We start from the raw sequence: 72,089 nt of genomic DNA on the forward strand, positions 1-72,089 counted from the left end.
ATATATGGTAACGTATAAAGCATGTAAGGCGTTTTTAAAAAGTGTGTCTCACGCCTGAGCCGCTGGGCGCTGGTTCTAGCGCTTCACCATGGCTGAAGCGGCATGATTACAAGAGGGTGGTGGTTAGGCGGCGCTATGCCAGAGGTTTCAAGAGGTTGCCTTCTTCTTCCGATTGGTTTTCACTTCTGGTGAGGTTGTTTTCACGCGAGGCGCTTATGGGATAGAGAGAGTGGGTGTGAGGTTTCATTGTGTTTTGATTTTCTTTAAAGAAAAGGCTTTGAGATTATAACAGTGTTCGGTAGATGTGCATGTGCTGAAAAAATAAAAATTGTTAATCATATTTTAACTATAATATTTCTTTGGTTGTACATACAACTTTAGTTTATAATTAATATATAAGTATTTAGGCTGTACATATAGCTTGTTAGGTTGTAAAATGTAGTAAATATTATCTAGAGTTGGTGCCTCACACACGTGAAGCTCTCCCCTCGCGCCTCGGCTTTCAGGACCTAAGTTCCTCGGAGCATCTTGCGCTTCGTAAAACCAAGATGTAAGGATTGATGTTTAGAAAATAATGACCCCTCATAGCGATGCTGATAGTGCGTAATCAGAAAAAATAACATATGTCTGGTCTTTATATAGCATGATATATACATATATGTATGTATGTATGTGCGTGGAATCAAGAGTACAACTTATTTTCATCATTAAAGTGTTGTTGTATTAGGTATTTAGTTTTTTGGTCTTGTTACAATTTGATAGGATATGTTTCCCAAAACTAGTTATAAGATACTAATATGACATGTACCTTGAGCCTTTATGTTGTTTGCTTTAATAATATCTTGATTTACCCTTCCACTAAGTTGTATGTTTTAATAAGCAAAACCTCCTTGTTCCTAATGATGCATTGCTTGACTTATTTTTTGTTTAAAAGAAGTCTTTACCTTATTTTTTGTTGGAACCAATTTAAATTATCAATCTTTGTAGTTATGGCATCAAGTAATAAGACTCGCAGTCATGACTACATTTCTCCTCTATCCATATAAGCCTAGCTGTACGTGACATCATGACCTAATGCAACCTGAGGCGCAGGATGTAACATAAAGCGCAGCTGAGGCGCACTTTTCTTGGTGAAAAATCCATCCTGAGGCGCGCGCCTCATTTATAAGCCCTATTTTTGTGCAGCAGATTGTGGTACATTATGCTTTTCAGGTTGTACATGTATGTAAATTCAATATTAAAACACATATAAAGCTTATTTGTGTCCAAATATTGGGTGAATGACCCTAGAAACCTATAGAATATATAAAAAAAGTTATATAATCGTCTTGCGCCTCGCGTACGAAAAGCCCGCATCTTTTGCGCTTCAATTTTAGACATCCTCGCTTTTGTGCGCCTTGTGCTTTTCAAAACCAAGGTTGAGGTCCATTCCCATTCGTTGACCAGGATCATATCGATCAATCAATGTGGTTCGGATAGAACAGATATGGGTTCTGCACTTGATTACGCAGACCCATGAAGAACATGGTGAATAGGGGTGTAAACGAGTCGAGCCGAGCCCGAGCCCGACTAGGCTCGAGCTCGGCTCGTTATGTTTTTATGAAGCTCGAGCTCGAGTTCGGCTCGGTTCGAGCCTACTTCTCTGAGCTCGAGCTCGGCTCGCGAGTAAAACCCAAAGCTCGAGCTCGGCTCGAGCTATTTCGAGAACAACCTCAAATGAGCTAAAAGCTCGGCTCGAGCTCGTTTCAACAGCGATTAAGCGAGCCAAAGCTCGACTCGAGCTCGGCTCACCAATGTTGTCATCATAATTATTATATTATATATATAAAAAACTAAAATTTTGTTTAGGCTCGTTTGGGCTCGCGAACCTAAACGAGCTTTGTATTTCAGGCTCGAGCTCGGGCTCGATAACTAAACGAGCTCTATTTCAGGCTCGAGCTCGGGCTCGGGCTCGTTAAGGCTCGAGCTCGGGCTCGGGCTCGTTAAGGCTCGACTCGTTCGAGCTTTTAACCGAGTCGATCACGAGTAGCTCTTGAGTCTCTGGGCTTGTTTACACCCCTAATGGTGAATACAGAAATACACAATAACACACTATATATTCACGCACATAATTTGGTACATATGAGGGTATTTATACCCAAGTTTTTGACGGTTAAATAACTAACTGACATGACTTTTCTTAACCGACACAAACATACCGGTTGACTTTTACGACTTTGACTTTCCTAAATTACATAATAATAATACTAAATAAACCATGTGATATCTTGATTAATAAACTTTCCAAGACCATTCTTTTCATTTCCAATCTAAAAATTGATTCCATCCCAATGATGGTACCGTGCCAAACATGCCTCAAGAGTCGATTACTGGAGACAGGTGGTTTAAGTAGTTGACTTGAGTCGGTTAGCACAATGGCCCTGGTGTCAAACTTCTGACATCGTCATGGTCCTCATTCATCTTCTTCATCAAACTTGTGTCTAGGGGTTTGGAAAGAGTCGTAGTAGACAACGAATGGCGCTTACTATTTCACATATCGGTTGATTGTGATGTTTTCTTATAGCGCTTTTACACTTAAATAGTTAAATGCATACAATAGTTCATAAAGAATAATGAAAACCTTGTAAGGTATTATTATGTGTTTGAAGGATTAGTAAATTGTAAACTCAAAAACCAATAACCCAAATTATGGCCACACCCTTATTTAAAGCTTATTACCATAAAGTATTAACATATAATGTGATCTACTAACTAAAATAAATGTGTGATCAATATTTAATTTACTAGCTTTATATCGTGAGTAGTTTGCAACGTATCAATCCCTTATGTGTTATTGATCGACCATGTACATGAATACATTAAGAGTAATTAGAAAAGCAAACCTACTCAAATCATGTCTCGTAGTTATGTAAAAAAAAAAAAAAATAATAAATAACTACGATAAACTTGAAATAATACATTCTATTTAAAACTCTCATGCAGTTGGAGCGAGAGGAAATCAGACGACCAGCCTGATGCGAAAAACAACGAACATGTCGGTATAAGAAGATCATCAAATCTGGAAAAATAATACAAAAAACCCATAAAATCTTAAACAATAAGAAAACTACCTGCAAATGGCGGCAACGACATATCTGAGACCATAGCGACAACGACAAGAAGCATGATGGCTGAGTTATGGATACAAGAGCCTACAATTATGGTGAATACAAGAGAAAATTAAATAGAACCCGGTATACACACACGCACACACACACAAACGTCCCAAGGGTATAAATTACCTATGGTGTCAACAAGGTTTTCTGGGTTTCTTCATCATTGATTGGCTATGGTTGACAGTTAAATACGTCCTTAAGTATATTAAGGGTATTGATATTCGTGTATTGATCATATCATGCTCATGTTCTACTGCACTTCATGGATATGGATATGGTGATGTTGATTTGTTAGGTTGCATCAATGATCGTCGATTACACCTCAAGATTGATTTACACTTTATTAAAGACATGGTATTAACATATATCCTTAAGGTCAGTTATGTTCGCCACTAATAAAGTTGTGGATACTCTCACAGATGGGGATGTCTTCTACTAAGTATGTATGCCTTCAGTTCAAGACGTACATCGATCTCATCATTCAACTTGCAGTGGACGTTAAAATAGTATAATTTCTTTTGCTTTTAAAAGTAACTAGTTTGTTACTAGTGGTAGTTAGCCTAAATAATAGGACATTTCATATTTTGAAGAAAGTTTATGGTAATCTATTTTTTCCTTTCGAGCCATTGGGTACTCCATTTTGGCTTCGGGACAAGCATCTAGGATGGAGCGTTTTGGGTGCTCCCAATTGGGGAACGGTGTTCCTGCAATTCTGACCCCACCAATCCCGATCTTTTCTCTTGCCCTAAAGGGCCAATCTTATTCTGGTCAACATAAATTTCCCGTCCATCCTAATCTCCAGTCTGACACTCACCTCCGTAGATATCCATCCTAATCTCCCCTCCCTCCATATGACCTCTTAACCTTAGAAATTTTTTTAAATTAACCAACTTTAGCTTTAAACAATCATCTAACAATCCACACAACTTAACCTATTCGTCAATAAATTGTTTGAAGTAACTAATTTCAAACAATCATCTAACAATCCACACCACTTAATTCATTTAAACTTCTTCCCATTTGCTCAATTGCAAAAGAAAGCAGGCCATAACTACCCTATGTTTCTTTGAAGATGGGAGAATTAGAATGTCAAAGGAGACCTTGTTCCTCATGTTTATGGCTCAGTTCCTCTTGTTGGTTCTTGGGATACTTCAAAAGCTTTAAGTTTAATCTATTATTTTTCTCAACAAGGTTTTGTTTGATGAATGTCTAGTTGTTTTTGCTTATCTTTCTTGATTGTATTTAGCTTCAATGGTGTTTATGTTCCAATGAAACCCTATTGTATAATCTGTTTTAATACACAAGGCCGGCCCTGAGAATTCGTGTACCCTGTTCGAGCTCGAAAAAATATGCCCTTAGGCCTTAACGAAATTGGGTATTTGGCTCACTAAAGATCAAACCTAATGCCAAATGGGTTAATAACTAATCTAAACCATAAGAATAGTTTTGTAAGGAGGCCTATGTTGGTGTTTGTATGGATGTACCCGATTAAAAAAATATTTTAGATATACATATCGGGTTTTTTTCATAAAAAATATGCCTCTCAAAATACCGGGCTCTGGCCGGTGGTCCTCCCCGCCCACCCCCAGGGCCGGCCATGTTAATACATATGCTTATAGTTTTGATGATTTTCATTGAAACTTATCTGTAATCTTTTTTAATACCCATTGGTTAATTATGTCAGTTTTCTTGCATATAATCTTTATTGTAACTGATTTTTGATAAGTTTCTTGTATCTAGTTTCTTGGTAACCTATTTACAATTATATTACTAATTTTTATAATTTTCTTGTTTCTAGTTTCCATTGAAACCTATCTATCTATAATCTTTTTTAATACCCATGTTCCTAATTATGATAATTTTATAGCATTTAGCATCCATTGTAACCAATTTATAGTTTTTTTTTTCTCAATATTCATGTTTCTAATTTTGATAAGTTTCCTGTATCTAGTTTCTTGGTAACCTATTTACAGTCCTCAATGTACACTTTTATTATTTTTATAATCTTGTTGTTCTAGCTTTCATTCAAACCTATTTGTAATCTTTTTCAATACCCATGTTAATCCTGATTATGTTAACTTTCTTGTATTTAGCCTCTGGTGTAACCAATTTAGTCTTTGTCGATGTTCACGTTTAAAATTTCGAACCATGAAACCTATTTAGAGTCCTCAATTTTCATGTTTCTAGTTTTTATTATCTTTTGTTTCTAGCTTCTAATAAAACCTAGAGTAAATTACGTTTTTGGCCCCTGTGGTAATGTCAGTTTTACTATATTAGCCCAAAATAAGAATTTTTAACGTATCTGCCCCCATGGTCCCTATATCTAACCATTTTGGCCCCTAATTCTAACCAAACCCCAACTCTGGTTAGCTTCTTGGTCACATGGGTTGCACATGATGGGTAAAATTGTAATTCCCCTCCCCTTTTATGATTTTATAAATAAAACCCAAATGTAACCCAGATCTTCATCATTATCTTCAACCATCATCATCCCAAGATCTTCATCTTCAATTAAATCTAACCCATCTTCAACCATCATCATCCCTAAAACTTCATCTTCAATTAAATCTAACCCAGATCTTCATCATCTTCAACCATCATCATCATCCCCACATAATGGGCTGCCCCACCAAGATTTGGCTCCACAAATCAACAAATATCACAAAAATGAGCCATAAATCTATAAAGAAACATCAAGTTTACAACTTTATTAAAATCAAAAGTGGGTTAATCATGATTAACTATATATCACTATCCAAAACAGTAACTAAATTGGTAAAATTAACAGTGTCGGCTGGGATGCAATTAGAAGTTTAGAACCCACATTTTTTCAAACAATTCACCTAATAAAAATTTAAAAGCACAAAGAAAATCACAAATATTTAAAAATTTCACAATAATTAACACAAATACCTGGTTAAACTTAAAGTCTTAAATCCCACAAAATTGTTATAAAAAAGATGAAATCTTGACAATTTTGGTCACCATAAATCTGGGCAGACAGATCACGGTATAAATCGCAACATCTACTCCCCCATCACTGCTACACCGACAACCATCCTCCACCTTCGATTTCACCTACCACCGTCGCACAACATCATCATCAACCACCACTATTCATCACCTCCCTCCGATTCACCACCACCGTTCACCTGAAACCCCCATCAACAACATCTACTACTGGTTTCTCCTCCAGTTGCGGATTCGATGTTTCGGATCTCGGAGATAGGTTTTGTACGGAAGATTGATTCGGCATCTTTTGCCGGTAATGTGGACAGAGATGACGGTTGTGGTGGCACTCTCATGGTGGTGGTTGCCGGTGGTAGATCTTGAAAGAGATGCAGATGATGATGATTTGTTGGCAATCAAACATCATAACTGAATTTTCTTATGGATTTTGTTTGTCCGTGATGGTTGGGTCAAAGATTGGTTCAAGAAAGAGATGCAGATGATGATGATCTGTTCAAGATTTGGGTTTTATTTATAAAATCATAAAAGGGGAGGGGAAATTACAATTTTACCCATCATGTGCAACCCATGTGACCAAGAAGTTAACCAGAGTTGGGGTTTGGTTAGAATTAGGGGCCAAAATGGTTAGATATAGGGACCATGGGGGCAGATACGTTAAAAATTCTTATTTTGGGCTAATATAGTAAAATTGACATTACCACAGGGGCCAAAAACGTAATTTACTCTAAAACCTATATACAATTCTTTTCCCATGTTCATATTTTTAACGTCGATAGTTTTCTTGAATTAGCTTCCAATGGAATGCGAGTCAATCTCAATGTGGGAATTAAGTTTTGTTGTCCCTCCTAATCATGGTACTTTTTTGTTTCTTTTAAGCTGAAAAATAAGAGGTTTGACTTTAAAAGTCTAAGCAGATGACTTATAGCAGCTACACCATTAACCGTTTGTCTGTTTTTTTTATTGAAGCCGAAATACAACAATGTGCCGTGCATAGAGGAGGAAGGCCCGAACCGGCAGTTCATGGGTGGTACCTTGCAAGGCGTTGCGCGATTGGCGGTTTTCACGTTTAATACAGATGAGATTCTTGAATATCAAGTGTTCATTAAGGCCAATAGGCTTTCACCGTTTGATCTTGCCGCTAGTTGGAGAGCTTATCTTGCCTTTGTACTTCTCCCAGTTTCTTGCTGGCTCTATATCTATATATAGATGGTTTGCCATTCAAAAAAAGTTGGAGAGCTTATCAAGAAAATCTTGAACCCTCCACCGTTCGTGGGATTCCTGAATTCAGCATAAATTCATTGCCTGAGGGTGCCGAGGTGGTTATTTTGACCCGTTTACTCGTAAATGTGTTGTTTTTTGGTTGAAACAAGGTCAAATAATTATATTGCTTTTGTAACCATGACTAACAAATTATTATTTTTTTATTATATATAAAGGGACAAAAAACTGTTTTCTGGTCAACCCAAACCCAACTGACCCGTTTCAAGTTTTGACCCATGTCAACAACCATAACCTGTTTTACCTATTACCCAACTCTCACTCATAGGGCTGTAAACGAACCGAACGTTCAGTGAACAGTTCGTGAATCGTTCGGCGGGAAGTTCGTTTATATTTGTTCGTTTAGTTAATTTTGTTCGATTGATTAAATGAACTAACACGAACAAAGATCTCGTTCGTTCAAATGCGTTCATGAGCGTTCGACAATATGTTCGTTTACGTTCGTTCGTGTTCATTTGTTTATGTTTATTTTTTTAAAAGTTTTAATGTTTTCTAACTTTTTACTTTTGTTGTGTCCAATGTTTGAGGTTAAGTGTGCTTTTTTTATTTTCAAATTTATTGTTCGTCTGTGTTTGTTTACACTCATTTGTGTTCACTGTTCGTGAACTGAAATTCCTTAACAAACGAACACGAACATAAACTTTTGTTCGTCATGTGTTTGCGAACTGTTCTCAAACATCTGCATTTCCTTAACGAACACGAACATAGCCCCCATCTTACCATGAAAGTGTAAGTTTAATAAGTTCTCTTTCTCATTTCTTGAAATTTATACTCAGAATGGCTCTTCAACCAGTTTGGACCTTGATCTTGAACAATATTTAGTTCCGGCCCCTGCAACTTCTGTCGTTTACGCTGCTAATTTGACCGAGACTCCACGATCTCTTAAAAAAGGTGGAGCGTTTTCCAGTGCTGACGTGTCAAACAAAGACAAGTGTTTCTAACGATCGTCCCGCAACCATAAAGGTAATTAATCACTTTGTGTTATATAATCATATCCTAAAAATGTTGACTAAACGTTATTATTGTGAATAGGGAATGGAAGTTGTTATCCCGGACCCACCTAAGCTGTTTCATCCACCTGACATGGTTGAATCCAAATCTGTGGGTACAATCTCACCAATACAAAAACAAGATAGTTATAAAGCGGTTTACGTGGATAGAGGCGTGGGGTCACCTCGGTTGGTCAAATCAGCGAGCGTACATACTTTGTTTTTGATCAATTCGGGTTTCGGTTAAATAGTTTTCAACTAACTCAATTTTTGGTTGATTTCGGTTAACGATTCAGTTATTACTCAAACTGTTAATCACGTAATATATAAGTTTTTTTAATTAAAAAAACTATAGCAATACAATACTCAAATTAAAGAGGATAAAATACTCGTTTATATGGTGTATTAAAAAAAGTATTAACGTACTAAAAAGTTATGACCGTTTAAAAAACGTGGGGGGGGGGAGTTAGTTTTTTATAAGGGGATAAAGTGTAATTATTAACTAATTATCTAAAATTTTGTTAAAGATAGGGTTTAATCAATTGACATTCTTTATCTATTAAACATTCTGGGATAATAACCAAGTACGTTGGGCTTTAATCACTTGTACACTAAGGTATCATCTACTTGTACGTTTTAATCCACATGTCAATATTGACCAAGACAACTATCGAAACTTTAACAAAAATGAGTTGGTCGTCACGGTACTTTTGGATTTTTTTTTTGAACATTTTAGTTTATAAGATATGGTAAGAATACGTAAAAGAATTATAAGTTTGTTGTGGATGGAAAAAAGTGTAACTAATTACTCATAATTATGTTAAAACTTAGGGATTTAAGTGTAATAAGATAGGGAACTAAAATATAATTATTGTTTAAAAGACCAATTCACCCTCATTTGAAGGATGTATTTATAAATTAAGAAGGAAAAAGTTCTATTTTTGGGTATCTTAAAATACTTAAAATACGATACCTAATTACTAAAGTCCAAAACTTTGTAGAAAAGCGAGCAACGTTATCCACGGGCTGAATTTGGATGGAAGGTGGGTGTCGAAACCATCTTTGGTTAAAAAGGGGATATTTAATTTTTTCAGAAATAAATTCGTTGAACCTTTTAAGGATCGCCCTCGTTTGATTTGTCACGACATTAACCGTATTTCGGAAACTGAGGCGTCGGATTTGGAGGCGAATTTTTCTAGACAAGAATTAAAAGATGCGGTCTTTGAGTGTGGGGATGACCGGGCCCCGGGCCCTGACGGTTTTAATTTCCGCTTCGTTAAGCGCTATTGGAATTTATTAGAGGAGGATTTTTTTAAAATCTTGTCTACCTTTTTCGAATCTGGTGAGATAAGTATGGGGTGTGGTTCCTCGTTTATTGCCCTCATCCCGAAGGTTAAGGACCCGCTCTCTTTAAAAGACTATCGGCCTATCAGTTTGGTGGGCATTGTTAACAAAGTCATCTCGAAAGTTTTGGCCAATAGACTCAAAAAGGTGTTAAATTCTGTCATCTCGTCCTCTCAGTCTGCATTTCTCGGCGGTAGATATATCTTGGATGGTCCTCTTGTTGTTAATGAGATCCATAACTGGATTGAGAAGAATAAGAAAAAGGCATTTTTTCTTAAGATCGACTTCGATAAAGCTTATGATAATGTTAACTGGAACTTCATCATTGATATTCTTGCTCAAATGGGTTTTCCTAGTAGATGGTGTAGATGGATCAGGGGGATTATTTCTTCTGCTAGAGCGTCGGTTTTGGTGAATGGTGCTACTACGTTCGAATTCAAATGTGACAAAGGTATGCGTCAAGGAGATCCGATTTCCCCTTTTTTGTTTCTTATTGTCATGGAAGCCCTTTCTTGTATGATTAATAAGGCGATCGGGTTGGGAATTGTGAAAGGAGTGGATCTTCCGAATGATGGTCCTTTGGTTTCCCATTTGTTCTATGCCGACGATGCTATTATTATAGGGGAATGGAGTAGGGAAAATATTATCAATGTAGTGAGAATTCTCAAGTGCTTTCATGCCTGCTCCGGTCTCCAGATTAGTTTCAGCAAATCCAATCTTTTTGGGCTTGGGGTGAGTCATGGGGAGGTGGAAGACTTGGCTGTGTTAGTTGGGTGCAAAGCCGATAAATTTCCTTTTAAGTATCTTGGATTAACAGTGGGGGCCAATATGAATCGAATTAAAAATTGGAGACCGGTGTTTGATATCTTTGAGAGGCGGCTTTCTTTATGGAAAGCGTCTTTCCTTTCTATTGGCGGGAGACTGACGCTGATTCGATCCGTTCTCGAAAGTCTTCCTACCTATTTTTTGTCGCTTTATAAGGCTCCTGTTAAAGTGATTGCGGACCTGGAAGGAATTATTAGGAGATTTTTATGGGCTGGATCCGCTATTGATAAGAAAATTCATTGGGTTGCGTGGGACAGGGTGGCTTCTCCGGTGAAGATGGGTGGTTTGGGTCTCCATAAATTGAAAGACATTAATGTAGCGTTGATGGCTAAATGGGGTTGGAGATTCAAAACGGAGAAAGATAACCTGTGGGTTGGCGTGATTAAGGCCCTTCACTCGGGAGGGTCTGGCTGGGATTTTCTTCCGTTAAAAAAGACTCTCGGTGGTGTTTGGGGGAACATAGTTTCTACTATTAATCGACCTATGCTGGATGGTTTAGCGATAAGTAACCTTTTTAAAGGAGTGGTTGGCAGTGGGGAAAGCATTATGTTTTGGTTGGATCCCTGGTTATTTGAAGTTCCTTTGAAATATAAATTTCCATCCTTGTTCCAGCTTGAGGTGGTTAAGTCTTGTAGTGTTCGTGATAGACTTGAAGGGGAAGGTTTATGGCTGTGGAAAAACGACCCGGTGTCCGCAACCGAAAGTAACGAATGGGAATTGCTTGTTGCAGCCCTTCGTGATGTTTTTCTGTCTAACAGGCCTGATAAGTGGGAGTGGGTCGGTAACGATTCAGAAGGGTTCTCAGTGGCGGCTGTTAAGAGGTCCATTGACTCGAAGAATGACTATAGTAATCGCTTTGTTTTTGATTGGTGTAAATGGGTCCCTCTCAAATGCAATATCCTGGTTTGGCGTGCGGAGATGGATAGGATTCCGACGGTAGAAGCTTTGGTGAGAAGGGGTATGGTGATCGAAGATGATATGTGTAAGTATTGTGGCTCCGGCTTGGATTCGGTTGATCACATTATGACGGCTTGTCCGCTGGCTTTGGGGTTATGGGAGAAGATTTCTCTGTGGTGTCGGGTTAGGAACTTTTTTATTTTCTCTTTCCGTGATTTGCTTGCCATTCATGACCATGAGAATAGGAGGAGGACGGAGAAAGAGGCTTTAAAAGGTATCGTTATCGTTTCTTGTTGGTTTTTGTGGAAGGCCAGAAATGATCTTAGATTCAGTGGGAAAAGAAGAGGAGTTGAAGATGTCTTTAGTGATGTTAGATCGGCTAGTTTCAGTTGGTATAAATATAGGGCTAAGAAAGGTTCTTGTGAGTGGAGGGATTGGTGTAAATTTGTTAATATGTAGTTTTTTGTGTTTTGTTTCCGTCCCGGTTTTCGGGTTCGGTTTGTGTTAATGAAGTTCTCGTTTCAAAAAAAAATTACTAAAGTCCAAAGCTTTTGTTTAAACCTAAAAGTCCAAGTTGTATGTTCCCAGGCCCAGCATCCTAGGTGTATTTTTTGTTTTCTTTTTTCTTTTGTTTTGGACATCATATGTTACCAGAATGCCAGATAGGCAGATAGTAGCCTCATCGCTATGATGCTATCAAAAGAATGAAGAATAGGGATGGCAATTAAACCCGAACCCGCTGGGTAAACCCGAAACCCGACACATTTGGGACGGGTTTGGGGTCGGTTAATCGGGTTTGGGATGGGTTTGGGAATAGTTTTTATTTTTTTCGCGGGTTTGGGACGGGTTTGGGATTTAGTGATATACCCGTTTACCCGACCCAATTACCCGATAAACTGTACCCGTTTACCCGATTGTATACCCGATATAATTGCTTTTATATTATTATATATGTATATATATGATACATCCATTTTTTTACACATATAGGTATTCTATTCCATATACATTGTAGTTATTTGATATATATTTTTATAATGACAATACAAAATGTAACCGATTAGTAGTTACCCGATAGATACCCAATGGGTTTTGAGATTAGTATACCTAACAAGTAATCTTTTTAAATTAACGGGTTTACCCGAAACCCGCGGGTAACCCGATACCCGATGGGTATTTACCCGCTAGAAACCCGACGGGTTTTGGGACGGGTTTGGGACAAGCTTATCTAACCGGGTTTGGGTTTGGGATTACCTAAACCCGTCCCAAACCCGACCCATTGCCATCCCTAATGAAGAACTGTAAGTCATCCAAGAGTGAAATAAGAAAAACCAGATATGCGTACCGTTTTCTATACCATTTTTTCAAGAAAACTTTGAGTGGGACTTTCTAGTGTGTAAATATATTCAGGCGCCTGTCAGCTACTCGAGGTCGGATGGTTAAAAAGTTGAATCACGGAGCTTCTACTAGAGCTCGATTTATAAAGGTGCTCTAACCTGAGCTTCACACATCGAACTTAACTAGACCCGTGACTATTATTTATATAATCTAAATTTAATATAATGATAATAATAGTTATTATATTATTTTATAATATATACTGTATAGGGGAAGGCTATAGAGAAAACCCACTTGAATTGTGTAAACTCAAATAAATATATAGAAGCAAAAAAGTAAAATAATAAAATGATTGATAACTAACAAACGAGTCAGGTTCAATATTGAAAAACTACTCACAAACAATGTTCAAACTTTACAAGTAGAGTTCTATCCAAGCCGAGCTCGATCTCTCTTGACTTGAACCAAGATCGAGTTTGGGCAAGCTCAAGCTTAACTCGTTTTGAACCAACAAATTTTGTGAATATGGTTTTATCTGGAAATGGTTCAGATTGTTGTCAAAGAGCCAAATAGGAGAGAAAGTGGCAAGGAAGTTTAGTAGTTTACACTCATTGAAAAAACCGTGGAGCCATTTAACTAAGGTTGATCTACGGCATTAGACATCTGTAATGGTTAATGCCCCATAAGGGGTATTTTATGCTACATCAGCATCATAACGTCTCTTTAAAAAATGTGTAATTGTTGACGCTCTTTCAATCATTACTTTTCATTTTGTTTTTATCTAAATTGAGCATTATACTAGAAATGTCTCTCTCTCTCTCTCTTTATACCCCTATAATTCCTTATTAAGCATCCCCTTAAAATAGGATTACATGTTGTTTAAGTAACATTGACATTACCTACTAATTCTTTCTGATCTTTTTTTAAAATAGACATAATTTTACTTGGATGTTGTTGCAGTTAACTACAAAATACATATTTGATCAATTAGCTGGAAAAAAGGAAATAATTTTAAAATTAAAGGAAAGATATGAAGATGACCATGATCCACTTGGACAGATAAGAACATAGACCAAATGAGCTACAATTGTTTTGACAAAAAGGTAAATTCAACCTAAATATGTATATTACTATACGCTTATATTGTTAGCACCGTCGATGTAAATGATCATATTTGTAGTTTATTTGCATCTTAAGACTTTTTAGGGACAATAGAATATTCGTTTGATTCCCGTTTGATATGCAAAGTCAAAAGTATACGTTTTCTTGATATAGAAAAAATGGTACCCATATAGAAAAAAATGGTACCCATACGTGCAATTTTGTTTAATCTCACGAAAATGCAAGCTAAAGTTATTAAGGATAGTGGTGGATTTAAGAATTTTTTTCGTTTGATTTTCTTTTGGTAGATTCTCACTATCACTAGATTCTCACTAATTATTTTTCCAAATCATACGATGTTCTTACTAATTTTTTTCAAATCGAGAACCCACAAAGGTGGTCTAGACCCGCCTCTGATTAAGGAAATATTATCTCGATATTTGTTATAACACAATAACACATCATGAGCAGCCTACAGCTTTTAATAATAAAAAAAGTGATTTAAGTCTAATAATTTATAACTGTGAAATTTGAGTTGGGAGTTATCTTTTGTAAGCTTTTTATTCTTTGAAACTTCTTTTTTTTTTTTTTAATCACCGATATTATAGGAGGAGACTTTTTAACAATAATTATCTTTAATACCACTTTCTTTTTGTGATGGACGTTTTTTTCTATATTTGTTTTATAGTTTATTCTTTTTCTGTTAGTTTCATTAACATGAGATGACAATTTATATAAAAGAAATAAATTAAAAATAATTTGGAAACAATTTCATATATTTATTTAATGTAAATGCCCCGGAATTTAAACAAAAAGTGGGTAGTCAATTGTCCACGACACTGAATTTAAACTTAAAGTGGCAAATTTTTAAAGAACTATATCCATAAATTACCTATTTTCTATTGTTTATTTATTTAAATTGGGAAAAAAAATATTTACACGTGTTTATATAACAACCCTACACAATAAAATCTTACCAACTTTTAATAATAAAAAAAGTGATTTAAGTCTATATTAAAATGTTCATTCTTAAATTTGAATTGGGAAATTTTTTTTGTAAGCTTTTAATTCTTTGAAATATGTCACCAATATTAGGAGGAGAATTTCTAATAATAATTCTCTTTAACACCACTTTCTTTATGCGATGGACGTTTGTTCTATATTTGTTTTGCAGTTTATTCTTTTTCTATTATTTTCATTGACAATTTATAGAAAAGAAATAAATTAGGAAAAAATAATATGGAAGAAATTTCATATAATTTTTAGTGTAAAGATCAAATACAAATTAGTGTTAACATACAAAATACCCTTAATGTAAGAAGTGAATGAGATAATTTTTTTTTAATTTTCTACCCTACTACTTAAGAATGATGTTTAATTGCAAAATGTAAAAAAAAAAAAATCGAGATTTTACATAGTAGTAGAGTAATTATAATTACTCTACAAAATTGCATAATTAACTTACTACTATAATAAAATTATGATTTTTATTTTTAATTTCTGAAACTAGCATGCGTGCTTAATAAGATGGAAAAAAATCTCCTTTTTCACTTAACCCATATTTTTTAATGCAGATGCCCCGGAATAAGATTTCATATGAGGATACAAAATAAGTTAGTCACTTGTTCATGACACTGAATTTAAAGAGGTAATTAAAAAAAGAGTAAATTGTCAAAATGGTCCCTGAGTTTGGTTACTTTTGCCACTTTAGTACAAAACTCAAACCTTTTGAATCTGGGTCCCTGTGGTTTCAATTTTGTTGCCATTTTCATCCAAATTTTTCAGTTAACATTCAGTTTAGTTTTTTTTTTTTTTTTTTTTTTTTTTTTGTGTCTTTTTTCTCCCTTTTAGTAAAGTGCAAAATGGTCAGATTTTTTAAATTTGTTATAATAAAATGTTAAAAGACCATTTTGTCCTTCATTAAAATGCAGGAAAAACACAAAAAAAACTGGATGTTAACTGAAAAATCTGACAAGATTTTGATTTTAGATGAAAATGACAACAAAACTGAAACCACAGTGACCCAGATTCAAACGGTTTGAGTTTTGGATTAAAGTGACAAAAATGACCAAACCTCAGGGACCATTTTGGTAGTTTACTCTTAAAAAAAAACTATTTACATAAGCTTGTTCTTAAAAGACTTTTAGAACTCCACCCAACAATAGAGATTTTATAGGTAATTGACAAAAACCCTTTTTGTGTTCGGACAAGTTCTTGAAAGTTCAAAGTCCATTTCCTATTTTTAATTCGTCTAACTTATCATTTTCACGATAAAGATTTTTTTAAATACATGAACTACATAATACTTTACCTAAAATATATAATATTTTGTCAACTCATATTAGTTAGGTCTATACACGACAAATTCACATGTTCTTATTTTATTTTGCACTTATTGACTTATTGTCATCGTATCACCATCGCCACTTCGTTTTTTTCCATATCCCGTAGGCATTATTTTCCACAAAGTAAATGTATTAATTGTTTGTTTCAATTAAGAGTGTTTTATTTAAGTAAAAGTAAATTATATATGAGTTTATCTGGGTCATCTCAAACTAGATAAAGAGTCAACTTTTATCTATTTAAACTACACAAGTTAAAACATACAACTATTATAGAACTTGTTAACTTAGAAATGATGCAAATAGGGTAGCACCATCGATGGCCATTGTTTGTCTCCACCACCTACTTGTTGTTGTCACTGCCTTCGTCACCATCCTTGTGGCCTCCACCACCACCTTGCTGCCGTCGCAACCATCTTCACCGTGCCACTAGGCACTAGCCACCATAAAAATTTATGGCAGGCGCACCTATTTTGGTGCTCTTTATTCTATTTTAACCGACACACATTTTGACCTTAACTAAATTGATACTTTTTAAAAATTCATTTTGACGTGAGCCATTTTAGTTAGAACCTGTATTGGTCCATCACTAACCAACTCAACTCGCATGATTTGCGAGGTTATAAAAAGGTAATGATATTTTTTTAATGGTAAATTTTGGATTACTGACGGACCACTAGAGTATAATCGTGCCACCAGCAGAACCACTCGATCATATCCATCTCTATTAGACAATAATGCATATACAGCAATTCAGGAGAAAAAACCAATAAATCTAGAAAAACCTCCTGTGGGAATCGAATCCAAAAACTAATGATCTCTAGGGATTATCTCACTCTGAATATGTTAGTAGGCTATAATCTCATAGATTATAGAAAGGTAACGATCATGATTCATGTGATTTGGCCATTGTATAAAGGGTTATTGGATTTTATCACCCCAAACTATTAGCTATTGGCCGCTGCCACCCCCAACTATTACTTTGACGTCTGTCACCCCTAACTTAACACTTAGTGTGTTCTGTCACCATGTCGTTAACTGATCACTAACTTTTGATCATGTTACTATACTTTTGGGGGGTGTCCTAAGATCCCTAAAACCTTCCTAAGATCCCTGTGACACCCCGAAAAGTATAGTAAGACTTAACAAAAAAAGTTCAATAAAGTTTGGACTTAGTACTCAATATTGTGACAAATTAAAAAGTTAATACCTGATTTTAGAACAAAAAACTATTAATACCCTATATTGAAATTTAACAAAAATCACAAGGACCAACGGTGTAATTTTTTCTTTAGAAAAAAAAATCACACATGATTGGAGGTCTGGGAAAAGCAATAAAAATTTAAAAAACACACATCACATGAAACATACCAATATTTCTTTCAATAAAAATATACACTTAAGGTTACACTATGTTTATAAAACATGAACTTCTATAATAATTTTACTTTGATTAATTTTAAAGGTTACACTTGTTCAAATCTGAACAATAATTTTACTTTGATTAATTTTAAAGGTTACACTTGTTCAAATGTGAAGAAAGCCGTGCATAGTTTTGCAAATGCACGTTCTTTATTTATTGGTTTTGTTTGTTTTTGGCATCAATATATTATTCACTAGTATTAAGCCTTCGCGTTGCATCGGTTGTCTGTCGTAAAACTGTGTCAAGTAGTACCAATACTATACCACTATCAGCGATCACCAACATCGGAAAAGTTAATTTGTAAAAATAAAATAAATAAAAACGAAAAAAAATAAAATCGAGCGAAAAGCAGACGTAAAATCTTTGAATCACGCACGCTCGTCGCTGAGAAATTAAACCGAAACGTAAAACATAGAAAACATAACTAAGTCAATCCAGGACCTGTGCGTTGCGACGAACTTGTCAAATGGAGAAATATTGATGTGTTGCGACGGGCCAAACGGGAAAAAAATACACGAAAAAATGTTGAACGCTACACACACGTTGCGGTGCGTTAACTTACAAACTTTAGAACGAAACGAAAAACTTGGGAATGATGAAAAGTATGGTGGACCAAAATTGAAAAATAAAAAGAGTTGAGGTTAAATTGTAAAAGATGAAAAGCTTTAGGTTAAAAGTAAAAAACAAAGGGTCTAAATTACAAAAGAGTAAAAGTTTTGGGTTAGAAATGAAAAAGAAAAAAAAACACGATATATTTATATTAATAAAGTAAACTCTAGTTAATGGTTAAATACTTATTTATTATTATCTGCATAATACACGATATGGTTTCAAATTATTTATTATTCTTTTATTAGTTTAACATTTATGAATTAATCATTTTCATATTAGTTTAAGATATATTAATAATTTATTAGATATTAGATTTAGTCACATTTCTATCCAAGTTGGTGCTTCTAGGGTCTCCGGTCCATTCTTTTTTGCGCTGCAGAATTGGAGAAGGGGTGGAGGCTCGGTTTTGGCTTGATTCTTGGCTCGGAACTTCCTTACTCAAAGATCGGTGGCCTAAATTATTTTTGTTAGATCAAAATAAAAATTGCAAAGTTTGTGAAAGAATAGCTTCAGGATCTAAAGGAAGTCGTCTAATGCCAAATTGGATTAGATGGCCGAGCATGGTAGAGGAGCTTTCAGAAATACAAGATGTGGAATATATGCTACAAAATTTTCTTTTTTCAGGTGCTGCTGATCGATGGTATTGGAGAGATGGTCTGAATGATTGCTACACGGTCGCTCACACAATGGAAACGATTAGAAGGATCCGAGACATCCCCCGTTCTCACGACATGCGGTGGGAATCCTGGATTCCACTCAAGGTTAACTTACTTGTTTGGAGAGCCGAAATGGAGAGGATACCAACCAGAAGTGCCCTTATGCGAAGAAGGATTGACATACAAGACACCAGCTGCGTTCTTTGTGGAGTCGATGGGGAAGACGCTAATCATTTATTTTCGCTTTGCTTTGTTAGTTGTGGAGTGTGGTCGCATATTGCAGGCTGGTGCAAGCTCCAGCCATGTCTCATTTCAGAATTCAAAAACATTCTGTTGATTCACGAGCAGATCATAGGTTCGAAGTGGGCAAAAAAGATAGTTCGGGGCATAAGTATGGTGACGTGTTGAGCAGTTTGGAAGGCTAGGAATGCGAAGATCTTTGAAGGGGTTACTCCTAATATTGGTGATATTGTGGCAACTATTAAATCTCTTTCGTTTTTGTGGTTGAAACAGAGATCAAAGTTTAAGTTGACTAGGTGGAATGATTGGGTCAAATACCCTCTGTACATGATGTAACTGGCTTGTTCTTTTGGCGGTCCTTGTTTTGAGGATCTGTCCTATTTTAATGAAATATACTGTTAAAAAAAAGATAAAGATAAGTGATATCTATATACTGGTTATTAATATTAAAAGAAATATATTAATAAATATAAATAAAATTTATGAGGTTGAATGAGAGAATGCCATATGACATTATTTGTAGTCTTTTATTAATATTTAGATAAAAAAGATTAAAATTAAACAAAAAAAAAACAAAAGCTTTCTATAACTACTTACTACTTTTTTAGAACGAACCAAATTCTTTAATCACAAATTAGATATGGACTCATTGTATCAAAATACAAGTCGTATTCAATGTGGTTATTTCCCACAAACCAAATCCTACTTCTAATAAACAATTCCAATTATTATCACGTGACACTTTTGTTACCCACGCACTAAAAACGGAAACACAGGGACAGGACGAAACATTCATACAAGAGAATATACCAAAAATGCATCTCAATCAAATGCGCAACATGCGTTGACACTTTAGTCAAATGTAAAGTAAACAAAACATGTGCAACATACATCTGAAAACAAGGATCCAAACAACTCAAATTAACAAATGTCGCGAACAAAGGTAAATGTTCATACAAATAGTTTCTTAAAATGCAGGTAACAACTAAGTCGAGTCCTACTAAACTTCATTGATTGTTACATGAAAAGTATGTCGAGAAAGTGTCAATTAAAAATAGTTGATGTTAATATATATATAACATTCAAAAAAATTCGGGCCCTATTTCGATTAGGGCCCATAAAGGTCGTCCACTCAACACTTGCTCTGGACTGGGCCTGCATTTTACTTTATCCATGTAATACCTATTAACCAATGCACTAACAATTTTCATGGATCTCATGAATCGGGTATATAAACCATATTTGGACAAATATGTGATCGTATTTATTGTTTTATTTTGAAAGAGGGCTATTCATTCAAAACAGAAAAAGCCTTCCCAAGATGCTAAAGGTAATAATACAGGTATAGAAAAGAAAAAAGAATACAGAATACAGAAAGGTAATCGAAAAAATATTACATGAAACAACTGAATTTGCCCCATTCTTTCCAATCTAGATCCACTTTTCCAGCCCTTGCTTTCATCCATAAGAAAGAGAGTGCCTTGACGTCTCCGACTGCCCTTGATACATGTGTTGTCTTCTGATTAAAGATTAGGTTGTTTCGAATCCGCCATAGGGTCCAACATGTTGCTGCAGTGACAAGATATATCGCATTCTTTTTCTCTTTTGACGAACAGTATTGGCAGCCTAGCATCATTGAATAAAGCTATGATAGTGAAATGGATTGTGAAATTCAGAAACGAAACATCACACCTCTGGACGAAAGTTATTAAGGCAATACATGGTAGGAGACGTAGTTACCCTTCCATTCCATTGAGGAGTTCGTGTAACACCCCAAAAACGGGTTTGGTAATCAAACCACGTTAATAGTAAAAGACGGGTAAAATACCGTTAGTGGTGAAAGTTAATCCGGTAAATATTAGGATTTAAATAAATAAACTTGATGTTAACTAAAAGGAGGATAAATACTTTGGAAAAAAAACAAAGTATATAGAAGGCCCGAGTTAACGGGACTTAAAAATAAAACGGGTTATGACCTTCCCGAAACCACTAAGTAACTGGGAATATCAACCTAGTTAGTTAAATATGGTTAAAACAACAATGAAAACATGAGTTAGTTAAACCTTTATAAAACTTGAGAACTTGAGGAAAGCTGAGGGGCCAAACATGAAAAACTAGAAATTTGTTTTAATTAAATAAAACTTTACACCAAAACACACACACACACTAAGTGTATGTTCTGGTCGAAACTTCCAGAGGAGCCAGGAGCTCTCATCTTCAAACCCTAAATTGCTCAAATTGATCAAATTGAAAGGCCAAATCAGTCCCAAATCAAAATCCAAGTTCATATTAGTGATCACCTAAGTGAAAGGATCACAAGGTATGTTAAATTTTGTCTTTTGATTACATCTTGAAATTCTGATGAATGTTAGAAATCAAAATCTGAGCTTGATTGATTGATGCTTAGACAAAATTAGTAATGAAAACATGTCTAGGAGTAAACTCTAGTCAACAACTAGTTGAATTAGTGTTGAAATTATAAAGTTCATGATCACCCATTATGGGTGTTTGATGGGTTTTGTAGAAACATGATGAACACTAGAATCATGATGGTCAAACTAGTGTTATTTGAACTCTATGAAGTTAATCTTGACATTGAACCATGAATTTGATGATTATCTAGTAAAAGATGTTGAAATTGGCAAGATAGGTAGCCATAAGTTTGATTGTTAAATTTTATAAAAGAATGCTCACTAGGTGTTTGATATAATGCCTAAGAGAAAGCTAAATGTTGAAACTTCGAATAAAATAAGCATTTGAATAATATGGCAAATTATGTGAAATGTGAAGTGATAAAGGTTCTAAACATCATGTTGAATTAGACTTAATTGTGTAAATCATGTGATCAAAAGTAGTTAACTTTTGATAAGTTGAATTAATAAATAATGAGGTCGAACGGTAGTTTCGACATAGAAAATACGTAAGGTGGAATAGTCGTGATTATTAATGACTAATCTAACCACCTTTGAATGATGACGATAGTTTGACACTTAACGAGCAAGATGGAGGCTTGGGAAGAAACGGGTCAAACGAATCAAGAAGGAAAAGAAAAGCGTAGCTCGGATACGAGGTAAGTAAAACTTACACCCTTTTTGTAGGACACGTGTTTATTTTATAAACTATAAATGCGAATGATGTAATATCCGAAATAAGTGTTCCGACACGATTGATACAAGTCGGAACAAGTATAAATGATAAAAACCATGATTTATGGTAAATGGGGCAAATGGGTGAATTTGGAAATTTAAAACCATGCTTTTATTCTAATTTATGTAAATGTTTGGTCTTATAGTCCAAACGGGTCAAATGGTGATGATAACACCATTTGACAATATCGACTAACGTGGTTGTCAAGTCGTATGTTATCAGGAGCGAATAGCAATTTAGATAATTGTGACGCCATAGAATATTGGTTAATTAACGCGAGGTATAAAACGGGTCTATATGTTGACTCGAGCCAGGTACGCATATATATAGATTTATGGTTAAAAATGCAATGTTGGTCAAATACCTTAGCAAAAGGACCTATGTCGTAAAAGGAGGAAATAAGTTGACGAAAATGCCCTTGATAGGTAAATCGGGCAAACGACCCTTAGAAGTCGTTTAGATACTAGTATTATCATTGTGTAACTCTTAGACACATGTAAGAGTTGTAGGCATCAACCTTGGGGGTCAAATGCCTATGAACGGGTCAATCACGTAAAATGACTATCCTAAGGGTAAAAATTAGGATAGCGGTCCATTATGTTAAATCCACCACAAAAAAATAGTTGTGGTGGAATATAAGAGGCTATTTAAAAATGAGAATATGAAGTGTAGAAAGAGAAGAGAGAGTTTGATGCTTAAATGTACATAATTCGTTCTAAACGGGTCAAAAAGTGTCATAATTGAATTTCAAGCCGAGAGCTTGAAATCTAAAATTTTGAGAATTCAGATGTCGGGTCTTGACTCCATGAGATGGAGAATTAAATTACGAACGCGTAGGAAAAAGAATCGCGTAAAATGGACATCTAGATCAAAAGTTATGAAGCTTTGAAGTTAGAATTTCAACCGAAAATGGAGCTGGGCAAATGCAGCAGCAATTAAGCAACTTGCTGTCAAAAAAGGGGCTAGGTGTAGCGTCTAGCCCCTCCTGATTCCGAAAATTGTTTAATTTTTGTTGTTTGACCCATATGACTTGTTTAAACATGTTATTAACTATCAAAGCTAACTTTTATGTTGGTTTTGGTCATAGGTGAATGTCAGGGGATTCCCGGATGAAGATCTAGCCCAACGAAGAACCGAACACACGAGATTAAAGCTTCCGCACGGCGTTACGTCGTAACTTTTAAACGACGAACTCAATTACATTATGTTGTACTATTTTTTTTAAATTGTAAAAGTTTTAGTAAACTCGTATTGTCATACGTATGTGTAATCGTATAAACATGTATTTATACGAAACTTATATAAAATATTGTATAAAACAAGCAAGGGTATTACAGTTCGATAACAGGTGTGTGGAAAAACATTGTGCATTTAGGAAAGGGGTCGAATCTCAATATGTCAGATGTTCAGAATAGGTTGGAGGTGCAACTGGGCAGGGGAAACAAAACTTTTTTCTGGTTAGACAAGTGGGTCGGCAACTTCTCATTACGTGAACGATTTCCTAGCCTTTTTACTTTGGAAACTGAAAAGTACTGCATGGTTGAACAACGTTATTGTTTTATGCATGGGCAAATCTCGTGGTCATTGGGCGGTGGGTCTTCGGTCATTCAATCAGAGACAACAGAAGTTTGGAATGAGTGTGTTAAGCTGCTGGAAGATGTCAAGATAGATATGAAATCGGATACATGGTTTTGGAGACAAGAGGAGACCCGAGAAGTCTTCAAGGTGAATAATTTACGAACTGTGACAACCCTCACATTTACAGGTATCCGTACAATTAATTAATATTTAATTTGTGTCCAATGACTGTGCTTGATTTACAACTGTGATTAAATTGCTTTCTGATTTCTGTTACATACATACATATGCATCATATTTTATTCTGTCACTTTATTTATTACACACAAACATTAGTGACAAACTTGATGCACAAAGCACAGTTAGCACACTAAACGGATAACCCAGAGACATGCTGACAGTGCCAGCACCTAGACAGAAAATGTGTTTGAGGCGAGTATGAGCCAGAGATAGAATACTGCACTAGTAGGGAGTGTAGGGAAGTGAGGACCACAAAACTGCGTCACTAGGTGATAGTTATAGTGCCAGAAAATGCCTAAAACACACTTTAAATGCAGAATTCTGCACTTAATACACAAAATTCAGCATTTAATAATGCTAGTAAAGTGCAAAAACTTGACAAAATAGTCCTAGATACTTTCCAAAATGTTGGGAATTAAATGTGTCACTAAAAGTATTATAAAAGACACTTTATGGATTAATTTAGCACTTTAACAGACAACACCCAACCGAACAACCGGACTTTACCCGGAACACAAAAATATTGCCAAATACATTGTTTTTACTTTTCTGAGCTAGTTAGGGTCCCCGAACACCCTAACATATTATATAATTAACAACACATCATAACATACTAACTAAACATTTTAAATCTAACTAGAAGGTAACTAACACTTACAAACCAACCCCATGCCCCCCCCCCCTTCAACGGTTACATGGGGACACCCCCATGAATTCTTTCCATTATTTTATTGGTTAATGTTAGTGGTTAAAAGAACATAATACATGATGGTTAAACATGAACTTGGTTTATAAATAACCACAAGGGTTAACCCATTTCATTTCAGCACTCAAACACTTGCAAACTTCTCTCTTCCTTTCCCCTTGTGATCGGCCGCCACCATACCACCACCTTCAAGCTTCTTTCAAGCAATCTCCATACTCCCAAAGGTGCAAGAGACCCTACAAGTAAGCTTGGTGTGTTCAGAAGCTCAAGGACCGCTCTCATCTTCTTTTATCCATCACTTTTACACTCTAGAACTCCCCTAGCCTTGTGCTAGTAGTAAGTGCCCTAGATCTTCATATTCTTCATATTTTTGTTGGTTAATATTGAAAAGAATGGTGAAAGTATAAGAACTCTAAAGAACATAATCAAAGTCTTGAACAAAAACTAACAAAGTGATGTAGTATGGTTAAAGAAATGATGAAATCATGTTATTCTTATGTTGTTATGATTGTTGAATGTTGTTTGTTAGATAAAATGATATGGTTCATCACATGGACTTGCTAGATCATGTTTAAAGACATGAACTAGCAAGATGTGAAGGTTAAAGATGTGTAGGATGATGAAACCATCCACACATAAGCTATGAACTTGATTAAATACATGTTTTCTTGAAAAATAAAGACCAAAATGGGTTGTAATCTTGTAGATCTAAAGATCTATGAGTGGTTTTTCGAAAGAACCAAGTGAAAGGTATAAGTTTTGTTAAAAACTTGGATCTTACATGAACTAATCACATTTTTAGTGGATAAACAAGTGTAGGAACACTTGTGTAAAAAGAAAATTTCACGAAGAAATATTTTTAGAAAATATGACTAGAAGTTGTGAAAATACAAACTCTTTAAAAATAAAGTTTTTAAAGAACCAATCACATTTTTAAAGCTAACAAGACTTACTAAGTATGCTAGTAAGTTACTACATGTTTTTTTTTATAAATTTTTCAAGTTCATAAGTTTATAGTTCATGCTTATTTTTGTCAAGATTGGTGATTAGAGATTGTATATTGTTGATTGTTAATTGTTTGAATGATTTTACAAAAGAAAATGATATGCTAGTAAGCATGGACGCCTCAATTTATAAAGGAAACTCTGTCGAAATTTTTCTAGAATTTCAACACTTAGAAATATTTTTCTAACAAGTGTTACAAATATATATTTTTAACTTGGTTTTCCGAAATAAACTTCGCCATGATTTTCATTACAAAAATACTAAGTGGCGGAGCTTGATTTTCGTAAATAAAGTTTGATAAATATATATTTAGAATATATATTTTATACTAAAACGCTTGTGTGATTATTTGTTTATTATGTGAACTAGATGTATTATTTTTAGGATAAAATAATATAACTATAATATACCATGAAATTATGACTCCAAAAATAATACCAAAATTCTTACAAACTAGATATTTAAGTTACGCGTTTATTATTACAACGCGAACGCTAAAAACGTAACTTATGTATATTTCAGAGAAATACTCTTATACGTATATTTTGGTAAAGTATTATTTTGGAAAGTTTATGAAGTAAAATATAATATTTTTGGGAATAATATGTATATTTTGGAATTACGATGTTTTAGACAAGTAAATTAAATATATTTTTCTAAGTGAGACTTAAAATATACTTTTCGGAATTACAAGTGTGCATGTAAAAATACCTCCATCCTTGGGAAGGAAATACACTTATAAAATACTTAAGAAGTGTGAATACGAAATAGTTGCCTAACTATTTTTCCTAAAAACACTAAAATCCTAAGCCAAGGCACAGCCCGTCCGTCTAATAGGCATTAGTACGTGTAGGTCGTCGCGTAGCAGACCGAGTTGGGATTGACGACTATTTCAGGAGACGCGCTTCTGTGAGTTCATGTCCCCCTTTTCTCTTTACTGTTTTCAGTTTTATACTTCGGGGATGAAATACATGCGATAAATATTACAAAATTTATTTACATGGTATGGTTAGCGTAGGGAGGGTTTATACTACTAGATCATGTGAGGGGTGGGTACAACACTTGAGGCCATTAATCCTCGTTGTTAGGACCGAGGGACACAAGAGTGATAGATCTATTTGGGTGTAGCGAGCCCACACCCGTGAGGCCGGGGCGGCCCATAGAGGTGACTGTGTCTTATCGCCGAAGCCCGGTAACAAATTTGCTAGGTTTGAGTTTCCCTACACTTTCTCACACATACTAGTGGCTTTGCAACCCATTGGTGATCTCTTTTTCCTTATTGCTACATACCAGGGACTTTTATTTATACATGAAAGGTTTATACATACTCACTTTTACATGAACTCGCTCAACTTTTTGTTGATTTTTCAAACTACATGTATTTCAGGAAATTAGTGGATCTGGCAAGGTATGCAATCACGTCAAGCTGCGTAGGAATAATGATGTCATCCAGGTTTAGGAAGTGTGACCCTTGCCTGGACGGGTTACAAGTCTTAAACCGTATTTCTAGTCAAGTCTTTTGTTGTCATGTGAACATGTTTTTAATTATGTCATGGTTGTAATTGGTTTTATGTGTCGACTTTTGAAACAATGTTGTCATGGTAACTTTTCAAACTTTATGAATGGATGATCATCATGTGTTTTAAATTTCATATAGCATTGTTGTGATTGTGCTATGATATTAAGAAGTCACACCAAATAAACCCACGCTTCCACAAAAGCCAGGGTGTGACAGCTTAGTATCAGAGCATCGATCATAGCGAACTAGGATTCTTTCTCGAGTCTAGACTATGATCACTAGGGCTCTCATGAAAACATTTTTACATTGCATACACTAAAACGTCCAGATCCAGAGTATAAAACATTTTTACCAATAAAAGGCACAAAACACTTTTTTTTTTCAAAAATTTATGGTTCAGTCTTAGAGACTGAGGGAGTTCAGCCTTAGAGGTTGGGGAGGTTCAGCCTTAGAGGCTGGGGAGGTTTAGTCTTAGAGACTGGGAGGATGGTCTTAGAGACCAGGGAGTTAGTCTGAGAGGCTAGGGAGTTCAGTCCGAGAGACTGGGAGGGTAGTCTAGAGAGACTAGGAGAATTACTTGTTTGCAGTATTGTGACTTACATGTTTATTTGACTTCATGTTGATATATGTGCATATGTGTGATTGTGTTACAGACACCATGGTTTCTTCTTCAGACACAGTAGACCCCATGGCGGTCGTGTCAGACGACGAGATTCCGTCAGAGCGAGAGGTCTATACATCAGACACCACGAGCACTGATGACGATGATTTTCAGCCCTTCGCGCTGCCAGACATCGGAGTTGAGCCTGATGATGGCATTCCTGCTGGGAATCTATCTCTTGTGGTGATCCCTGCTCCCGTTCCGCTTGCTGCTTTCCTCGTGGTGGATGTGCCACTCGATGTCGTATCTGATGACGACATTGATCTGTTCGAGGAGGGTCCGCCTGAGGAGGACTATGAGGGCGGGGCCCCGATCGATGCTGACTTTATCCTTCCTATTGCTGAGGCCCCTGTAGAGGAGCTTCCTGTTGGTTCACCTGTCCCAGATTCATTGGAGTCCGTGGCATCTGCGTCTTTGCACGACCATAGTGTGCAGCATCACCCTTCTGACGCCGACCCCGACATGGCGATGTCAGCTACACCCGGTCCATCACACGAGTTCGAGTTTGACCATGAGGTCGATGATGATTTTAATCCAGTTTTTCCCCTTGACTTCGATCCTGACTAGGAGATCGAGTTTATTCATATGGACCAGCCCTTAGAGGTGCCCGTAGCTCCCATTGATCCGTTGTTTGACATCCCTGCTGATTTTGACATGGACCTTGTTGACCCGGAGCCTGTCATGGCCCCAGAGCCTGTTGTTGCTCCTGATCCTGCACCAGAGCACGACCTTGTTCATGATGATGCACCAGCCTTGCACCACCCATTGGTGGATGATCCTATTGTTGATATACCCTTACCTGATCCCGTGCCGGCTTTGGTTGACCGTGCACCATTCGCCGCTCATATAGATCCTCGATATGCCGACACCCACAACGGGTGGATCGAGGATGATGACGATTACCAACTGTTTGTGCTACCTGTCACTCCTCCAGCAGCACCTGTTTCTGCCCCCACTGATATTCCATTGTTTCCCCCACACACCACATACGCTCATCGTACTGATCTTCCCATTACGTTCCTCCAGGACATACCGCCACCTCGTCCTGGAGAGGGGTCATCGAGGCAGCCCCCTATTTCTGTTCCACCCGTACTGCCATCATCTTTTCCGTTCACGTCTCAGTTTCCTCATGTTGCACCACCTATTGCACCATCTTTCATACCATCGAGCGAGCCATTTTTGTGGACTACGCCCCCTGTTATGCCATTATCTGATCCGTACCACCCGTACCATGTTAGGCACACTACGGAGGACATACTTACATCCTTGATGATGCAGCAGGATGCATTGACACGTCGTATTCAGGAGTTGGAGAGAGCTTCACGACCACCTTGCCACTGTCAGACCCCCTTTGCAGCACCACACACTCCTCGTCCGCTTTCGCCTGACTCAGACGTTCATTTCTTGACATCTAAGCAGCAGATTGCATATTTGCTACGCGTCTGTCGTGCCTTAGAGGAGGACTGGTTACATATGCGTCGCTTGCTTTTCTCTCGTTTTCCTCCTCCTCCTCCGCCATCAGCATAGGCATTTTGGTTTGATGCAGGTAGACTTTTGGTGAGAAGACCGTGATTGTGCCGACTACACGGCATCTTGAAGACCGCATTTTGATGTCATGACTTTTGATGTTTAGTTTTTGGTTGTTGTAGATGACTAGATAGTTCAGACAAGGGCGATGTGGCCCTTAGTCACTTTTGATGTACGATGCAGTTATGAAACTTGTAAACATTGTATTGTGGTCTTGATTTTATGATAGCTCAATCGCAGTATTCTCATTATATGCGTTGTTGAACTATTTGTTTTAATTTTATAACATGAGATGTTATGTGCTTGATGAATGTTATTACGTACGCATACTTACTATGACCTGACCAATACGATCACCTTTTAGAAGATGCCTCCACGCCGGAACGTACACATGCCTACCAATGAGGCGGAACTCCAAGGGATCATTGCCGCAGCTATCGCGCAATATGCGGCCTCTCAAGCAGAGACAAGCAAGAACAATTCGAACAACAACAACAACGACAATAACAATCCGCCCAATGGTAATGTTAAGCCGCTTGAAATATGTTACGATACATTTGGATATTTCTAGCACGTCCGCTAATGCTATTTGTAAATTCTAACATATGTGTAGGGTGCACTTACAAGCAATTTCTCGATTACAAGCCCGTGAATTTCGACGGCACAGGAGGTGGTGTTGCGTTTGTTAGGTGGGCTGAAAAGACAGATTCTGTCCTAAGAATGAGCAAGTGTGCTCCCGAGCAACAAGTGACCTACATCTCAAGGCTGTTTCTGGATGGAGCCCTATCGTGGTGGAATCTGCAAGTGCAAACTTTGGGAGAAGCGGCAGCTTATGCGTTAACCTGGAATGAGCTGAAGGAGCTCATGAGAAGGAAGTATTGCTCGCGTGCTGAAATTCAGAAGCTAGAGATAGAGTTCTGGCACTTAAGAATGGAAGGTCCTAAGATTGCAGAATATGTTCAGAGGTTTCATGATTTGTCCCATGTAGTGCCGTACATGGTCACACCCGAGTTCAAACGTGTTGAGCGCTTTATCTAGGGATTGGCACCTCAGATCATGAGCATGGTTACCACGTCCAAGCCTGCAACGATCACGGAAGCCATTGATCTCAGTGTGGCACTTACTGAGGAAGCTATTAGGTTGAACAAGTTTTCAGCTACTGAATCGAAGAAGAAAGAGACTCATGTGGAGTCGTCTGGTGAAAACAAAAGGAAATTTTCAAACTTCAAGCAAGGTACCAGCAATGTGAACAAGAAGGGTGAATCAAGCACACCGGCCAGAGCTGCAACCGGTGTTGAAAACAAAGGAAAGGGTTACATGGGTACTCTGCCAAAGTGTGATACGTGCCAGCGCCATTATTCTGGTCAGTGCAGACTGAGGAAGTGCGAATCATGTGGAAAGAACGGCCACACGAAGGATACGTGTTGGGCCGGAACTGGTGCTGGGCGTGTTGGTAATCGAGGTTATGGGAATGGTAATGGAAACCGCCAACAAGGTGGAAATGGCGGAAATGGAAACCGTGGAAATGTTGCGAATAAAGCTGGGAGTGGAAATCGCAACCAAAACAACACACAAGGTGGAAATGGGAATGGAAATGGTCGAGGACCGGGATGTTTTAATTGTGGAGAAGTTGGGCACTTTAAGAGGGAATGCCCGAAACTGAATCAAGCCCGTGGGAGAGTATTCAACATTGGAGCAAGGGAAGCACGCCAGGATCCAAACGTTGTCACTGGTACGTTCCCTATAAATCAACGCTTTGCATCTGTTCTGTTTGATACTGGTGCCGACTATAGCTTTGTATCGTTAGAATTTAGGAATATGCTTGGGTTAACTGCTAGTAAGTTAGATATCTCGTACTCAATTGAACTGGCTAATGGGAAGCTAGTTGAAACCAATGAAGTCATTAAGGGATGCGTAATTGAGCTGGGAGAACGTGAGTTCACTTTGGATCTACTACCGGTCGAGTTGGGAAGTTTCGACGTCGTAGTAGGGATGGATTGGTTGTCAAGCAACAAACCCGAGATTGTGTGTCACGAAATGACCATTCGGATCCCAATAGAAGATGGAGAAACGATTGTGGTTCACGGAGAGAAGCACGATACGCCTCTGAGAATCATTAGCTGTCTGAAAGCTAGAAAGTGTTTACAGAAGGGATGTGTTGCCTTCTTGGCACACATCGTGGATAAAGAAGCTGCTGAGCCGAAGATCGAAGACATTCCAGTCGTAAAGGAATCTCCTGGAGTCTTTCTAGAAGACTTGCCAGGATTACCGCCGCAAAGACAAGTCGAGTTCCACATTGACTTAGTTCCAGGCGCCGCGCCTGTGGCTAAGGCTCCCTACCGACTTGCGCCTTCGGAGATGCAGGAGTTGTCAACGCAACTCCAGGAGTTGTTAGACAAGGGATTCATCAGACCAAGCTTCTCACCTTGGGGAGCTCCAGTTTTGTTTGTCAAGAAGAAGGATGGTAGTTTTCGTATGTGTATCGACTACCGAGAACTGAACAAGCTGACAATCAAGAATAGATATCCTCTTCCGAGAATTGACGACCTATTTGATCAGCTGCAAGGATCAAGTTTCTACTCAAAGATCGATTTGCAATCAGGTTATCATCAACTGAGAATACAAGAGGAAAGTATTCCCAAGACTGCTTTTAGAACTCGATATGGACATTACGAGTTTCTGGTGATGTCGTTTGGGTTGACAAACGCGCCAGCCGTTTTTATGGATTTAATGAACAGAGTTTGTAAGCCGTACCTCGACAAGTTCGTGATTGTGTTCATTGATGATATTTTGATCTACTCGAAGATGAAGGATGAACACGAACAGCATTTAAGAGCCATTTTGGAGCTACTTAAAAAGGAAAAGTTGTATGCCAAGTTCTCGAAGTGTGAGTTCTGGTTACGCGAAGTCCAATTTCTTGGCCATGTGGTTAATGGAGATGGAATCCATGTGGATCCAACAAATATCGAAGCGATAAAGAACTGGGAAACTCCAAAGACACCAACCGAGATCCAACAGTTCTTAGGGTTGGCTGGTTATTATCGAAGGTTCATTGAGGATTTCTCAAAAATCGCTCAACCTTTGACTTCCCTCACGCAGAAAGACAAAAAGTTTGATTGGGGAGACAAACAAGAAGAAGCGTTTCAGTTGCTGAAAAACAAGCTTTGTAATGCACCGATCTTATCACTACCCGAAGGAACGGAAGACTTCGTGGTATATTGTGACGCCTCGCGTCAAGGTTTGGGTTGCGTGTTGATGCAACGACAGAAAGTTATAGCATACGCGTCACGCCAGTTGAAGGTTCACGAGAAAAACTATACCACGCACGACTTGGAATTAGGCGCGGTGGTATTCGCATTGAAGATCTGGCGACATTATTTGTATGGTACGCGATGTACAATCTTTACTGATCATAAGAGCCTACAGCACATATTCGACCAAAAGGAGCTTAACATGAGACAAAGACGTTGGGTTGAGCTGTTGAACGACTACGACTGTGAGATCAAGTATCATCCATGGAAGGCGAATGTGGTCGCCGATGCCCTAAGTCGAAAAGAAAGGATCAAGCCCATAAGGGTTAGGGCTCTAGAGATGATTGTCCAGACGGATCTCTCACTGCGCATTCGTGCCGCGCAGATAGAAGCTCTCAAAGAAAGGAATATTGAGGATGAATATCTCCGTGGGATGGAGAAGCAGTTGGTACCAAACGAGGAAGGAACGTTATGCTTCATGAGACGAATTTGGGTTCCTCTGTTTGGTGGATTGAGAAAGGTCATTTTCGATGAAGCTCACAAGTCACGGTACTCAATTAATCCAGGAGCGGATAAGATGTACCAAGATCTTAAGGATTTCTATTGGTGGCCAAGGATGAAAGGCGATGTTGCCGTATACGTTGGTAAATGTTTAACGTGCGCCAAGGTAAAAGCCGAATACCATAAGCCTTTAGGTCTACTTCAGTAACCTGAAATACCCAAATGGAAATGGGAACAGATTTCAATGGATTTCATAACGAAATTGCCAAGGACGCCCAAAGGTCACGATACTATTTGGGTAATAGTAGACCGGCTAACGAAATCTGCGCACTTCTTGCCAATCAGGGAAAAAGACAACACGAGTAAACTTGCTGAGATATACATGCGAGAGATTGTAGCACGTCATGGAGTGCCTCTCTCAATCATCTCTGATAGAGACGGAAGATTCGTGTCAAGGATTTGGCAATCCTTTCAAGAAGCATTCGGATCTCAGTTGAATCTAAGTACAGCTTTTCACCCACAAACGGATGGACAGAGTGAACGAACGATTCAGACTTTAGAAGATATGTTGCGAGCTTGCGTAATGGATTTAGGTGGAAGTTGGGACACTCACTGATGCGTGTGAAGTGTGTATATGTTTTAGGTATATATTTTAAGCCCTTTTTACACTTTTTAGTCAAGTTTTAAATTTATAAATCACGATATTTACTAACACTAAACACACATATGGGCAAGTGCACTCATCGTGGACGTACTATAGTGTTGGTAAGATACCGATGTCGTCCAAGGACACAAGAGCTTTTAGTACCGGTTTATCCTCAACGTCTAATCAAATCAAAATGTTAGAAAAAAAGTTTTAAACTAAGAAAATAAAAATGCTGAAAAATAAAATAAAAATAAAAACAGATAGACAAGATGAATCATTTGGATCCGACTCGTGTGTTAGTGTAACCTTTGATTATTTTCGCACTTTTGCACTTGTTTAAGAGATTATCTTAGTTATTATAGTAGGCCCCTCTTTTGAAGGCGACGTTACCCTCAACCCAGTAGTTTGAGTCAGCAAGGATACAATCCTAAAGGGTCGGATTTTTGAAAGATAATTAATTAAGTTATTAATGCATAATATGGTAGGGCCCTCTTTTGAAGGTGACGTTACCCTCAGCTAAATAGTTTGAGTCAACAGGGATACAATCCTAAGTAGCTGGGTTAAAGTTTTAATAGTAGTTTAACTTATCAGAGGATCAAAGAGTTTGGACCGCCGCCATCCAATACCTTTGGGTATTGAAGGAGGTCCTACTAAATTTGACCCAGGTCCTTTGCAGAATCTATACACTGAACAATGACAAGACTCTTACCAAACCGTTCCCTTAACCCCCGACCAGGTAGCCAACATACCTCCATATAGACCGTGGAGATATGAATGGTGAAAATCTTTTATTTTATATAGATAGTAAAATAATGCCAACACACCACGGACAAACGATAAGGAAGAATCACCTTCAACATAAGAAACTAGTAATTAAAGTCATTAATACAAAACCAATTAAAAAGTGCAAAAGATTAAAAATAAAAAGTATTACACTAAACACTTGTCTTCACCAAGTGATGTAAGAGACTTAGGCAAACATGGCCTTTGATTGTCAAGAACTCTTACGATCAATCTTAGATCCCGAGACGACTCACACACTCTATGATGGACAATGGATGATGGTGGTGGATGATGGTGTTATGGTGGTGGTGGGTGTTGGGTGAAGTGTGAGAGAGGTGGTGTGCCAAGGGATGAGTTGCAAGAGCTCCAAACACTCCTATTTATAGCTGAACAGAAGCTCGGGCACGGCCCCGTGCCCGCTGGGCACGACCCCGTGTCCATCTGACACACTCTCTCTTCATTAATTGTAATTCGCAATTACAATAAATGCGCCTGCAGCAAGTTGACCACGCCCTCGTGTCCGCTAGGCACGGCCCCGTGGTGGGCAGTAGAAGCTTCTATAGGTTTGTCTTTTCTGCTGTTTCTTGGGCACGGCCCCGTGCTCGCTGAGCACGGGGCGTGTTCAGTCTTCTGTCTTCTTTGTTTTGCTTGGGAAGATGCTGCCGGGGGGTCGGGGCTTGTCACTTTTGTTCCTTTTCTTGTATTTATGTTAGATTTTGCTGTCTTTTTGCTTCTTTTGTTATTTTGAGCTCATTTAATCCTGAAAATATAAAAGGAAGACAAAAGCACACTTTTTCCAACATTAGTACTAAAAAAGGGTTAGTTTTAAGCCATAATTGATGTAATTTATATGTTGCATTTTGTGCACATCAAATACCCCCACACTTGAATCTTTGCTTGTCCTCAAGCAAAACTCTTTATAATGTGGCTTTATTCACTCCCAAATGGAATGGGTAGAAGAGAAGGTTTCTGGGCTTGTCATAGAGTGTCGGGAATTCCAAGATTATTTAGGTTTTATTTTTTTTATTTATTTACAATCCTATTCGTCATGATTTATTAAAAACGTTTCATAAGATAAATTATTTATTAGGGCATAACATACCTTTTTTAAAATTCCATTTATATATACAAGTTCACATACCTCACGGAGGAATCACTCAACACTCGACCGAAGGTGTATTTTTATAGTGAATCTCTCGAGAGCGGCATGGAACTTACTCCTACCATAAGCTTGCCAAGCAATCAATCCTCCTCCTTTTTAACTTTATACCTTTGTAAATATCAAGAGGACTTTTTTTTGGGTGAAGGGTTAGGCTTGGGCTAAAGGTGGGTGGTTGGGTTAGTGGTTAGTAAAAGGGGCGAAAAGCGTAACAACGTCGGTTTTTGAAAGACTTTTTATTTTTCACATTTTTATTTTATTTTGATGAACCACTTGTTTCAAACAAAGTTATTTTTGATAAACTTGTTTGTTTGTTTGGTTTCATCAAAATATATAACTTTTTTTTAATAGAGTGATTAGAAAACCGAACGTTGTTACTAAAATAAAGGGTTAAAATAAAAAAAGGTTTAGGTGGGTAAAAAGGGTGATGGTTTTTGGGTTAAGAAATGAAAAGGTTTAGGCTCAAAGGGGTTAACTAGGGGGATTTTGGGTAGGTCGTAAAAAAAAATTGAAAAATAATGGTGTAGAAATAAAAGGGTTAGTCCTAATGCCTCCATCATTTACTTACTCGGGTTTAAGTTTGTAAGGACCGGGAATGTATTGTTATGGCAAGTTCTAGAGTCGTACGAACCAAGCGGCTATTCACGCAAGAAACGAAAAATGAGCATTTAGTGTAAAGATATATATTTGTATGCTCGTTAAAGGCTCAAAACTCACTTTTGTGGGAAAGGGGTTTTTATGTGATCAAGTATATATAATCAAATTTAACTAAGTTTGTCATGCCTTTTTGTAATTTTCTTATGTTGGTTCTTTTTATCACGACGCTATCGGTTGTAAACTTGTAAAAATATAACCTTGTTAAGACTTGAATTCCCAACTTAAACTTAGACAAGTAAAAAAAATGAAAATTTTTGAAAAAAGAAATTTGGGGTGATTAGCGGTTCCAATAGAGTTTTGTGTAAGACTTGTTATTAGGACTTACAAGATTCAAGGTTTTAGTATCCCCCCACACTTAAATTACACATTGTCCTCGATGTGTCCCAAAAATAAGTTTTTAGGTTGATTGAATGTGTAAAATGGTGTTAAAAGCAAAATTTATGTTACTGGCATCCTGGACACGGCCCCGTGCTGAGCCTACTGTAATGAAGAAATCGTTGTCGGATTGTCCTGTTTTAGTGCATGGGGCTATGTTTCTCGTTTTCCTTGTTATCCTTTACCATACCGAGTGTGTTTTATTTATTATAACATCATCCAAACCTTAAAACCATCATTTCATTAAAAACCGTCATAGAGAGAATTACATAGTCCTAGAAAATTAAAAACAAAGAAGAAATAAAAAGTTAAAAGTCCTAAATTAGGTAGGTCTAGTGGTACATAAAATTATCATAAGGAGTCCTAGTTTTTTCATTAAGAACCAAAATTCCGGGAATAGATTCTCGGTATTTGTAGTAGGACTCTTGGCCGAGGGCTACCCTCCTAGAGGTTGTTAAAGCCATTCTTCTATCTCTCTTGGGAGGAAGAAGGTGGCCTCGTTTTCCTCAACATTTTGCGGAGGAGGGGAAGTGCCAACCGGGACTCCTTGCAATATGTCTCGAGGAGGCCCCGAGTGCATGGCGTACCACTCGGCTGGTATGATGACTTCAGGCACCACGTTCCATGCCCTTTGGGTTATTATAGGCACCAAAGGAGGAGATGCGAGAATGTTCAACCTCTGGTGCAAGAGGTTGACTTCCCGGAGACACCCTTCCAGTCCACCGTTAGATGGTTGATACGGTCGACCAATGCTTCTTCCACCCCCGTCATTTCATCAATAGCCTCTCTTAGGGCGTAAACATAGTTTACAAGAGAGTCTTCCGCCGTTGATGACCTCCTCCTCTGTCGGTTGCTCCTTGAGTGTGATGAAGACGTTCCGCTTGTTCTACTCGTCATTCTGGGAAAACAGACCGAAAAGTGCTCAATTTTTGCAAAACAGTCCCTCGGACACGGCCCCGTGTTCACTGAACACGACCCCGTGTCTAGGTGTCCATAAGTTTTTAAACCAAGGAATCTTGAAGTCTTAAATTATTTTCATGGTTCATAGGTTAACTTTAAGCACAAATAATTTAAAACAAAGTTGCATAACTTATTTTAGACAAGATCCCTTGAATAAGAACCTTACAAACACTATATTAAAGGTTGGAATCATGAAGTTTCCAACTCTAATGGAGGTGTTAATTGAAAATTGAGGAAGAAGGTAATGGACAAAAGTGGAAAGGACAAGATGGTTCTTGAGAACCTTCTTTTAGAACATACCTAGGATAGTATGAGTGAAGATCTCAGGAATCTCTGTTTTTTGAAGTGGTCCAAATGAGCAGGAATCATGCTGCATTTATAGAAAACGACAGCACGCTGGACACGGCCCCGTGTGCAGACAGAATCCTGACACATTTTTGTCCGTATTCTGATAAAATCAGAAGAGAATCTTTGGGTGGACACGGGGGCGTGTTGACCTGGACACGGCCCCGTGTCTGGAAGCTGTCTTATGGAGTTTGCTTGTTTTTAAGGAACTTACCCGGATCGGGTGATTCTTTACTGGATGGAACAACCCCAAAGTGCCTAAGATACCTTAATTGATCTAGGTTAAGACGAGAACGCAAGAGGTTGTCGGTGAGGGTGATTCCTATGCTAAATGTAGGTGGACAAGTCCAACCCTTTCCCGGGCTCTCGTTAAAGAAGGTGTATGCCGAATCGCTCAGGTCTATGTATGTACCGAACGAAGTCGATGGGGAGTCCTTCACGGCACAATCGGCACAGGGACGACTATCGTCCAAGTCTTCGCTAGAGCTGAAGGTATTATCGGGAGCAGCGGGGTTGTTTGAATGCGACCCCAACACTTCTTCTTGGTAATCGTCTTGAGATGAATCAAGGAAATCCATTTTAAGTTCGTTTAACCAATTAAGAACTAGATCTTCTAGTTGAAATAGTTCATCAAGAAGCATTTCTCCTAGAATATCTGGTTGGGCGCCTTCGAGGGAGAGATAAGGATTATTTTTACTTTCGCCCCTCTTAAGGATACAGGCAAACGATGGGTCTATATAGTGGGGCTTATAATTTAGAAAATAACATTTTAATTCTTTATGACCGCCTCCACATAATTGACACCACGTACCATAAGAGTGCCGAAAGTAAAAAAGATCATTATCACTCATTTTTGTGTCAGAAATTACCAACCGTCGGGATCTAATAGTTCTGTTTTCAGTAACTGAATCTTGGGCACGGCCCCGTGTTCAGCTTACTGTCTGACTTAAAACAAGATTGTCAGTTCCAATGATTGGGCACGGGGGCGTGTTCAGCAGGCACGCCCCATGCTGAGTTCTGCAGAAGCTTAAAAATTAAGAAAATCCTAAAAAAATAAAAAGAAAAATAGAAAAAATGATTAGGCCGTTGATTCCTAACTTTCTTAAAATCCTTGTGTCCCCGGCAACGACGCCAAAAACTTGATGCGTGTGAAGTGTGTATATGTTTTAGGTATATATTTTAAGCCCTTTTTATACTTTTTAGTCAAGTTTTAAATTTATAAAACACGATATTTACTAACACTAAACACACATATGGGCAAGTGCACCCATCGTGGACGTAGTATAGTGTTGGTAAGATACCGAGGTCGTCCAAAGACACAAGAGCTTTTAGTACTGGTTTATCCTCAACGTCTAATCAAATCAAAATGTTAGAAAACAAAAGTTTTAAACTAAGAAAATAAAAATGCTGAAAAATAAAATAAAAATAAAAACAGATAGACAAGATGAATCACTTGGATCCGACTCGTGTGTTAGTGTAACCTTTGATTATTTTCGCACTTTTGCACTTGTTTAAGAGATTATCTTAGTTATTGTAGTAGGCCCCTCTTTTGATGGCGACGTTACCCTCAACCCAGTAGTTTGAGTCAGCAAGGATACAATCCTAAAGGGTCGGATTATTGAAAGATAATTAATTAAGTTATTAATGCATAATGTGGTAGGCCCCTCTTTTGAAGGCGACGTTACCCTCAGCTAAGTAGTCTGAGTCAGCAGGGATACAGTCCTAAGTAGCTAGGTTAAAGTTTTAATAGTAGTTTAACTTATGAGGGGATCAAAGAGTTTGGGCCCCCGCCATCCAATACCTTTAGGTATTGAAGGAGGTCCTACTAAATTTGACCCAGGTCCTTTGCAGGATCTATACACTGAACAATGGCAAGACTCTTACCAAACTGTTCCCATAACCCCCGACCAGGTAGCCAACATACCTCCATATAGACCGTGGAGATATGAATGGTGAAAATCTTTTATTTTATATAGACAGTAAAATAATGCCAAGACACCACGAACAAACGATAAGGAAGAATCACCTTCAACATAAGAAACTAGTAATTAAAGTCATTAATACAAAACCAACTAAAAAGTGCAAAAGATTAAAAATAAAAAGTATTACACTAAACACTTGTCTTCACCAAGTGATGTAAGAGACTTAGGCAAACATGGCCTTTGATTGTCAAGAACTCTTACGATCAATCTTGGATCCCGAGATGACTCACACACTCTATGATGGACAATGGATGATGGTGGTGGATGATGGTGTTATGGTGGTGGTGGGTGGTGGGTGAAGTGTGAGAGAGGTGGTGTGCCAAGGGATGAGTTGCAAGAGCTCCAAACACTCCTATTTATAGGCTGAACAGAAGCTCGGGCACGGCCCCGTGTCCATCTGACACTCTCTCTCTTCATTAATTGTAATTCGCAATTACAATAAATGCGCCTGCAGCAAGTTGACCACACCCCCGTGTCCGCTGGGCACGGCCCCGTGGTGGGCAGTAGAAGCTTCTATAGGTTTGTCTTTTCTGCTGCTTCTTGGGCACGGCCCCGTGCTCGCTGAGCACGGGGTGTGTTTAGTCTTCTGTCTTCTTTGTTTTACTTGGGAAGATGCTGTTGAGGGGTCGGGCTTGTCACTTTTGTTCCTTTTCTTGTATTTATGTTAGATTTTGCTGTCTTTTTGCTTCTTTTGTTATTTTGAGCTCATTTAATCCTGAAAGGACAAAAGGAAGATAAAAGCACACTTTTTCCAACATTAGTACTAAAAAAGGGTTAGTTTTAAGCCATAATTGATGTAATTTATATGTTGCATTTTGTGCAAATCACTCACCTACCATTGGTCGAATTTTCATACAACAACAGTTATCATGCAAGCATTCAAGCCGCACCGTTCGAAGCTCTTTATGGACGCAAATGTCGATCACTGATTTGTTGGGCTGACGCAGGTGATAGACAATTAGTTGGTCTGGAATTGGTCCAGGAGACGACAGACTAGATTGCACAGATCCGAGAACGCATCAAGGCAACTCGCGATCGACAAAAGTGTTATGCGGACCGAAGAAGGAAACCTCTGGAATTTGAGGTAGGAGATATGGTTTTACTAAAGGTTTCACCCTGGAAGGGTGTAGCACGCTTTGGGAAGCGTGGAAAGTTGAATCCGCGTTACATTGGTCCATTCAAGATTCTGCAAAGGATTGGGCTTGTAGCATACAAGTTGGACCTTCCTACTGAACTTAATCGTGTTCATGATACATTCCATGTATCAAACCTGAAAAAGAGTTCAACTCAAGAGATAGTCGTCATTCCTGCCGACGAAGTTCATATCAACGACACGCTCCACTTTGTTGAAGAACCAGTTGAGGTTACTGATTGGAAGATTAACAAGACAGGCAGGAGTAGTGTCAAGCTCGTCAAAGTTCGATGGAATGCATGACACGGCCCAGAATTCACGTGGGAACGCGAGGATCGTATGAAGGAGAAATACCCCCATTTATTTCCCAAGACCCCTGCAACTAGAAGCAGAACCTAAAATTTCGGGATGAAATTTTCTTAACGGGGGGAGAATGTGACAACCCTCACATTTACAGGTATCCGTACAATTAATTAATATTTAATTTGTGTCCAATGACTGTGCTTGATTTACAACTGTGATTAAACTGCTTTCTGATTTCTGTTACATACATACATATGCATCATATTTTATACTGTCACTTTATTTATTACACACAAACATTAGTGACAAGATGTGAAGGTTAAAGATGTGTAGGATGATGAAACCATCCACACATAAACTATGAACTTGATTAAATACATGTTTTCTTGAAAAATAAAGATCAAAATGAGTTGTAATCTTGTAAATCTAAAGATCTATGAGTGGTTTTTCGAAAGAACCAAGTGAAAGGTATGAATTTTGTTAAAAACTTGGATCTTACATGAACTAATCACATTTTTAGTGGATAAACAAGTGTAGGAACACTTGTGTAAAAAGAAAATTTCACTAAGAAATATTTTTAGAAAATATGACTAGAAGTTGTGAAAATACAAACTCTTTAGAAATAAAGTTTTTAAAGAACCAATCACATTTTTAAAGGTAACAAGACTTACCAAGTATGCTAGTAAGTTACTACATGTTTTTTTATAACTTTTTCAAGTTCATAAGCTTATAGTTCATGCTTATTTTTGTCAAGATTGGTGATTAGAGATTGTATATTGTTGATTGTTAATTGTTTGAATGATTTTACAAAAGAAAATGATATGCTACTAAGCATGGACGCCTCCATTTACAAAGGAAACTCTGTCGAAATTTTTCTAGAATTTCAACACTTAGAAATATTTTTCTAACAAGTGTTACAAATATATATTTTTAACTTGGTTTTCCGAAATAAACTTCGCCATGATTTTCATTACAAAAATACTAAGTGCCGGAGGTTGATTTTCGTAAATAAAGTTTGATAAATATATATTTAGAATATATATTTTATACTAAAACGCTTGTGTGATTATTTGTTTATTATGTGAACTAGATGTATTATTTTTAGGATAAAATAATATAACTATCATATACCATGAAATTACGACTCCAAAAATAATACCAAAATTCTTGCAAACTAGATATTTAAGTTACGCGTTTATTATTACAACGCGAACGCTAAAAACATAACTTATGTATATTTCAGAGAAATACTCTTATACGTATATTTTGGTAAAGTATTATTTTGGAAAGTTTATGAAGTAAAATATAATATTTTTGGGAAAAATATGTATATTTTGGAATTACGATGTTTTAGACAAGTAAATTAAATATATTTTTCTAAGTGAGACTTAAAATATATTTTTCGGAATTACAAGTGTGCATGTAAAAATACCTCCATCCTTGGGAAGGAAGTACACTTATAAAATACTTAAGAAGTGTGAATACGAAATAGTTGCCTAACTATTTTTCCTAAAAACACTAAAATCCTAAGCCAAGGCACGGCCCGTCCGTCTAATAGGCATTAGTACGTGTAGGTCGTCGCGTAGCAGACCGAGTTGGGATTGACGACTATTTCAGGAGACGCGCTTCTGTGAGTTCATGTCCCCATTTTCTCTTTACTGTTTTCAGTTTTATACTTCGGGGGTGAAATACATGCGATAAATATTACAAACATTTATTTACATGGTATGGTTAGCGTAGGGAGGGTTTATACTACTAGATCATGTGAGGGGTGGGTACAACACTTGAGGCCATTAATCCTCATTGTTAGGACCGAGGGACACAAGAGTGATAGATCTATTTGGGTGTAGCGAGCCCACACCCGTAAGGCCGGGGCGGCCCATAGAGGTGACTGTGTCTTACCGCCGAAGCCCGGTAACAAATTTGCTAGGTTTGAGTTTCCCCGCACTTTCTCACACATACCAGTGGCTTTGCAACCCATTGGTGATCTCTTTTTCCTTATTGCTACATACCAGGGACTTTTATTTATACATGAAAGGTTTATACATACTCACTTTTACATGAACTCGCTCAACTATTTGTTGATTTTTCAAACTACATGTATTTCAGGAAATTAGTGGATCTGGCAAGGTATGCAATCACGTCAAGCTGCGTAGGAATAATGATGTCATCTAGGTTTAGGAAGTGTGACCCTTGCCTGGACGGGTTACAAGTCTTAAATCGTATTTCTAGTCAAGTCTTTTGTTGTCATGTGAACATGTTTTTAATTATGTCATGGTTGTAATTGGTTTTATGCGTCGACTTTTAAAACAATGTTGTCATGGTAACTTTTCAAACTTTATGAATGGATGATCATCATGTGTTTTAAATTTCATATAGCATTGTTGTGATTGTGCTATGGTATTAAGAAGTCACACCAAATAAACCCACGCTTCCGCAAAAGCCAGGGTGTGACACGAACAGAGCTGGATAGCATTCAAATCTTTCCTGAAACACAGGTTCTAAAATGGCTAAACTTCGTACCGAAAATAATAAACTGTTTTTTTGTGGAGGGCGGTGCTGGATTGGGATTCTGACAAGGGATGCTTTGGCGATAAGGAATATAAATATCCCTTCGGTTTTATGTGCCTTATGTGGTTCGACCACTGAATCGGTTGATCACTTACTGATCTCCTGTCAATACGCTCAATTAGTATGGACGACGATCTCTTTATGGGTCAAAATACCTCTTCCGAGATACTTGCTCAGCTTGGTGGGATCGTATTTATTGTTGACATTTTGATCTACTCATCTAGCCAGAAGGAGCATGGGCAACATTTGAGTTTAATCTTATGTTAATATTTGCAAAATATGCAATTTAAATACAATTAATAGACTTTATAAAACAATTAACAAAATAATTATATTAAATACAATTAATATTCGACTAAAGACTCACGTGGATAATGAGTTTTAAACTATAGGGACTTAAAGAAAAGGATAAAATAACATTCTGATAATTTGCTTAACTAAGTTAGTGGCAGGAACTCAAAGTTATAACTCTTTTCAAAGATGGGGACTCATACGTCGAAAATCTCGTTTGGAGGACTCAAGCTGACATCACCCTATTAACTCATGGATGCAAATTGAATTTATTATAAAATAATTTTTGTTGTATCATTTTTAGTATATAACTCTGTGTATTACGTAAGTTTATCATCTAGTACTTTATAAATTTACATGACAAACAAAAAGGCACAAATATCACTAGAAAGGATTTTAAAATAAGACCATGCGTAGTGGGCAAATATTCACCCTTGGGCGTTTTGCGCCATGTGACAGCCCAGTCAGCAATGGGGCATTATTGGGCGTTTTCCAAATTGGGTGTAGTGGGGATGGGGCATTATTGGGCAATAGGTTTTGTAGTAAAATAAAATAAAAAAAAAACACCTAAAAATCTTATTGGCCAAGCAAATGAAATCTCTAATGTGATTGGCCAACCTTTTCCCCATTCAGCATTTTTCAAACCACGCCAAGGAGCATTTTTTGCAAGATAACGCCCAATAACGCCCAGTGTAGTGGGGAAGGGGCGTTATTGGGCGTAATTGGGCAATTTAAAAAAAAGCCCCACTACGCATGGTCTAACAAAAGAAAAAAGTAAAGATGCGGCGTCCATTTGTCGCAATCCACCGGGCTTGTTGGAGTTCTTATCTTTTCCTTGAGTTACATCATTATACCTATTTGGCATATTCATTATTCTTTCTTTTTATTTTGCTAACATTGAGCTACTCATAAAACTCTTTAAGGGTGGATAATGTTAATGGTTGCTCGAAACGAATATCGTCACACATTAAGAGGTTGTTTGTTTACCTCTTAATGAGGCTCTTACTGGTTCATCATTTAGTGGTTCAGACTGTTTGTTTCTCGAGCAGATGTCTGAATGGTTAAGAATTATACTAAGTCTAAATGGTAAAACCTCTAATATGAATTGGTCATATATTTGTCTCTGAACAATTAAGCATTATACTAGCTCTTAGTGGTTCAAACCTCTTATTACTGGTTCAGCACTTAATGGTTCAGACATCTTACTTTACTGGTTCAGCATTTAACCACTCAGAAGTTGCCAAACAGCCCATAAGTGATGTAAAGTGTTAGTTAGGTGTTGTTTGTTTTTTCAGAGGTAAAATGTCTGCAGTCTGCGGACCACATCTGCAGACATCTGTAGCAGAAGAGGTGGACCAAACCTCTGCAGTCTGCAAGAAGAAGGCTGTTTATTTTTTAACTTATGCAAACTGCTGAAATAACACCAAACAACCAAAAGTCTAAAAATTATAAATCTGAAAATTAGCTGCTTTACATGCTTACATCAACAACATCAGAATAATCAATATGCTGCAATTATTATTGAAATTGAGAGTAAACAAGTTGAAAAAAACAAGTAATCTCATTCACAGTGTTACAAAACACATTATAGAACAATATAATCACCTCACTACAATTACAAAACACATAGATTAAAAAATTATAAGCCTACAATTATCGGTACCTGAATCAGAATCGCTGGCAGAAGAAGACGAACGCGAGTACCAGATATACGGAATTCGTGTGGCATTAGGGGATTCGGGTCCGTGTCACCATCTATCGGCTCTGTTGAATCAGAATCTGCTTGTTTCATTCTTATCAATTTCTCACATTTTCTTCTCAATTTCAACAACAACTTGCTTTAATTGAACATATCAGGGCAGAAATTAGGGTTTTGTAAGCAAGATGATGTGGAGAAATTAAGGGGAGGTGAGGTGCGCTTGAGGGGAGGTGGGTGGCGGACGGATGGTGGGAGGGTGATGAGGTGGTGGAGGAGATGGGGTGAAGAAGTGGGAGGAGTCTCCTAGGGTTTTGTTGTTTGACAGCAGAAGTTCAGAGAGAAAAAGAGAAGAGGAGAGAAGAGGTAAAAAGAGGTTGGTCCATGTCTGCCCCAAGAAGAGGGCGGGCAGAGCTTTTTTAATGAAACATCTTCCGGAAAACAAACAGTCTGTAGGGGCCATAGTCTGCGCGTGGTCTGCGCGGCGCCGACATAAGAGACTGCGCAGACCTTTTTGAAAAAAACAAACAACACCTTAGATTGGTGGTTTATGACGTTAGCTTCTAGAGTCTTACTTTGGGATAATTACAATCTACTTTAGTGTACATATTATATTAATAAGAAATGACTATTCTCTCCTATTCTTGTTGATCAATTTACGAAAGTAAGTTGAATAGAGGATGAACATAGGCTTGTTAATGGGTGGGTTCAGGATAAATTTTAGTATTTTTTATGTTTGTAAGATCATATCTGATGAAACAATGGTTAACCGGGCAGGGTTAACACACTGGTCTCGTCAAGAAGGGTTAATCCCTTCCTCTCGAGGATCGCTGGCTGGATCACCGGTGGTTGATCTCCTGCACAAGGAAACAAACCGTGACTCGTAACAAGGAGGATGGGGTGGGGGGTGCTCCTTGTTACCACTCTCCGGCGTGAGAATCAGTAGTTTGCTTGGGAAGCAAAGTAAGATAGTAGTAGTAGTGAGAGAGTTGTGAGAAGATACCTCAAACCTGGTTTGGGGTTGGTATTTATAGCCGAGGAGTGAAGGAGGATGATGATGGATGGACTGACGACGTGCTGCACCCTTTCAGGTGTGTCAGGCTCGTCGGTTATGGAGGTTACGCCACGTCAGTCCATTGCTTACGTAGCTCTGACAGGTAACTGCCATTGGTGCCACTTGCACTGTGGTGTCAGTACCACTTGCTTGAGTACATAGGATGCGGTGCAAGCCGCATCGCTACGTGCGGTAACATCTGAAGTTACCGCGTCTCCTACTTGTGATCAAGGAATACGCGAGATGCGGTGCTAGCCGCATCGTCGTTTTGCCTGCATCCCTTGTCGTGACGAAAATGTCCGTATGGTACGGTGTCAGCCGTACCGCTACGTTCATCTTCTTCTATGCCTAAGGTAAGGCTTTCCTGTATTGATAGAAGTGTTCACTGGATGCGGTGCGATGCCGCATCGCTGTGAATACTTCCGTTTTCGTACACCAGATGTGATGCTATGTCGCATCACTCTACCGTTCTCATGTTCCATGTAAGTCCTTCTTTGTTACTAGATAGATTGGATCAACCCTTGTGTCGACGCGTTCCCGCATGGGCACAAGTAGGTTGTTAGTTAGTGGGGGTTTTGATAAGGGTAATGGTCACTCGCGGTCCATGCTGACGCGAGATCTGGGACCATACCCCTTCAAGTCCCCCCAGTCTAGTGTTGCTGCCACATACAAGGTGTATGTGGGAGGAGTACTGGACTATGGTGTTTGGAAGGTAGTTTGGAGTCTGGAGAAGATCCTAGACCATGTGTGGTCTTTTCTGTATGTAAATGAAGTTGGAGGTCCGGAAGGGTCATCTGACGCCTCTTCCGTATCGGTGAAGGATTCTCGTCTGATGCGAGATTCTCAGCCGATTTATGTCACCAGGTGGCCTGCCACCTGTTGTTGTGCCGAAGGTCTCTTGGAGACCTTGTTAGTAATGCTGCACAAACTTCGAACCAACCTCTGAGATGGTGGTTCGAAGGTATGTGGAGGTTTCCCATCCTTTAAAGGTGGTCTTTTCTTCATACCAATTGTTGAATTGGTGCATGAAGAAGAAAAGAAACTTTTGGACCAATCTTTGAGACTGGGATCCAAAGTTGTTGATGCTTGCAAGTGCTTTGCTCAAGCTCTATGTTCAGCATCGAGTTATGAGACGACGATCCCTTTTTTGTTGGGTTTTCATGTTTATCATCATAGCTCTCTAGTAACCGCACGTTCTTTGCGGTTACCTCGTTGCGTCATTGTTGGCCATGTTTGGTCGAACAATGTATATTCGTACTATGGGTAAATAAACATGGTCATAGGCAAGGGTATGCCCACCATTGTTTATTCTATGCGGCCCATAGTCGGGCTAACAAAGTCATAAGCAGACTTGTTACCGCTGTTCGGACGCTTGTTGTTCGACGAGGGTTTATTTAGAGCGCTGTTCTGCGTTCGTTTTGGAGCCACTTACCTTCCCGCTCCAATACCGAGTTTGCTTTGCAGTAGCATTGTTCGGTGATGTGGAGTGAGCTTGGCTCTTCCGTAGCAACCACTCTGCGGAAGCTATGGTTATGTCCGTAGCTCCTCGTGAGTGTCTGTGGTTTTGCATTACCACATTTGCTTAAAGCGGGTGTGGCTCGAATGTAGCTCTTGAAGGTTCAGGAGACAGGGTTGCTGATGTGCGTTCGCGTGCATACCCTTCCTTCCTTTTGTTAAAGAAGGTGTTTATGTACCCTCTGCGGTTGTGAACCGGACAGGAGGGATTTGAAGCTTGAAGAGAATGAAGGCAATGCGGTTCCCCTGTGTCTGAGATGCGATTCAGTCCAACGGCCAGCGCTGATTCTGAGCATCTGACACACCTGAACGGGCTCGTGTGTGGCAAGTCCGCATATTCCACGTGTGCTCGTGGGTAGTGCGGATAGGTATTATACCCCCTTATAGTGTAGAGATATATATTTTTACCTATTTTTAGGGGTATGTTAAAAAACGACATGCGGTATGGGTTATGGTGCGGTATACCAGAGAAACCGCATGCCGCTTATAATTGGATAATGTAGTCGCTTTTTGTTGCATACGTGGCTGGACGCACGTGTGAGTTGGTGGAAGTTGGTGAGATCTTCCTGGCATGTGCTGAAATGAAAGGACGTTTGCACTGCCCGAGGCATTAAATGCACTGTAGCGAAGAGTGTAAACGTCTCTTGTGTCAGGCGCGTGGGCCGCCACGCGCGCGTGATAACCGTCAGCGGAAACGGCGCTCGACACGTGGTGTCATATGATTCGCTCTTTTTGAACGTGATCATTTGTTTTCTCCCTCCGCATTAATTGCGATGGGTATATAAGGGGAAACCGTTCGTGGTTTCCCCTCACTTGTTTGAAATTTTCAAAAATTTGCCGGTGAGAGAAACTTGTTCTTTGTCTTCTCCGACGAAATTTCTTGAAGTTCCAGTGAGGGTTTTGGTTTTTCGGCTCACGTTCTTCTGTTTCTTTGATATTCTTGATGGCTGAACCATCTAATCCACACAATGTGGAGGGTGAAAACCCTGAACAACCGGTAGTGGTTGAAGAAGAAGAGGAGGGAGCTGCCGGTGGTGGATTACCGGCGTTAAAGTGGACCAGAAAAACCTTTGATCGTCTTATGCTTGACGTTCAAATGCCCCCTGAGTATGGGGCTCAGTATCCATCGGAGGGTGATACTGGTGCTGACGCTCCGGCTGGTTATGTGACCATGTGGGCCGACTTTTTTGGTGACTGTAATCTCCGGTTACCATTGACGGTGTTCGTTGTGGATGTCTTGGAGTGGTACAAGGTCCACATTTCTCAAATGAGTCCGTTTGGTATGATTCGGATTCGTAATTTTGAGTTCACCTTCCGTGCTCTTGGTATAGAGCCTACCGTCGGAGATTTCCGACGGTTTTATCAGATGACTGTATCATTGGGGTTCTTTTCTTTCCGTCAACGAGACGGTAGCCCCAAGCTGATGACTCCTCCCAAGGGGATGACGATGTGGAAGAAGAAATTCTTCTACGTCAAGGCTGCTGCCATTGTTGCAGACATGACGTTTCGGAATGTGACCGAGACGATCATAGGGGAGACTATTGCGATGCCCAGTTTGAAATCAGTGCAGTGGTTTCCGCAGCTTCAGACTATTGAGTCTGTGAAGCTGACCAACACGCAACTGTGGTTGTTGCGTATGATGTTGACTAGGAGGAACAAAAACTCAAGACCCGTGGTGCGGGAGAAAAGCGGTGGTACGTACTCTTCATGTGTTTAAGTTCCCTATTCTTTTTTGCGGTACTGATTTTATGTGTTATCAGAGGATGCTCCCGCATGGAGGATGTTTGCCCCGGATTTCCATGGGACGGTTGAGACCGTAGTTTGTGCAGACGGTGAGGAGGATCATAATGCTGTCATCCGTAGTAACTTCCGGGTGCCTACTGAGGCCGCACTGGCAGTTGAGTTGCCGCCAGGCAAAGGTATAATTTGGAAGTGTTTTGACTTGTGAGGATAATGTTGGTTTATTGACTCACCCTTTGGATTGATTCCATGCAGGTGACCTTGGGGCCTTAGGGGACCCCGACGCGAAATGTGTGCCAAAGAGGCAGACTGTGAAGGGCGTGCGCTTTCGCCAAAAGAAGATAAAGGAGGTCACTACTGTGCCTCATCTGGTGCCGCAGGCGGCAGGTATCTCTCACTCCTCTTTTCGTCGACACAAGGATTATGTGATAGTATCTGATACCCTTGAGGGTTTGGGTACAGCCGCGGGGTCGCGTTCTGGTGCTGCGAAGAAGCAGGCAGAAGAGACGGCCGTGGGAGGGACAGCTGCGGGTCCCCCTGTGATTGGTGAGAAGAGAAGGCCAGAGCAGAAAACTGCTGGTGGTGTTGAAACCAAACGTCGGAGACTGGTAACCAAAAGGTCTGCTCCGACGCAGAAAAAACCTGCGGTTGTCGTTGGTAAGTGTAGGCTATCTAGTCTTAACTGTTGTGTAACTAGTTTTGATAGCTATTTGACTTTTTTTTTGTAGAGCCTCAAGATGAAGATTTTTCTATCTTCGATGCTCCGGAGTCCCCCCCGCTTGCCACGGGTGCGGGTGCAACGGAGGTGCCGTCGACACCTCCCGTCAAGGTCGTGCCTGAGTCAACCGTGCGGAAGGAGGGTACCGCAGAGAATGCTGCGGCCCAGATATTTGACACCGTCGACTCGTCCAACAATCTGATCTCTCCCAATGAGGGGGACAATTTGAGTGTGCGGTTCACTGATACCGGGAAGCAACATTCTGATGCTGAACCGCAAAAAACTGGCGCTGAAGCGCGGCAGCATGATGCTGAGCCGCAGAAGTCTTCGGTTGATAAGGGTACCGGCTCGTCTGCCGGTGGTGCGGGGTATGACGGGCCTCCAATTCAGCCTGGGGAGTCTGAATTGGAGTATTACTACCGCACATACTCCCCGGGTCGCAGTATGGTGTATCACCGACCCCCCTGGACTGTTATGCAGGGGGATGATATTTCTAACGACCCTGCGGCATGTAGGGAGATTTTGGGTGGTCTGGGCACCCCTTTTGAAGTCGAGCGTGCCCGTGCCGCGCCCCGAGAGCTGCGTATTAACCAGCTTTCATCAATGCTGGTAGGGACTTCCATTGTGGCAAATGCCATTTTGGAAGATTATAAGGTGCTGGGCCGCCGCGAGGAGGAGGCTGCTCGTATGCGGGCGGAAGCAGAGAAGTTGGTCGAGGTTGCTCGTGCGGGTGCGGAGCAGCTCGAGAAGGACAAAACTGCTTTTGAGAAGCAGAAGCAGACTTCGGAATGGGCTGCCGCTGCCCAGCTGAAACAGGTGCGTACCCTTGCTAAACTTCTTGCTGATGAGCGCAAAAGTTGGAATGAAAAAATGTCCAATGAGCGCAAGAAGTGGAATGCATCGTGGGCTAAGCAGAATGACATTCTGTTTCATGCTCGGCAGGAGCTGACAAATGCCAAGGCAGCGAATGCTACCTTGAGCCAGGAGAAGGCTGCGGCTGAGGCCATATCTGTTAAAGCACTGCAGGCGAAGGCCGACGCCCTGAAGGCGCTTGGAGAGGCCAAAGAAGCCGGGGTTCGTGCCTCAAAGGCCCTTGAAGAGGCCGCAGAGAAGGAGAGCCGTTCTTCCCTGGCTCTTGATGCAGCGAATGCGGAGCGCATTCGTTTAGGCAAAGTTGTTGACAGTCTGCAGGTACGTTTCTTTACCTCTGTTGTATATTTCCTTTCGTGTTCCGTAAATGTTTATCGTGTAAACTGTTTACTATTTTTTGACAGGCTGATGTTCAGGCCCGGGAGGTCGCGGTTACGGACCTTACTGCCCGCGTGTCTGCTGCGGAGAAGCGGGCTGATGCCGCTGCTGAGGCCAAGGATGCCTTGGTGTCCTCTTTTAACCAGCTGGAAGCTGACCGTGAGTGGTTGCGGACTCACGGCATCGCGCGTGTAAGTATCTGTTGCCTTTACATTTGCTTGGATTAGTATTCAAGACTTATGATCCTTTTATTGCAGATTGTCGAGGCTATCATGAATGCCCCTGAGACCGCATCTGGTTTGGACCTGGTTAAGGAGCGTGCGCGCGATGCTGGCTTCAAGGCTGGTTATAACCGCTGCATTGGGCATATCAATGTGTTATCCACAGGCGGTTATACTGATCAGGCATCCGGGTTCCGTGATGTGGATACCGAAGGTCGTCTGAAAGCGGCCGTAACCTCCTTTTATGATACGCCCCTTGCCTGTGTAGGGGAGCTGAACGACTGTTTGGAGGTTGCGGATTATGTTGACCGCTTGCGGATGCTTTATCCGGATGTAGAAGAGGAAGAACCCGCTGGTGGTGCCGGAGGAGATGCGGGGACCAGCGGTACAAAATAGGGTTTAGGTTGGCGAGTGTGCCTCCTTTTTGTAGTCCTCTTGTATAGAATAGGAACTTTATGTAAATTCACTAAGCATCATGTGGATACTTGAGTTTTTTGGATATAAAGTTTCTTTGTTCAGTTGGTACAAGTGTTTTTAATTCTTGCATGTCTGAACGTATGTATGCATAACTTTACCCATTTATGAACGGGGTCAAGTATACTCCATACGTTTTTAATTCTGTGCATGTACTAGAACGTAGTTTATGCATAACTGTATTAACCTGTTATGAACGGGGTCAAGTATACTCCATACTTTTGTTGTATGAGTATGCATCAATTCTGTTATTTACCGGGTGAGGGTTTTAGAATTGCTTAAGCTTTGTAAAAGCTTATATATCCGGAACTCTACCCATTTGTGAATGGGGTCAAGTGTACTCCATACCTTTGTCGTATGAGTCCGCGTCAATTCCATTGTTTGCCTTTTTGGGCTCAGGAATTGTGTTAAGTGTTTAACAAAAACTTGTGTATCCGGCCGGATAAAACATGCAAGTCTTTTTGCCTTTTGCTGGCCTATTACAATATTTGTGTGTGGTTACCACTTTGTATGGGTATCACGAATGAAGATTTTGCCAATCTGTTTTTGGGATACCGCAAAGTGGAACACGCATTTGTAATAGTAATAACAAACAATAATGTAGAAAATTGCTTATTTATTTATTTGCAAATGGCCTTCGGCCCAATAGGTTACATAGAGAAATGTAAGAACATGGCTTACATATAACAGCGTCGAAGCTGTTGTGCATTCCATGTGCGTGCGATAGGTTCGCCTTCTAGTGTTTGCAATCTGTACGCGCCTTTCCCTAAGACCTCTTTGATGAGGTAGGGTCCTTCCCACTTGGGGGCGAGTTTGCCTGGGCGCTCGGCATTAGATGCCTCATTGTCGCGTAGGACGTAGTCTCCTGGGTTGAAAGTACAAACGCGGACGCGCGCGTTGTAGTACTTTTCAAGTTTGGATTTATATTTGGCCTCATTGATGGCAGCGTTTTCGCGCCTTTCTTCCAAGAGGTCCAAATCGATCCTGCGTTCCATGTTGTTGTCTAGTTTTTCAATAGCCAACATTCTAGGAGAGGGGAGACCTACTTCTGCGGGGATCACCGCTTCTGAACCGTAGACTAGGCTGAAGGGTGTTTCCCCATTGCTTGTTTTTGGGCTTGTACGGTGAGCCCATAAGATACTTGGGAGTTCATCGACCCAGCCACGCCTGGCCGTTCCCAACCGTGCCTTGATCCCTTCGACTAGGCTTTTATTGATACTCTCGACTTGGCCGTTCCCTTGCGGGTGTGCGACTGATGAGAATATGTGCTCAATATGTAGTTCCGCTAGCCATTTTTGAAATTCGTCGGCAGCGAAGTTGGTGCCGTTATCGGTGACAATGCACATTGGTAATCCGAAACGGCAGATGATGTGTTCCCAAATGAACTTTCTTGTTATCATAGCCGTGGTTGAGGCGAGTGGTTTTGCTTCTACCCATTTGGTGAAGTAATCAACCGCCACTATGATAAATTTAACCGCACCTGGAGCGTCAGGGAAAGGTCCCACAACGTCAATTGCCCATTTCTGAAAGGGCCATGCGGTTGTGACGGGGACTAAGTTGTTTTTTGGCCGCAAGGTTTTTGGAGCATGACGTTGACAGTCGATGCACTTGCGCAACTCTTTGACGGCGTCCAGGTGCATGCCGGGCCAGTAATACCCGGCATTCATGATTTTGGCCACTACCATGCGTGGTCCAGCGTGTATGCCACATATGCCCTCGTGTATCTCTCGAATGAGGTATGTGGCATCCTGGGGGTTGACGCATCGTAGTAGTGGCCCGAGGTATGATTTGCGGTATAAGATACCGTCTCCCATCTGATAATGGCACGCTTTGTATTGTAGTTTGCGTGCTTCTGATTTGCTTTCGGGAGTCACACTGGATTGTAGATATGCGATAATAGGTGTCATCCATGATGTTGAACCGTATTGAATGACGTTGACTTGGCGCAGGGGTACCGAAGGATTTTGCAGGATTTCGATGCGTATCTCCTTTGCCAAGTGTTGGAAGCTGGTAGATGCAAGTTTTGATAGTGCATCTGCGGACTTGTTTTCGCTTCGATTAATATGGCGGATATTGAACGAAGCGAATTTGGATTTTAGTTGCAAGACTTGCTCGAGGTAGAGGATCATGATATCCCCCTTTGCGGCATAGTCGCCGCGTACTTGGCCTGCAACTAACAAAGAGTCGACGTGGGCTTCCAGATGTTGCACGCCGATTTTGACTGCTAAACGTAGCCCCGCTAATAGAGCCTCATATTCTGCCTCGTTGTTTGTGCTTTTGAATTCGAGGCGGATTGCATATGTGAGTTCTTGGCCGTCAGGGCTGACGAGTCGCAGACCTGCACCCGCTCCTTCGTCGTTGGAGGCACCATCTGTGAAGAGTGCCCATGTCTCTGAGGAAGGTGGCGTTGGTGCAGGAGTTTGTGCTTCTTCGCATTCTTGGATGCGATTCACCGGTACTTCGGCGGCGAAATCAGCTAAGATCTGCCCTTTAATCGCGGGGCGCGGTTTATAATGTATCGTGTGCGCGCCCAGCTCGATGGCCCATTTCGCTAATCGCCCAGAGATGTCGGGTTTGGAGAGGATCGGGCCGATCCTGTAATTGGTTAGCACTGTGATGACGTGGTTTACGAAGTAGCGTCGCAACCGTCTTGAAGCGTGCACTAATGCTAGCACCAATTTCTCCATTATTGAGTACCTCGTTTCTGGGTCGTTGAGCATCTTGCTGATGTAGTAGATGGGTGTTTGAACCCCCTTTCGCTCCACAATTAGTACCGCACCCACCGCGTTGTCCGCGGCGGATAGGTATAGTATGAGTGGCTCATCCTTGCGTGGTGCGGTTAAAGTTGGGAGTTGTATCAAACACTCCTTCATTTCCCGGAAGGCCTGTTCAGCCTCTGCGGTCCACTTGAATTGTTCTTTCTTTGAACAGCTCCGCAGGGTCTTGATGAACGGATAAGACTTAGCTGCGTGGTTGGCTAAGAATCTGTTGAGTGCCGCTAGCCTGCCGGCTAGCCGTTGGATATCCTTCATCGATGAAGGCGATGGCATGCGCTCGATCGCCTGTACCTTCTCTGAGTTTACCTTGAATCCATCTTTAGTCACGATGAATCCAAGGAATTTGCCTTCTTCCATTCCAAACGAGCATTTCCCTGGATTGAGCTTTATGTTAACGCTTCGCAGAGTTTGGAATGTTCTTTCAATATCTGTGAGCATGGTATCTTCTTCCATGCTCATGACGACCAGGTCGTCCATGTAGATTTCGACACTTTTGCTTATTTGGCCGCGGAAAGTGTCGTTCATCAACTTTTGGTAGGTTGAGCCCGCGTTGCGCAACCCAAACGGCATTTTTGTATAGCAGTAATTTCCGGTGGGAGTCCGGAATGCCGTTTTGTCTTCATCCTCGATTGCCATTTGTACTTGATGGTATCCTTTGTAGCAATCGAGGAAACACTTCCACCTGAATGGTGCGAGATTATCGACCTTTTCGTCGATTTCTGGAAGTGCGTAACAATCCTTGGGGCAGGCTTTGTTAAGGTCTTTGTAATCGACGCACATGCGCCAGCCCCAGGACGGTTTTTCTACCATGACTGGGTTGGACAACCAAGTCTGGTATTTAACTTCCCGCAGGATGCCTGCGGAGAGCAGTTCTTCGATCTGCTCTTGCATCGCCTGATTTTTAGCTGACCCAAGGTGGCGTTGGCCTTGGATCACTGGCTTGATACCTGGCATGGTATTCAAGTGATGTTGCGCAATATCACGTGGGACCCCGGTCATGTCTGCGGGTGTCCACGCGAAGATGTCTTGGTTCCTGAAGAGGAGCTGCTTCAGTTGCGCTTTGGTGGTCGGGGACAAGGCGTGACCCAATGTGACCTTTTGTTCTGGGTATCTCGCGTTGAGAACCCATTTTTCTGGCTGGTCATTGGGGGTGGGCCTTGCGACCTTGGTCGGACGTACTTCGTCCGACATCATGACGTCCCTGCGGGCATAGATTATCGCGACCCCCGATTCGGTTGGGAAACCGACCGCAGAGTGGGGGACCGACGTAATCATATTGAAATCTCCTTGGGATTCTCTCCCGAGGAGTACGTCATATTTGGAGGTGTGAGGTAAAACCATGAAGTTTACCTCTTCTGTCCTTGTGCGGTTTCCGCTGGAAAGACGCACAGGGAAAGTAATCTGGCCTAGGGGAAAGACAGTTTCCCCTACGAACCCGGTTAACGGGTAATCTACTGCTTGCAACCGATCTTTGTCCTCCTGGTCGAACTGGTTGAAGCATTGTTCGTAGATTATATCAGATGTACTGCCCGGGTCGATGAATAGACGCTCGGTGCAGTAGTGTGCCAGTTGGCCTGAAATGACGACGGCGCGCCTATCGCGCGGTCCGCCTCGGACTTTTGGAAAGACGACTTGCTCGTCCTTCCAGTCACATTCCGGCCTTCTTGCCGCTTTTCGCGGCCTGCCCTTGCCTCCGTGGATCATGTGGGTGGAAGCCACGTGCATGGTTCTCTTTCCGGAGGAGGTACCTTCGCCATGAGGGGTAATGCGCTTGGTGGGTTTTTGCCCACCTGGCAAAAGATGTTGCAGTTTCCCCTCCTTTAAGGCGCGCTCAATCTCCAGTCGGAGACTGATGCAGCTGTTGGTGGTGTGGCCCGAGTCCTTGTGGTACTCACAGTAGAGTGTGAGGTCCTGATTTTTCTTGGACTTCATTGGTTGGGCCGGTCGCAAGAACTGTGGGTCCGCAAGGAGGACCTCACTTGGCGACATGGTGATCTCGGTCCAGTTGCGGTCCCGAGATTCTTTTTTTGACGCCCGACTGTCTCGGGCGGAGTTGTAGTTCTTTGGGTCGGACGTGTTGGTTTGCGGGAAGTATGGTTTGGAAATATCGCGATTTCCAACGTCCCGGTTGCGTTTATTGTTACGCTTGGACCCTTGTTGGGATGTTTCGGCTTGGGGTTTTGCCTTTGTCACATGCGGTTCGAGTGACCGCTGTGTCTGGGCGTATTTCTTGACCGCAGTCATGACATCTTCCCATTTTTTGGGCAAGCCCTCATTGCCAGAGATGGTCATGATCATCTCTCTGTCTTTGACGGCCCGGATGAAGTGGTTTCGTGCCATCTGGTCTGCCACGTCACCTATCTCCAGGCACTCTTTATTATATCGGACGACGAATGCTTCGAGCGATTCGTCGTTCCTTCGCCAGATGTTCATGACGTCACACGAATCTCGTTCGTGGCGTCGCTGCTGGCAAAAATGTGCGAGAAACTTGGTACGCAAGTCCTCGAATGAATCCAGTGATCCCACTGGCAAAGAATCGAACCATGCCCTGGCCAGGCCCGTAAGGGTCTGGGGGAAAAAATTACACCAAGTGGGTTCATCCCACTGGCCGTTGATGCCCGCGCCCATGAAGACGTTCATGTGGTCGTCCGGGTCGGTCGAACCACTGTATTTCCCAACGTTGAATGGGAACTTTGTCGTGGTGACATGGGCGTTGGCAATCCGCGTGCCGAACTTGGAATTTTCGGCCGCTGCCTTTGGCCTGTATGGTTCGTTCGCAGGGCGCTTTGCCGCCCTAAGGTATGTGTTGCGGGGATGACTGGGAGGAACATAGTTGCGTCCTCCCGGTCTGCTACTGGTGTCATGCGAATCACCGCGGTAGCTATGGTCGTCAGGGTCGGTATGACCGTACCCTTCGGTGTATGGTTGTGGGCCCAATCGGCTCTGAATGCCTGGGCCGCGTCTGGAGGTTGATCGCCTCCTGTCCTCGCCATGGGGGCCAAGGCGGGTATGTACCGGTCCTCTGGTGTGGGACCCGTATGAGGAATCATCCTCGTTGAGGGTGTGGACCGAACAGTAAGACGATCCCCGTTCTTCACGCCGGCTTCTTGAAGCCGGGCGTGAATGTATCCTGCCGTCGTATTGTAAAATACGCTCAACAGGGGTGTGCGGTGCTGGGGGAAGCCCAGCTCGTATATTCGCTTCGGTACAAGCGCGGTTGTACGCTGCAGTCAGCGTAGCTGCCTGCTGCTCGTACCAGGCATGAATGGTCGTGCCTGGTGGGATCACAGATGGGAACTGTGATAAGTCGTGTCCGAACATAAAGGAGGGACTCCTTTGTGTGGACGTGCCAATGTGTCCGGGTTGGGAGGTCGAGGCATTGACCCCTACCGGGTTTGGGATTGGAGGATTTTGGTTATCCGCAGTGTTGTTTTGGTGATCAGTCATGATCGTGAGAGAGGAAAAAGGATAGTTTAGAAAATGCTAAGAGTAGCGGTGGGCGCCAATGATGAAACAATGGTTAACCGGGCAGGGTTAACACACTGGTCTCGTCAAGAAGGGTTAATCCCTTCCTCTCGAGGATCGCTGGCTGGATCACCGGTGGTTGATCTCCTGCACAAGGAAACAAACCGTGACTCGTAACAAGGAGGATGGGGTGGGGGGTGCTCCTTGTTACCACTCTCCGGCGTGAGAATCAGTAGTTTGCTTGGGAAGCAAAGTAAGATAGTAGTAGTAGTGAGAGAGTTGTGAGAAGATATCTCAAACCTGGTTTGGGGTTGGTATTTATAGCCGAGGAGTGAAGGAGGATGATGATGGATGGACTGACGACGTGCTGCACCCTTTCAGGTGTGTCAGGCTCGTCGGTTATGGAGGTTACGCCACGTCAGTCCATTGCTTACGTAGCTCTGACAGGTAACTGCCATTGGTGCCACTTGCACTGTGGTGTCAGTACCACTTGCTTGAGTACATAGGATGCGGTGCAAGCCGCATCGCTACGTGCGGTAACATCTGAAGTTACCGCGTCTCCTACTTGTGATCAAGGAATACGCGAGATGCGGTGCTAGCCGCATCGTCGTTTTGCCTGCATCCCTTGTCGTGACGAAAATGTCCGTATGGTACGGTGTCAGCCGTACCGCTACGTTCATCTTCTTCTATGCCTAAGGTAAGGCTTTCCTGTATTGATAGAAGTGTTCACTGGATGCGGTGCGATGCTGCATCGCTGTGAATACTTCCGTTTTCGTACACCAGATGTGATGCTATGTCGCATCACTCTACCGTTCTCATGTTCCATGTAAGTCCTTCTTTGTTACTAGATAGATTGGATCAACCCTTGTGTCGACGCGTTCCCGCATGGGCACAAGTAGGTTGTTAGTTAGTGGGGGTTTTGATAAGGGTAATGGTCACTCGCGGTCCATGCTGACGCGAGATCTGGACCATACCCCTTCAATATCACATGCACATATAATGTATATATGTGTGAGTGTTTGGAGGACAAAAGTGAAAATGCACTAATTTAAACGTTATTTTACTAATTTCGTGAAAACAACGTTAAAAGAGGGGATGGTTAATCATGCATCATGTGGTGGCGTTGATGGCTGAAAGCCAGGGGAGTATATGCACTAATCGGCCTTTGTCTTAATTGATGAGTATTATGTGCCTTATGTCCAAGGCTTGATGCAAAACTACTATCGAGCCGGGGGTCTCATTAGAAGCAGCCTCTCCATTCATACGGGGTAGAGGTAAGGCTGTCTACATCTTACCCTCCTCAGACCCCACCTTAGTTGTGCTATTAGTGGGATTTACTGAGTATAATGGTGATATTTGTAAAGCATGAATACTCGTTAATCTTTCTTTGTACCTATCTTTATGTGGAGACCAAAATTCCTTTTTTTATGATATTAGTTAATTAAGCTAGCTTATCAGAAATTATTTCATTTGAAACTTGATCTTAAAACTCGTCTTAAAAAACTAAGGGGTTGTTTGCCAACTTCTGATGATTAAGTGCTAAACCAGTAAGAGGTCTGAATCATTAAGAGTCAATATAACGTTTAACTGTTCAGAGGCAAATGTATGACCAATTCAAATTAGAGGTCCTAACCATTCAGACTCAGTATAATGCTTAACCATTCATAGGCAAATGTTTGAACCATTCAGACATCTGCTTGTGAAACAAACAGTCTGAACCATTAAGTGCTGAACCAGTAAGATGTCTGAACAATTAAGAGCCTCATTAAGAGCTAAACAAGCAGCCCCTAAGTCCAAACTCTAGCATAGTTAGCATGCCACATCATTTCAAACCACTATCTCTCTAAATCCTCACTTTTTTGTTCAACAATAAACTATTCCAAATCTTTCACACCACACTCCACCTTTTTACACTAAAAAAACAAATAAAAAGTTTGTGGGTGGGCATGGTCCCCACAATTGCCACATCACACCCCACATGCCCATCCGCTCAAGCAAACCAACACCCATTGGACCACCTGCTCTAAGACCATGGGGTATGGTGGGGCTTGGGTTGGACATTGGTTGACACGTGGAATGGGGTGGCAGACATGGGTAACCCACAAGAACACACGGTATGGTGGGCGGGGGTTTGGTGGGCTTGTGGGCTGACTGGCTGGGCTGACCCGCTGGGCAGACCCAATAACACAAATTTAATTTTTTAGTAATTTTAAATAAAGAAAATTACAAAAAAAAAATCCTAACTTTTATATTTGTTTTTATCTCTTCAACGCCAAGACTATTTCTAACTCGTCACCCTGTAGGTGATCAATCGGCTGGGATAGAATTTTCAAATCATCCCGTCTTTGTTTCAGGGCATCTCTAGCTTCTTTGCTCCTTCGTATTTTGGCCCTTTGTTGTTGGAATACGTTGAATGTATCCAACTTGCATGAAATGTCATCCAACTGGTCGCTGTATATTCCCCTACGCGAGCCAGAACTCCCAGCTGAAGGTGATGCCGTTTGTTTTTTAGCACGCCTTCTTGAGGCATTTCTTCCATGCTCAGGCCGGTTTGGGCTTGGCGAATCATCCAAAAGGTCCTCAAACTCTTGATGTCGTGCATCAGATTGGGCTTGGGGCGAGGCCCTTTACCTTTTGGAGGACGAGTTAGTTTCGCTACCAATGGAGATAGTCGACCACTTTGGATGGAATTTACAAATCTCCCAACAATGCATGAAACGGAAGTCGGTCTTCATATTTGATTTGAATCCATTTACTGCCTTTGCCAAAACATCGGCTTCGATTTCACCACTTTTAGGGTTTTGCTTTGCTTTATTTAAAAAACCACTAAATTTTGTAAGTTGGGTGCTTATCTCGTTCCACTTTGAGGATAAGCTATCGTTTTCACGATAAGTCCCCCTACCCATTTCTTCATGGAATAGTCTACTAACCGATTCCCACAGGGCGGTTCGATGTTGCGAATTTCCTATTTTAATAAAAAAATATTAATATATTACAAAGTTATATAAAAAATAACCATTCCATTAATATAAACAAAGGTTAAGAATACCTAAAGTTGAATGTTGAGATTGTTCACACCAAGCCCTCGCCAATGCAAGTTCTTCAGCGTAGACCCATTTTTGTTGTTTTCGTTTGGCGGTTTCAACTACTTTATCCTCCTCGGTTTTTTTCTTATGACTTCTCTTTTTGATGGGTTTCGATGCGGAAGGACCATCATTGGGTGGTTGAGTTTCGGGAAGGTTTCGTTTTGTGAAAGGAGAATTTGAAGATGTATAGAAGATGTGGTTGAATGTGGTAAAAAATGGAAGGAAAATGTGAGTTTTATAGTGAAAAAATGGAAGAAAATATTAATTTTTTTTTTTATTTTCATATAGCCGTTGGCCAACGGCTATTTTCTTTTGGCCATTGACAATCCGCCAACTCACCTTGCTCCCCCGTCCTACGCCCGGCTTGAAAGCCAAGCCCCAAGGGGCCACGCCCCAACCTAAGCCCACCCAGGGTGGTGTCTTAGGCGTTTTACCCCAACCCACATCCCAACCCAAGCTCCATACCCCATGGCCTAATGGTGTGGTATGTTACAATGCTAGTCCGCTCTGCAAACCAGTTGATGAACCTTGTTATTGTAGATGTTATTATATAGAGAGGGGGAATCAAATAAAAAATTTAAAGTGTAAGCGGAAATATGGATCACTGAAAAAGTCAATGGCTAAAACAGTAAAACGAAAGAGAAAAAGTGTAATACATAGGATTTTATATTTTTTCTTGCGAGTAAATTGTCATTTTAGTCCCTGAGTTGTTTAAATTTTTCATTTTAGTCCAAATAGTTTCTTTTTGTCTCTGGGTCCCTAACTTTTCCCTTTTGTTGCCATTTTGATCACATACACTAACTCCATCCAAAAACTCCATCTTTAACCAGGGGTATTTTGAGGATTTTCATTTTAAATGTTTTCAATTGCATTTTAATCCAATTCCAAAAAATAAAAAAAAAATCCAAAAAATCACAAAAATTCCAAAAAATTCAAAAAAATAATAAAAATTCTAAAAAATTTTAAAAAATCTGTTTCGGCGCGAACCGTTTCGAACCCGAACCGTTTCGAGCTGAACCGTTTCGAGCTGAACTGTTTCGACGCGAATCGTTTCGACCCGTACCGTTTCGAACTGAACCGTTTCGACGCGAACCGTTTCGACCCGTACCGTTTCGAAGCCGAACCATTTCAAGCCGAACCGTTTCAAGCCGAACCGTTTTAACCCGTACCGTTTTGAAGCCGAACTGTTTCAAGCCGTACCGTTTCGAACCAAACCGTTTTGAGCTGAACCGTTTCGATGGTTCGGGTCGAAACGGTTCGGTTCGAAACGGTTCGCATCGAAATGGTACGGTTCGAAACGGTTCGCGTCGATAAGGCATGGTTCGCATCGAAACGGTATGGTTCGAAACGGTTCGCGTCGAAACGATTCAGCTCGAAACGGTTCGGGTCGAAACGATACGGGTCGAAACGGTTCAGCTCGAAACGGTTCGGTTCGAAACGGTTCGGCTCGAAACGGTTCGGCTCGAAACGGTTCGCGTCGAAACGGTTCGGCTCGAAACGGTACGGGTCGAAACGGTTCGCGTCGAAACGGTTCGGGTCGAAACGGTACGGGTCGAAACGGTTCGCGTCAAAACGGTTCAGCTCGAAACGGTTCGGGTCGAAACGGTACGGGTCGAAACGGTTCGCGTCGAAACGGTTCAGCTCAAAAAGGTTCGGGTCGAAACGGTACGGGTCGAAACGGTTCGCGTCGAAACGGTTCGGGTTCGAAACGGTTCGCGCCGAAACGGATTTTTTAGAATTTTTTAGAATTTTTATGATTTTTTAGAATTTTTATTATTTTTTTAGAATTTTTTGGAATTTTTTTGATTTTTTTGGAATTTTTCTGATTTTTTGGAATTGGATCAAAATGGCAATTGAAAACATTTAAAATGAAAATCCCCAAAATACCTCTGGTTAAAGATGGAGTTTTTGGATGAAGTTAGTGTATGTGATCAAAATGACAACAAAAGGGAAAAGTCAGGGACCCAGAGGCAAAAAAAAAACTATTTGGACTAAAATGATAAATTTAGACAAAACTCAGGGACTAAAATGGCAATTTACTCTTTTCTTGCCCTATCAAATTTCCTAAACTCAAATAACTTTTATATACTTTATTATCTATCAAATTTTCTAAACTCAAATAACTTTTATGTACTTTATTATAATTTTTTAAATTATACACTATATAAATTATCAACTTTTGTGTGCATTAAGAGTTGTAAATTATGTTTGGGGAGTTTTTCAAAAAAAAAAAAAAAAGTTGATTTTATACTTTTAGTCCAAAAACATTTGATGTGTTATTGTTAACCCAAAACTATTTGGGTTACAACTTTTAGCTCTAAACTTTTTATCTTTTCAGATTAAACTTATAACTTTTTTACTTTCAACTTTGGTCTCCTGTACTTTTCATATTCCGCAAATTTTTCGTTTTACGCTTCGTTCTAAATTTTGCAAGTTAACACGACGCAACGTGCGTGTGTGGTTCAACATTTTTACGTTCCGTTTTACGCTTCGTCATAAGTTTTGCGAGTTAATAAGATGCAATGTACGTGTGTACTTTTCATATTCCGCAAATTTTTCGTTTTACGCTTCGTTCTAAATTTTGCAAGTTAACACGACGCAACGTGCGTGTGTGGTTCAACATTTTTACGTTCCGTTTTACGCTTCGTCATAAGTTTTGCGAGTTAATAAGATGCAATGTACGTGTGTAGTTCAACGTTTTTACGTCGTCTATTTTTTTCCTGTTTGACAAGTTCGTCATAACGTGCGGGTCCTAAATCGACTTAGTTATTATTTTCTATGTTTTACGTTTCAATCTCATTTTTTCGCCGCAAATTCAGTGTTGGTGGTCCCTTGCGATGGTATGGCATTGATGCTATTTGACATGGTTTTATGCCCTCCGTCGCAACGCGGGGGTGTTTTTTCAAAGAAAAAATGGTTATGCATATAGTTGTTGTAACCTTATCTTTGAGGGTTTTTTTTTAAAAAAAAATGATTTTTTTACTTTTCACTCAAAAGTATTTCATAAATTACTTTTAACCCAAAACTATTTGTTTTTTTTACTTTTCCAAAACTTTTTATCTCTTTTGCAATTTATCCTCACAACTTTTTTTACTTACAACTTTAGTCCTTTATAGTTTTCATTTTCCGCAAATTTTTCGCTTTATGCTTCGTTCTAAATTTTGTGACTTAACACATCGCAACGTGCGTCTTTGGTTTAACGTTTTTACTTTTCGTTCTAAATTTTGCGAGTTAACACGACGCAACATGCGTGTTTGGGTGAACGTTTTTACATCGTCTATTTTTTCCCGTTTGACAGGTTCAACATAACGTGCGGGTCCTAAATCAACTTGGTTATAACTAAAGAATCCCCGCCGTATTGCGGCGGGTCGTAATTCTAGTTTCAAAAAAATACCAAGAATTTTATCTTTTTTTTTTTATTAAGTATAGTATTGTTGTATTTTAAATATGATTATTAATATTAATGGATTGATGCGCTAATCGTAGTGCATTTAACCTTTGTATTTTATTGTTGGCTTTTCTAATGTATTTCAAGCTGAAAAAGAGAGTTTTAATAAGGTTTGAGAGAAAGAAAATGCTCATTTCATGTGTCATCATCTTAAAATTACGACTAGTTTCAACTAATAATTTGCGTCCGATTCAATTGTCTTCTTTTATGATTCTTCTTTGTTTGAGGAGGCGGACACAAAATATTTAATTACTAAGAAAACAAACACCAAATAAGTCGGTTTTAAGATAAGTTAAAGATCATGTTTCTGTTAATGGGCATACAAATGGGTATTTCAACGTATAGTACAAGATAAGACCATAAACAGAAACAGGTATACCAACCACATACCAGTGAACTTGGTTGATATGAAGTAACGGGCGCCCGATGGTATGAGATCGGCCATGAGACATAGTTTTCTAAGCGGGTATGAAAATGAGATCATCGTCACCTAACACATTGCCATCACTACCCCTAAATGGTGAACCGGTTAATACAAATTGAGAATAAACTTTTACTATAGCTTGATAGACCCTTTTTTGAATAATTGTGTTAATACACTCTAATAAAAATATAGTCCAATACTTTGTGTAGGTCATGGTGTCTTGCTGTCTTTTGAGATTAATTTGTCTAGCAATTAAAACATGAGATTATGGAGATAAAAAGAAGATTTGGATTTATTATATCAAATAGAATTGATGAATTCTTGAATTAATCTATTTGAACAAGTAAACATGATCGTATGGTGACATCTTTCTATCGCTTATCTATTTATCGATAAGGCTATAGGGTGTGGTCATGACCCTTATGACCATCATGACCCTTCATGTTAGTGCCATGTAACTTATCTTTAATCCACTATCCAAAACCACTACCCTAAGGGTATGGTCATGACCCAAACCATTAGCCCCTTATTTATTATCTTTGTCTAAACAAAAAAGAAATGATTTGTTGAAAAATGGAAAGGAGGACCATGGTTGCCATGGTTTAATCCATGCAAACCATGGTGGATCAATCAAGGGGTGGTGTAGCCTTCCATTCATGTTCCTAGGTGGCAAATCATGTCCCAACCATGATCCCCACACCCTATAGCCTAAGAGAAGTGTTCCTTGAGTTGTTACAAAAATAGAATAAAAATGTTTTTTTTTTAATTCGATAGGAACTCATTCACTACACTTATGATTCTTGACTGTATAATTTGAACGAATTTTGTAATGTTACATATAATGTGCCATTTCGACTATAACCTAGCTAGGTGGTAAATACTCTTGCCTTTTAGAGCAAAGATCAAATTTCAAATCTTGATATAAAATGAATGTGGAATTAATAACTTTAAATTGTGAATGATTAAAAAAAAGATTTAAATTAAATGATAAATAAGACTGCGGGGTATGGTGGAGCTTGGATTGGGCGTGGGTTGGGGCAATTGCTGACACGTGGATGTTAACCCAAACCCAAGTTTTAATGGGGTATGGTGGGGCTTGGGTTGGGCGTGGGTTGGGCCGGCGTGGCCTAGCCACATCATCATTTTTTTTTAATATATATTTAAGTTAATTAAAAACATAAAAAAAACATATTTTTTTTAAATACATAAACAAACATAATAATTATTAAAATAAAAAACAATCATTCTTCGTCGTCTTCGTCGGTTTCGAACCCAGGAATCGTTGAAACATGTTCCACCAAATCAGATCGAAGGTTGTGATGTATATCCCTTGACTTGATCCAAAATTCATTAACCGCTTTATCTTGGTCTGTTACGTTACCTGGTTGGGAATCATCGTCATCATAGTGGGTAACGACCGCTCTACCTTCGTCCTCCAAAATCATGTTGTGAAGAATGATACATGTGTACATCACGTTTCCAATCTGATTCTTGTCCAATAGTCGACAAGGCATTTGTAATATTCGCCACCTTTTCTTCAAAACACCGAATGCTCGCTCGACGTCTTTACGTGCAGCCATCTGTACCCTGTTAAACTTTAATCTCTTTGGATCTGTCGTACCGTGTTTTGTGAATGATTTTACAAAAACCCCCCACTCTGGGTAAATCCCATCAACTAGGTAGTACCCATACACGTACTCAACCCCGTTTACAAAGAAAGTTCCTTTGGGTCCTATACCATTTATTCGATCATTGAAAATGGGCGAGTGGTTTATGATGGTAATATCATTATGTGAACCTGGCATACCGAAGAACGCATGCCATATCCAAAGATCTTGGGACGCAACCGCTTCAAGCATGATGGCTGGACTCCCGTGAAATCCACTCGTGTGAGCGTCTTGCCATTGGGTAGGACAAAGTTCCCAAGCCCATTTCATACAATCTAAACTACCTAGCATCCCGGGTAGCCCATGATAATCTGCGTGATGTTCCAATAATTGTTGCATGTCACTGAACGAGGGCTTTCTCAAATATCTTTTCCTATAGAGTTCTAGAATACACGAACAAAAGTTGTGAAGACTTTCTCTAGCTACACATGCAGACATTCTTAAATAGTCATCCATAATGTCCGAACTATTGCCGTACGCTAACTGCCTAAGTGCGGCCGTGACCTTTTGCCACGTAGTAAATCCTAATTGCCCGGTTACATCGGGTTTTTGTTGAAAATAAACATACTTCTCCTCAAGATCTCTAGATATCCTTAAAAATAAGTTTCTACTCATACGAAAACGGCGCCTAAACATTTTTTCATCATACTTAGGTTCAGCTGAGAAGTAATCGCTTACCAACAAATCGTTAGCGGTAACCCGTTCACGAGCGATGTACCTTCTTCTGCGTTTAGGTTGTTGACTCTCTTCCCCCTCCTCTTCGTTTTCAACGATAACTTTCACCACCGTCGCGATCGTTTGTAGAAATATTTCCGCCCCATCGTCAGATGATGATGACGATTCAGTATAACTTGAAGAACTCATGGCGAGATTGTGTTTTATGTGTTTGATTTTGTGTGAGAAAAATGATAAATATTGTAAAGTATTTATAAAGGAAGAAAAGTTTTTTTTTTTTTAAATAGCCCAACGGCTAGCCTAGTTTGGCCATTCAAAACCCGCCATGTCAGCTTGGCCAGACCGCCCCACGCCCGGCTTGAAACCCACGAAATAGGGGCTACGCCCAAACCCATGCCCACCCGGGGTGGTGGCTAGGGCGTTTTCAGCCCACCCACGCCCAAACCCCCGCCCCATACCCCGCAGTCTAAATAAAGTGGATGTGGAATGGAAAACTCTATAATAAAAAAAGGAAAAAATAAATAAAAGAAATAATGGTGAAAATTGTATATTTCATTTCATCCATTATATAAGGTAAAATATACTTATTTAAGAAAGTTAACTTAAAATCCAACACTATTTGTTAAAAATCAAAATCCTTAACAAACCCAAAATGTAAAATACGATCAGCATAATCCACTTTCATTTCATATTATTAATTTTTTATATATTGCTATTTTAAGCTTGTATGTGACATGTGTACGTAGTCAACAATCCTACCAAACCATCTTATCCAGAAAAAAATCTTAGAATCGTCGCCGCTAGATAATTTAAAAAAAAAAGAATCATTCACCAAAACCGTCTATAAATACACGGCGTACAAACCGGTTATTACAAACACATATCCAAATTTCATCCATTCCGTTAATAATCAATCATCTTCTTCATAAAAACTTGTAACCTGTGCATTGCTAGTTGTACCATGTGTGGAATTCTAGCTTTGTTGGGTTGCTCCGATGATTCTCAAGCCAAAAGGTTTCGTGTCCTCGAGCTTTCTCGCAGGCACGTTACATGCACCCATTTTTATCATCAATTTATTCACTTAAACTCTTATAAAAAAACATAACGATATTAATCGTTAATTTTTTTTTTTTTTAATAATGTTGATTTCAGATTGAAGCACCGTGGGCCGGATTGGAGTGGGTTATATCAGCACGGTGATAATTATTTATCGCATCAACGTCTCGCGGTTATCGATCCGGCTTCGGGTGATCAGCCTCTTTATAATGAGGATGAAACGGTTGTTGTAACGGTGGGTGCATGTAGGATGGTGGTGGAACAATATTAGGTTGTTTGGTTGTTAAATTGTTTGATTTTAAGGTTGTTTTTTTTTTTGGTTACGTAGGTTAATGGTGAGATATATAATCATATGGAGCTCCGGGAAAAGTTGATGGGTCACAAGTTTAAAACCGGGAGCGATTGTGACGTTATCGCGCATTTAGTGAGTAATTTTCTAGAAAAGTTACATAAGGGTTTGTTAAACGTACCCTTTTGAATTTTCATCGTACCCGTGAATTAAAACCGGGAGCGATTGTGATGTTATCGCGCGTTTAGTGAGTAATTTTTAAGAAAATTTGTGTAGGGGTTGGTTAAACGTACCCTTTTGAATTTTCATCGTAACCTTGAAAACATCTAACGAATCGAAATGAACTTTTTTGTCTTTTAATGTGGAAGAAATAGGAATATTGATAAATGGAAAAGTTTGGGGGGGGGGGGTATGAAGAGGAAAATAAAGAGAAATACGTTTAGCAGAACCTCTTTTTATATAATCATCGGGTTTAGGGGTAACCAAGCTTAATTTTTTGTAGTATGAAGAACATGGGGAAAATTTTGTCGATATGTTGGATGGAATGTTTTCGTTTGTGTTATTGGACACACGCGATAACAGTTACCTCGTTGCTCGTGATGCTATCGGGATCACTTCGCTCTACATTGGTTGGGGACTCGATGGTTCGGTTTGGATTTCATCGGAACTAAAAGGTTTAAATGATGATTGTGAGCATTTTGAGGTGTTTCCGCCGGGACACTTGTACTCTAGCAAATCAGGCGGATTTAGGCGGTGGTACAATCCTCCGTGGTTCTCGGAGAGTATCCCATCGACACCGTATGATCCACTTGTTCTACGACGTGCGTTTGAAAACGTGAGATTTCTTTTGGATGTGTTTATGATTAAATATGGCTCAAAATCAAGTGTTTAATTGCATTATTATGGGATGTGTAGGCGGTGATTAAACGGCTAATGACGGATGTGCCCTTTGGTGTTCTCTTATCGGGTGGGCTAGACTCGTCGTTGGTCGCATCTGTTACGGCCCGTCACTTGGCTGGTTCGAAAGCCGCGAAGCAATGGGGAGCTCAACTACATTCATTTTGTGTTGGCCTTGAGGTAGTCATGTTGACCACTTTATTGGTCATATAAATAGGATATTTTTGTTTTCAATTTTGGGTTAGTTGCTATCTTATCCAGAGTCTTTTGTGTCTTGGGGTAAGTATTTATAACTCCAAACACAATAGTAGCTAGATAGCGACTAACCTGTGGCCCCATCAGTCGTCAAGCCTTTTGAAAAAACGTTCCATGAAATTGAAACCAAATAAACATTAATAAAATTCATGACTAACGTTGTCGTATAAACAGGGCTCCCCGGATCTCAAGGCGGCTAGAGAGGTAGCCGATTATTTAGGAACCCTTCATCACGAATTCCACTTCACCGTACAGGTACCTTACGATGTTCTTTTCTTCGGGCCGGGCCAGGCCCGACCCGAATCCATGAGCCCAATATGCTTATATTCTATAAGTTTCTTATGTTGCAATGGTGTAGGATGGTATTGATGCAATAGAAGATGTGATATACCATATCGAGACATACGATGTGACAACGATCCGGGCTAGCACGCCTATGTTTCTCATGTCCCGAAAGATCAAATCTCTCGGCGTGAAAATGGTCATCTCCGGTGAAGGCTCGGACGAGATATTTGGCGGGTACTTATACTTTCACAAGGCACCCAACAAGGAAGAGTTCCATCAAGAAACCTGTCGAAAGATCAAAGCCCTTCATCAATACGATTGCTTGCGAGCCAATAAGTCGACATCCGCTTGGGGTTTGGAAGCCCGAGTCCCCTTTTTGGATAAAGAGTTCATCAATGTGGCCATGAGCATCGACCCTGAAGCGAAAATGGTAAGATTATTAAGAACTTTGGTTAATTGCTTTGGTTATGATTTGGATTCAAAGTATCTAGCTTGATGAGGTTATATACAGATCAATATGGATCAAAAACGGATCGAGAAATGGATCCTTAGACGGGCTTTTGATGATGAAGAAAAACCGTATCTGCCTA

At 40.0% G+C, this 72,089-nt stretch overlaps 3 protein-coding genes and 1 long non-coding RNA gene across 4 annotated transcripts in view; all 4 read left to right on the forward strand.

The window, feature by feature from the left end:
- Positions 1 to 6,435: 6,435 nt before the first annotated feature.
- Positions 6,436 to 11,917, forward strand: LOC110873252. Its single transcript, XM_035976064.1, has 5 exons — positions 6,436 to 6,516; positions 7,092 to 7,289; positions 8,180 to 8,317; positions 8,436 to 8,581; positions 9,394 to 11,917. Exons 1-5 carry the CDS (start codon positions 6,436 to 6,438, stop codon positions 11,915 to 11,917), a joined length of 3,087 nt encoding a protein of 1,028 aa, XP_035831957.1.
- A 9,441-nt stretch (positions 11,918 to 21,358) lies between these two features.
- LOC110871265 lies at positions 21,359 to 23,639 on the forward strand. The gene is made up of 3 exons (XR_002553605.1): positions 21,359 to 21,490; positions 22,153 to 22,240; positions 23,405 to 23,639. It is a non-coding gene; the product is annotated as an uncharacterized LOC110871265 (long non-coding RNA).
- A 4,972-nt stretch (positions 23,640 to 28,611) lies between these two features.
- Positions 28,612 to 52,511, forward strand: LOC118481000 (calphotin-like). Its single transcript, XM_035976065.1, has 4 exons — positions 28,612 to 29,365; positions 50,977 to 51,171; positions 51,243 to 51,572; positions 52,507 to 52,511. Exons 1-4 carry the CDS (start codon positions 28,612 to 28,614, stop codon positions 52,509 to 52,511), a joined length of 1,284 nt encoding a protein of 427 aa, XP_035831958.1.
- A 17,069-nt stretch (positions 52,512 to 69,580) lies between these two features.
- Positions 69,581 to 72,089, forward strand: part of LOC110873274 (asparagine synthetase [glutamine-hydrolyzing] 1) — a 3,393-nt gene continuing 884 nt past the window's right edge. The window contains exons 1-8 of the mRNA XM_022122208.2: positions 69,581 to 69,758; positions 69,870 to 70,008; positions 70,102 to 70,197; positions 70,565 to 70,897; positions 70,978 to 71,139; positions 71,389 to 71,469; positions 71,573 to 71,929; positions 72,011 to 72,089. The exon at positions 72,011 to 72,089 is cut by the window's right edge and continues 2 nt beyond it. Coding sequence (XP_021977900.1) covers positions 69,679 to 69,758; positions 69,870 to 70,008; positions 70,102 to 70,197; positions 70,565 to 70,897; positions 70,978 to 71,139; positions 71,389 to 71,469; positions 71,573 to 71,929; positions 72,011 to 72,089 — 1,327 coding nt within the window. The 5' untranslated portion in view covers positions 69,581 to 69,678. The remainder of the gene's footprint in view (positions 69,759 to 69,869; positions 70,009 to 70,101; positions 70,198 to 70,564; positions 70,898 to 70,977; positions 71,140 to 71,388; positions 71,470 to 71,572; positions 71,930 to 72,010) is intronic.

This window comes from Helianthus annuus, chromosome 8 (genome assembly GCF_002127325.2).
Source record: "Helianthus annuus cultivar XRQ/B chromosome 8, HanXRQr2.0-SUNRISE, whole genome shotgun sequence".
NCBI classification, from domain to species: Eukaryota; Viridiplantae; Streptophyta; class Magnoliopsida; order Asterales; family Asteraceae; genus Helianthus; species Helianthus annuus.

Coding starts and splice junctions, on each gene's coding strand:
- LOC110873252 (XM_035976064.1), top strand. CDS start 6,436: ATGACGGTTGTGGTGGCACTCTCATGGTGGTGGTTGCCGGTGGTAGAT. Junction 7,290..8,179: donor GGAGAGCTTATCTTGCCTTT/GTACTTCTCCCA, acceptor ATTTATACTCAG/AATGGCTCTTCAACCAGTTT. Junction 8,318..8,435: donor GAGCGTTTTCCAGTGCTGAC/GTGTCAAACAAA, acceptor TATTGTGAATAG/GGAATGGAAGTTGTTATCCC.
- LOC118481000 (XM_035976065.1), top strand. CDS start 28,612: ATGGACCAGCCCTTAGAGGTGCCCGTAGCTCCCATTGATCCGTTGTTT. Junction 29,366..50,976: donor TTCACGACCACCTTGCCACT/GTCAGACCCCCT, acceptor GTTTGGGTACAG/CCGCGGGGTCGCGTTCTGGT. Junction 51,172..51,242: donor AAAACCTGCGGTTGTCGTTG/GTAAGTGTAGGC, acceptor TTTTTTTTGTAG/AGCCTCAAGATGAAGATTTT.